Below are 72,089 nucleotides of genomic sequence, written 5' to 3'. Positions count from 1 at the left end.
TGTGCGACTTTCTCACCATGACGATATGCCTCAAAAGATAATTTTGCGATCTGTGTGTTTTGCTGCCAGGTTACCCCACCACCTCCACCATCTCCTCCCAACCCCTCCTCCTCCAGTTTCTTCATTGCCGTGGTAACTTATTAATTTCTGTCAGCTGGTTTTCCCTGCCATTTAGAGATACTACCAAATCACATTATGTCTGTCATGGATTATGTGTACAGGCAATGCATCTCCTTGAAGAAGAAAAGGAAAAAAAGATCAAAGATGTTCTCACAATCACCTCTAAGTGGATATGGGAGGTGGACGTGTTTGTGTGTGAATGTGTGAATGCTGGCATGTGTGTTTGTGTGTGTGTGTATTCATCCCACATATGTTTTATGGGGAATGCAGATAGCCAACAAAAATGCATTGGCATCTTTCTCACTTTCCTCCCTATATTATATAATTATAAGGACCATTAATCATCAATGAATACTTTTTTGGGATTCTGCTGAGTGCAGTTTGGAACATTGAAAGGTCACGTATGCTGCAGCATTAGCTGTTGATTGGATGAAACAAGAGATGGACGTCTCAGGTTTGACCTAACTGAGCACAGAATCTGGAGGCCAATGCCACAGACCCATTTTCCCATATTTTCCCATATTTGGCTGTGTGTGTGTGTGTGTGTGTGTGTGTGTGTGTGTGTGTGTGTGTGTGTGTGTGTGTGTGTGTGTGTGTGTGTGTGTGTGTGTGTGTGTGTGTGTGTGTGTGTGTGTGTGCGTGCGCGTGTGTGTGTATGTGTGAGTCAAAGGATTTGAAGCTGTCACTTTGTAATTACCTCAGCAAATACAGGCTTGGAGAGAGTTGACTGAAGTCTTCCAGTTGGACAGCCCTGGGAGAAAATGAGAAGTGACAGACCACATAACACAGCGTGGGACGTAAATAACTTTTACCCCCCCTCTTTCTCTCTTTTCTCGCTCTCTTCGTCATAGAAACATGGATGATACTTCAAGGATTTTGAGAGAGAGAGAGAGAGAGAGAGAGATGAGCTGAAATGAGAGAATATCCCTCGCTTTCATCTTTAGAAAAAATCTCTGACATCCTCTCTCACTTGCTTTGATGAAAGTCTTTGGTTTTTTGGTGTTTTATCCTCTTACACGAGGTGTATTTATTATAGTCTGCGCGCTCCTATGTGTGTGTGTGTATGTGTGTCTCGCACGCGCACGCGCACGTGTTGTGATGAACACTGGCACGCGGTGATATCATTTTCTCACCAGAATGTGTGTAGGTGGCATGAGGAATCTTGCTTTGTGTGTATGAGGGACTTTTCTCGGTGCCAGTTGGCGTTGGAGGGCCTGAATTTTTCATTCTGCGTCCTCGTCAAATGCAAAAAAAAGTCCAGGGATTTGTGTTCTACCCACCGGCCACTCGGCTTCATTTTGTTGCCCAGGACTTACTTCGCCATCCTGTGTTCTTTGAGCTTCAGGCAGGTTGTTACTGAGACAACAACACTGTTGTTACAGCAGCAGCATATATATGTGTGTGTGTGTGTGTGTGTGTGTGTGTGTGTGTGTGTGTGTGTGTGTGTGTGTGTGTGTGTGTGTGTGTGTGTGTGTGTGTGTGTGTGTGTGTGTGTGTGTGTGTCAGTGTGAGTCCAACATTGATCACTGAAAGAAGACTTCCACATTGGTAGGGACTGATGGTATGTCTTCAAGCTACTTCAACCCCCATATATGTACGTATATACACACACACACACACACACACACACACACACACACACACACACACACACACACACACACACATACACACACATACACACACACATATACAATACAGATAGTACATCCTTTCAAGCTTTACCTTCCCGCCTCTGGCTCTACACCACCAATGTCTTTCTGTCTTTCTCCTTTTTCTCTCTCTTTCTGTCTTTTCCTCTGCCCTCTTCGCACCTCCACCACTCTTCCTGGCTCGAGTCCAGCTATAGATTGTTAATTACGGTTTGTACGTGATGCGCGGTCTCGCCTCCAAATACTACAGCAGTGTTCTTTGGCAGACATCAAAGTGTCGGTGTTTCATTCCATGGGGGATTAGTGATGGTAGTGTGTGATAATGCCCCCTGCCTGCTCGCTGAATTAAACGCCCATGGCTGGGCGCAGGTACTGGGTATCTAATGAACACACACACTCAAACACAGGCATTGATACACAGTACACACTTGCAGACATACACTCCCAACAATGAAAAAAAAAAAAAAAGGATTGTGAACATATGACACAGGAAAAACAACAACATGTAACAAACACCGAGCGAGAACATACGCACGGTCTAATTACAGAAAAGTCATATTCATCTGCCATGATTAAACTGTGGACTACACATCCAAGCAAACTCTCATCCCTTTCATCTGCCTTCTCTCAGAAAAGAAAAAGCTTTATGATGGTCAATATGTCCACAGAGATCTGCAGTACATTGACTGTCCTTCACTCATCTCTCATCTTACACCCCCGTGGCAAATTGGATTTTTAAACGGCTCGTTTTTGATCATTCCCCCCATACTCATAATTGACTGTGGTGTTCTCTCTCGCTGTCTGTTTTCCTTTTTCTCTCTCTGCCTCTTTTTCTTCTCTGTCTCACCAACAAACTTAATGAAAAAAGAATTGGCACAAAAAAAAGAAAAGAAAAAAGAGCAGTCTCTATAGCAACTCTCGCCCATGATTTGTACAAAGGACAAATGACAAGTGTTTAAAGGGCTGCGGGGCGTTTTTAATGTTCGGTTTGTGTTTTCTCTTGTTGACTGAGAAGTTCTCGGGAGACGGCGGAAAAACAGCCATGAAAGGAAAAATGACAGACAGACAGAGGGCGAGGGAGAGGCTGAAGGAGAGAGAGAGAGCGATACAAACTCGTCCTTGGTGATCAATGCATCTGCTATTGTCTGTTCTGCTTCTTTGTCCACAAGGACGAAGGAAGAGGAAGAGGAGGCAAGTGATGCATATGAAAAAGTGTTTAGGTCCCCTTTCGTCAACACCTGACCAAAAGCTAGACAGAAAAATAACTGCACTGCTGCTGCTGCTAGCATACAGGTGTGTCTGTGAATCATTTATATTCAAGATTATATGTATAAAAATGTTGGCTGCGTTCAAGATCATTCGTCTCATGACTCCAAGTCGACTGATAAGATCTGGGAACAAGGTGAAAAACAAGTCGAATGATAAAGAAATACAAGATAATAAGACAGGTTGTAAAGACTGGTGTATGTGGGCAATGAGTAACAAGAGACTGCAGTACATAAATGTCAGGAAACTTCCAACTTTATATTTGAAGCTATAAAAAGATCCACTCAGATAATATTTGGGTCAAAATTCTTCAACAACAACATTTAAGGATCAAAAATATCTCTTTATCTTATATATTTTAGCTTGAAGATAAATATCGATCCATATATGGTTGTCAGATTGCTTAACTCTCTATCTGCTAGATACTAAAACACTCCATAAAGCAGGAACAAATTATTCATTAGTACAGCTTTAAGCTTGTTCTTCATTCATAACGTGGAGTCGAGGTGATGACAGCCTAATAAGGTTAAAAGGCTGTGACCCCAGTAACACACTCCAGTCTGCTTAACAACAACTACGAACTGAACAAGTCATTTAACCCTGCTATTTGATCCCATATAGCCAGTGGTAAAACAGTATAGTTATATTGAGTGACTGCACTCTGACTACTGATGTGAAGCTTTTTTTTTTTTATTCTGCAAAAGAACATCTACATAGAGCCAAACACTTTCCTGAATAAGAAAAGAAGCTGAAAAAAAGACTTAGCCTTGAGCCTGTTAGGCCAAGTTAAGAGTTACAGTGGAAGTGTAACCTGCATCATTTACGTGATTATTTCTGCTCTTCACGGGCTTTGAAATGTGTCTTGCTTACTGACAACACTGTAATCCTCTGCTCTGTTTGCTGTCATGACATCCTAATCATTTGTCTGACATGCTTCTTCAGTATACAGGCTGTCATTCACAGTGACTCAGTATATGTATATTTACACATACATATATACAGTATATATATCTATGTATCTACGTGTCTGTGTATCTGTATATCTATGTATGTTTCAATGTATGCATGTATGTATGTATGTATGTATGTATCTATCTATCTATCTATCTATCTATCTATCTATCTATCTATCTATCTATCTATCTATCTATCTATCTATCTATCTATCTATCTATCTATCTATCTACCTATCTACCTACCTATCTATGCTAATATGTTAGCAGTATACTGTATGTGTGTGTACTGGGGTTCAAGACTAGAGAGAAAAAAAGCAGACATGCAGACAGAAACCACCTAAACAGAAAAAAAAAATTGACCTTTATTTGTCCTTGTGAACTGGTTTAACAGCATACAGTGGTAACGGAAAGAAAGGCACAGATAAGGAATGCAACAACAAGAGGAAGAGAGGGAGTCTGAGAGAGATAGTGAAACGAGGCAAAGATTAAAAAAAGGGCATGGGGGGGGGGGGAAGAAAAAGAAAACACACCAAAAAACGAAAGAGAGTCTTAGCAGCCAGACAAATAGCTCTCTCCACCTGTAATCACCTCCTGCAGGTCAGCTTCTACCTCGCCTCGCCTCGCCACAATCCTCCAACTAACACCGAGCCAAGCCATCAAACGGTTATCTCTTCTTCTACCACCCCTTCCCTCTCTTCTCTTCTTTCTCTTTACACAGACAGAAAAAGACCTTGATGTTTTTCCAATAATTGGCAGCAGAGGTTGACTTTTTTTCTCTCTCCCCCCCCCCCCCCCCCCCCCCCTCTTTTTTCTGTTTATCTTTTTCTCTTTTTTTTTTTTTGCTCTTCCTCTTCCTTTAGAGATGAATAGTTGGCCCGCGATCAAAGCCAGACCCCAACCGGCCACTCTGGCCACCACAAAGGGGCGTTGGACGCTGGTGTGTAGCCAGGTGGTGCACATGGCCACATAGCCTGGGACAAGCCATGCAGATGGGGCCTGCGGAGCCCCTTGTCGCCTCCACCCCCCACTCCTGTGTACAAGAGGTCAGTGGCTAAAGTATCAGTGCGTGTGCTTCCTGTAAGATGATCTAGTCTTGTGCGACTGAGTCCCTTTTGTTCCCATCTGTCCTTCGCCTTTGCTTGTGTTTCTCCCAGTCAGTTTGTTTACTTCCTCAAACTGCCCTGTCTTTGTTTCTTTCTACATTTATCACACACTTTTCTTCTCTGCCTGTGCTCTTTTTTTTTTTCTTTGCTGTTTCAGAGCGCACATCCGAGACAGATTAGCAGCCTGTGCAGCGGGAACAGAACCAGCTGAGGTAAACATCTCGCCCCCACGGACAGAACTATGTTTAAAAGTTTGAGAAGATCCGACTAGAAGTTTAGTCGAACACTTCCCTCAACCCTCAACAGGCCTTGTTTAAATATATACAGTAAGTGCTACGGCCAAGTCCGATGTGGCTGAGGCCAGTACAAATAAATTGAGGTGGTGGACATAAAAAAAAAGTGGGATAGATAAAACAAATGAACAAGCCCTCGTAGTCCAAATATATATGCAACACCCAGCTTGCTTTTCAACTCCTTCGACTGACACGTTTGCAGAATCAGCCAAAAAGATTGTTACAGAGTCAGAACAAGACTGTCGGACTCCTGAATTACAGACCGACTGTGATTCACTTCACTAAAATTTGAACATGTGATGTGAAAAGACCATAGTGAGATCCTTTATGACTCACGGCGCATGTCAAAAAACATCCTCTCTCTCTCTCTGGCAGAACCTTGGTCATAAATGTCTAATAGTTTTCGTCTGTATTACAGTTTGGGCCATTGCAACACTGGCGTAAGAACACACAGTATACACCCATACACCCTTGTGAATCCCTGGATCCATATTCCTTGATCATACCAGTCGTTCCCTTTAACATACCTTGCGAGGTCTTCTAGGGGAACAAACAAGTAGCCTGCATTTTGCTGCTTTCTGTAACAAATTCCTGTGTTTTTCCTACACAAAGTTTTACAGTTTATGTATTTAGCAAATGTTGTTACTATTCTAAACAACTTACAGGAAAGTGCAACAGTCATAAAGTGACTGAAAGCTGAAATGTTTAGGTAGGAAAAAAAAAAACAAGAGTCTGAAAGCAACAAAAACATCCAGGACTTAAAGGAGTAGACCTACATTTTTGGGAGAGAGAAAAAAAAAGACAACAGCAGTATTTTTCCACACTCTGCACGCTGTCATGCATGAATCTCCGGCTACAGCCATATGTTTAAGATTAGATGTACTCTTTTGTTAGACGAGAACACAGTCAACAAAGTTCTGCTGCTTCCCTGCTGCTCATGAATCAACCAGACTCTCGTCCGCACCCTCTCCTTGTTGTCTTAATTCCATTAAATACTATGATAACAGCCATCACGTGTGTGAAGAATAACACGGCGTTTACAATAGAAATGATACGATGAATCATATGCTTCATAATGTTAACTGACGTGTCTGTACATGTATTTCATCGATAGATAAACACCCTAAAAAGAAAAGGATATCATAATTTAACAGTAATACTTCTTATGTGAATATGCAACTCTTTTTTTTTTTAAACCTTATGCTCTGTGCAAACTCAGCACTAAAGCTAGCTGCAGTAAGATGTGTGTTTGGTATGAAAACCCAGTCATTAAATTTGCATTGATAGATGTTTTTGGCCACTTGGAGGGAGCAGATCAAGGTAAAAACCTCACATCATCATATAAAGCAAACAATTAGCCTACCTATTGTACATTCACCAGACACAGAGCAGTGTAAGCAATCGTTTCAAGCAAGTGTTTCTGGCCCCCCTGATGAATGCAAATCCAGTACTGAGTCTCCTTTAAGCTCTTTTGGGGGTCTCCAATTCTTCATTATGCTCATTGTTGCAGCAGGTAGCATACATGAGAACACAGTCCATTGGGGCTGGATACAGGTCAGAAAAAACAAAACAATGAACTAAAAGAACAGTCAGTACAGCTGAGAGGAACTGCTGAGTCAGGTTTGTAACCAGCAGTGACCCCTTTCAAAGTATACTCTCCGCCACTTGATCCATTGTTTATATAAAAGTATGGATTAGTGCAGCTTTAAAGTCATACTATGTCTCACATATGTGTCTTATATCAAACACACATGCAAAGTTCACATGTGGCTGTAAAAGGTTTGTATTTGCTTCCATCATGGATGCACAATGTTTTGCTAAGATTCATGCTGGTTAATATGGATTCCGATAGTGATTTGTTTTAGCAGCAGAAAAGGTATCAAAACATCCAAAGAAACTTTCAAACTGCCCTTGCAGCATAATTCACTTTTCCGCTTTCCATCAGACATTTTTTTTTACTAAACACACAGCGTCCGCCTCAATCCTCAGGCACGATCCTGTCAAGCTAGTCTGTCATTGCCATTGGTCAAAAGCTTTCTGTTCGAGTGACCCAGCCTGTTTCTTACTAATTTAATTGTCTCTTGTTATATTTTAAGAATTCACAGAGCCTCTAGCGTGGCTGTATACTTTCAGCGAGGAGTCAAACCAAAAACAGCCCCGCACTAAAACAATGCAAGGGGCTGTTTTGGTGTGGGAGTGTTGCTTCAGGTACCAGTGAGAAATGAAATATGATCCAAGAAGTTCAGTTTCAGAAACAGGTATGTGAATTTGAAGGCTTGTCAGATGCCAAAAAACTGCATTTTAATATATAATACTCAGAGATTCATGTAGATAGAAACAGACAACAAGGCCAACAGGAACCACTTGTGCCTCCTGCACTCAGGCGGCAGTGGTCAGATCGACCAAGCTGTTGACCCAAATGCACTTAACTGTACACTGTTGTTGCTATTATGCTACAATGATACAGATCAGTGCATCTGATTGATTGTTACAAAATACAAAGGCCCAAATCAAATTTATTGATAATAAGTGTAATAATGTACCCTTAGTCTAGTAATGTGGGTAGAAGAAGAAGAAGAAGAAAAATATAGATATACATAGATAGATAGATAGATAGATAGATAGATAGATAGATAGATAGATAGATAGATAGATAGATAGATAGATAGATAGATAGATAGATAGATAGATAGATAGATAGATAGATAGATAGATAGATAGATAGATAGATAGATAGATAGATGGATGGATGGATGGATACATACATACAAACATACATACATGCATGCATACATTGAAACATACATAGATATACAGATACATAGATACGTAGATACATAGATATATATATATATATACTGTATATATGTATGTGTAAATATACATAAACTGAGTCACTAAAGTAAGAAGCAGCTGTGAATGACAGCCTGTATACTGATGTTTTTTTGATAGGGTAAGATACCAGGGTACCAGGGTGAAACCAGGATGGGTCAGGACAGCTGGATAGAATTGTGTTTGTTTATTTATTTGTATAATGTTTTCATTCAATAGATGTGGGTTTGTTTAATTGTGCATTTGTTGGTTTGCTTTATTCATTAGTGAAAACCTGTTACTGTTGGATTACATTTTAGCCTTTGTGCTCCATAAAGTAGCAAACTACAATTTTAACTACACTGTTCTTAAACCTGCAGAGGGTGATTTATATTGAATGGAGATTAACCGTAACCACCTGTGTAGCTACAGACAAATGAAAAAAAAATGTTGAGTTACATAAATGCAACAAATCCACCGAATGTCAAATTAAGTACATGTGACAGACCAATAAACAATCATTTAACATTATTAGGGGATGGCAAAGATTTTGAAAGATGTAATAAATGTCCTGTATACACTCACCAAGCACTTTATTAGGAACACCTGTGCAATCAAATGCAATCCAATACAACAGCTCTGCCATCAATTCTTTTACAAAGCTTATACATTGTCAGTTTTGTTGACATTGTCAGAAAGGAGATAATTCTACTGTATGTTTATATTATTGAGGTTGCTCCTAATATTTTGTCTACCCGTTTAACATACATGAGGGGGAATTTATTAGAATTTATGGTAGAGCTTTTGTGTCGGATTGCATTAAAGTGCAAATTGAGCTCAGGAAGAGTGCACTATGTTATAATATAGTGTTCTATATATATATGTGTATATATATATATATACATACATATATATTCTGATCCTTTATCTGGTTAAAACTGAATATACATTTGAAACTCACTTAATTTCTGGTAGCTTCGAAACATTTAATTAAAATATAACATAAAAGGTTCACTGTATAGCTCAATTAATGCTAAACCTTGCAGAGAAGAGGTAAATAAAGCCCACTACATAAAACGACATGACAGACTTAATGTGACCACTATGGAAAAAGCAGTTAGTTCCAACTCAGATAATGGAGCACTTAACACAGAAAGCCGACTAATTAGAGCTGCAGAAGAAAATTATAATGCAGTTACCTAAATAGGGTCAACTGGTTGGTTATTTAGCTGCAGCGGTAACTTCTTGGCTGTTAGAAAATTATGAGCAAAGAAGTCTGATGTTGTTTTTCTGTAATAATGGGCATTATTTTCACTTTTATGTGTTCCTCCTACAGAGAAAATAGGCCTGATCTCTCCCTTTGTGGTTGCTCCAACTGCTCACTTCCACCACCCACACAACACATTTTCCCAGGCAACAATGTTCCTCCAAAGTTTACACACAATAAATAACGATATGCCCAAAGCAGTTAGCAGTGGCCCCGCTCTCCGTTTCCTGGCTGGAGTTGAAATGAAATGGTAATTTTGACTTGAGGAGGATTTCAAAGGGATGGCCTCTACTTTTCATCTTGGTGCATACCACGAGCTCGCCGACACATTCACGCTGGGATTTGAGAAGAAAAAAAAAAAGGAGAAGAGAGAGAGAAAAAGCTGAATTTTAAGTTTTTCTATGAACTTCCTTCTTTCTTTTTTCTGCCATCTCCCCACAGAAAAAGAGATGTAACATTGCTGAGATCTCTCCCCCAGATGGACAGCATTTATATAAACAACCACCCCCGGTTCAGGGAACATTTGATTGATGTGTCATTGTCCAAAGATTGTTTCCAGGCATTTGAATAGATAATTCAGAGTATTTGATGTAGACATTTTTCTTCAAGGGGCCAAAGGTCAGTTGTGGGGGTAGAGTAAGGGTGTCCTCTATCTCCCATGCTATTTTTGCACTGAAAGCTCCAAACCAGCCTGTCTGCTTCTCACAGGGGAGATTGACTGACACTTGAATCGCACCTTCTGCTCAAGATTACAAGGTGGTTTCCAAAACTCCATCTGAGATCTGCTCGCTTGCCCTGTTATGCAAAATACTTTTGTCTCAAACAAAAGACAATAACGCTGTGTGGATGTGTCCTGTGCCTATTTGTTTTCTAGGTTGGCCCACTGTGTCGCAGTGAGACTGGAGCAAGACCAAAGATGCAGTGGAAGGATTGGCCGGGGAACTTAATTATCTCAGCAACAAGGAATAAGGAATGACATTAAAACTCCCAAAACAAGGTCTGTCACACATCAGCAGCACTGGCTCCTATCTTCCTATGTAGAAGACATCTAAAATCCACTCTGAAAATGTAAACAGCTACCTACTTTGTTCCAGTATCTTATTTCCTACATCACAGCCTTACTTATTCTGACCCAGCAGCCACACAGCAATATCAAGGGTACACTTTCCCTGAGTCAGCCGATCACATTCCATTGTCAGTCAGCCATGAGGGAAGTGTCCGGGTGACAAAAGCTGGGTGTGAAAAAAAAACAAAAAAAAAACACACACACACAGTGGTGTCTTCATTATCTCCTAGCTCCCCGGCCCGTGAACGAGGCCAGGGTTAATTGCTGTTGATTAGACGTCAGTACGCATGGCTGAGTGAGCATACAGATCTCACTGAGGGGGCCACAGAGGGAGAAGAGGAAAGGATGAGGTCGCTCACAGACAATGATGTGAAATCAGTGTCAAGTGTTCTTCCTCAGTGGGTTTAGCTGGTTGGGAAGCAGATAAGGAATGCAGATGAAGCAACTTGTGAATGTATGTTATCTGCTGCTGCTGTGTGTGTGTGAATGTAGCCTTGTTTATATGCTGCGTTGAGGAGTTGTGGTCAAAATTGAGATTGAAAATGTATTGTGTCATGAAGATAAGAAGGTATCTTTAGGGATAAAAAGTCTTGAACATATATTATTATATATTCATATAGAACTTTTAATCAATTATTTATTTATTCTGTCGCTTTTTAGGAATGGCACTGGTGGTCTGTCAGTCAGTCCACCACTTTGGTCCAGGACTAGTATTAAACTGTGTACATCCGTGGTCCAAGAAGGATGAGTTGCACTAACATTGATGTTCCCATGACTTTTTATTTAGTGCTATTATCAGGTCGAAATGTTGTATTTTTGACCAAATACCTACACAACTAATGGCATTCCTATCAGTTTCAGCTGAACTTGTTTACTGTGTTTAATGCTAATTAGCAGTTGGCATCCTAACATGCTAAATTTAGACGGTGAACATTGAGAAGGTGTTAACATTATACTTGCTTAACATTTACATTTTCTCGTTGTTATCGTGAGCATGTTTGCATACTGTAATTAGCATTTAGCTCAAAGCACCACTGTGCCACATACAGTCTCACAGAGTTACTAGCATGACTATTTTTAGCTTGATGGTCAGAAATGCACACTGACTTACCATCCAAGAGTTCCTACTCCTGTGAAATGTAAACCACCTTTGACTGTGTTTAATGCTAATTAGCATTTCTTAGCATTCTTAACATGCTAAATTAAGATGGTGAACTTTGAAAGGTGTTAACATTATACCTGCTTAACATTATTTTTATCATTGTTATCACGAGTGTGTTTGCATACTGTGGTTAGCATTTAGCTCAAAGCACCACAGTGCCACCAACAAACCTAATGATATTCCCATTAGCCTCAGCTGTACTTGTTTACTGTGTTTAATGCTAATTAGCAGTTGTTAACATCCTAGCATGCTAAATTAAGATGGTGAACATTGAGAAGGTGTTGTTATCATGAGCATGTTCGCTTACTGTCATTTGCATTTAGCTCAAAGCACTACTATGCCAAGTACATCTCATAGAGATGCTAGCATGCCTATCTTTAGCTTGGTGAATAGCTGTATGTTAGCTTGATGTTCAGAAATGTACACTGATTTACTATCTTAGCGTTCTTACCCGTATTAAATGTAAACCACCATCTATTAAAGACTTTTAGACTTTTGTTGATATGTCACCAAACTGATGTCTGTCTCCATTTGTGTTTAATAGACAAACAAGCCTGTTAGGTCAGTCTGGGGTTATATTTGTCTTTAATGTGTGATTTTTATCGCTCTGTTGCTTTTTGTAGCCAAAATAATTACTACAATAGAGGCGTTTTAGACAGTAGCAGGAATGACAGGCAGACAAGAGGAGGGCAGGACGTTGTAACCTTCACGCTGTTCATAGAGCTCGCTTTGTTTAAATTTCCCAGATCAAAGGGTGCAATGCAAATTCCTGCAGCTTCCACACCGCCATTTGATGTTTTGGGGAGCCAAATTATTGTGGTGATTACAGAAGCTGTACACAACCGGTGGAGCAGGCCAAACAAGGGTCCTTGTTGTGACTCTCAATTAGCGGTGTGACATCTCAGCAACCAACGTCTGAGAAGCATCCCACAATAAGAGAGGCTGTTTGGGCTGATAAAGTGATTTGGCTTGGTGGGGCCCTTTCATCTGCACCAACAGTGGGGTATTTGAGGCTTCTGGGTATTCTCTCTGTACATCCTCACACCTCCCCTTTATTGTGACAATAGCGCCACTGTGTTCAGCGTTTCAAAGACGCTATAGGCCTACTGTGCTGTGAACTACTTCAGCTGATTTTCATATAGACTCGGATGCTCCTATCACTTGAAAGTCATGTACATTACTTTTTTTTATCATCTTTTGCTTTTGTTTTTATTCAGTATTAGCAGCTTTACACAGAACTGAAATTAAATACCACACCATTAGCAGTATTCTCATGTCGTCTGAATATTCGAACGCCTAAGCCATCTCCGAAGTTGACGATGCCAGCATTACTTTTTGTTTGTGTGTTATTGGAAGCCACAGTGAGTTGAAAGGATAACTTTGCCTGTGGGAAGGACAGAGCACCAGAGGATCAGGTTCAGCTGTATTTCTGATAACACTTTGCATTCTGCAGGCACCAGTGACAGCTCTGATGCCTCGTGTTTGATTGTCTCTTTCATCCTCCCGCCTTCGCTATAAGCAGCGACGCCGGGGTGGAGGTGAACCAACGGCAAGCGGGGCTACCGCTGCGGAGAGAGGTTGAGGTGAGATGCTGATGGACAGAAGCAGTGGAAGGATGTCAGGTTTTCAGACGCTCCAGGCTTTCTCTCATATGTAACAGTGCGTTGTAAAAGGCCCTGGTGGTAAAACTATGTCAAGTACAATTAGCGTCATGACAGGAATCCTTCAGTATATGGACAGCAGGGTGGTACTAAGTGCTAGAAAAGAGTACGCTCATTGTGTGTCTGATTTCAAACCATTAACCTGTGAGATGAAGCCAGTTTGCATAATGATTCCGAAACCTTGGAATATTCAGATGCCTTAAATGTGTTTAAATGCAGTGTTTATGAGATGGTTAAAGAGAGTTGAAGCTCAAAGCCAGTATAAAGTTCACCATCGTGATTTTGTGAGCTCTTTGCACATCTCACTCACTCTCTGTGAGGCCTGCGAAAGCAAGTTTCAAAACCTTTGCAATGTCCTATAGCTTTATTCCAGTCTGTGCAGGGCATTGTGTTGACCTGGAAACAGCTATTCACTGCTGTGAGAAAGAGGCCCCTGAAACGCTCCTCCTCACTAAGAGAAACATATAACAGTATTAGATCTAGTTTAATTACACAGGGGCTTGCGGATGGGCCCCTCTTTTCTCTCGGCGGTGAAAATGCTTAGCGTTTGTTGTCGGTTCAAGGCTCTCTAAAGGATGTGCTGGCATGTGTAGGGTTCTGGCAGAGAGGAAACTTGCGGTGGGGGGGATGAACTGTTATTGTTTGAAAAGCGTGTAAGCGGCCTTCACAACACCGCATCCACGGAAATGAAGCAAAGACAGAGCGAGAGAGGAAGAGAAAAGGAGGCAGAGAGAGAGAGAGAGAGCAAGAAAGAAAGAAAAAAAAAACTCTTGCGCAGCTTTGACTGACGACTTAACAGGCGAAACCGAATTTGTCTTTTGCCGGGAGATGTCAGATGCCTTGCCAGTGAGAGAGAGAGATGGAAAGAGGGAGAGAGCGAGAGAGAGAGAGAGAGAGAGCAAAAGCACACCACAGAATCTCCTGCGTCTTTTTCGCCCTCTCTTTTCTCCTCCGGTTTAAGACGGCTCGGTGAATGCAACAACATCAAAGGCCTAGCACTCAGAATGTACATTGTTGTTCCAGTAACCACATGAAACAGAAAAAGGGAGAGATGGAGAAAGGCTGGGAGAGATGGAGCAAGTTTTTTTTCATTCTTTTCCTTGTACATAAATAGGGAGCTATGGAGGGAATCGGTTTAGAAACGGTAGAAGATTAACTCTTTTATCTCTTCATTTCAAACGTCCTCCATACTCACATCCTCCACATCCTAACCACTGTCAGGATCTGCATGCCTGACCAACACCACTACAAAGAAGAGGTGTCTCTCGTATTAGGACGCAGAACTCCTCCACAAACAGAGCTGATGAGAGTAGAAATAGAGCCGAGGGGGAGGTTTATACAGCTTCGGCCCTGACTCATTGTCATTAAGAGAGCCCTCTGTAATCGGAGCTAAACTTAGAAAGGAACAAGTTCTTGTTCTGAGCAGACATTCCACATGTGTATAAAAGAGGAACATAACGAAACAGTCACAAAGTTGTGTTTCGACCTAACCAACCGGCTTTATTCTTGCCTGCCCTTATCTTTACACAGGGACCACCCAGGAGCAACAAGTCAGTTCTCACCTTTAGTCTAGAGTGTGTGTGTGCAAGCTTTGTACTTTATAAGCACAAGTGTACGCCTGAGTCTGTATACAGTCATGTGTGTGCATGTGTGCGTGTGTGTGTGTGTGTGTGTGCGCGCAAGTGAATGAATGTGTTTTGTGTGTATGTGTGTGCTTCTACCTCCCACCATCTGGGCCCTGTTTGGAGAGATTTTCTGTAAAAATCACAGTCACGCCGTGGCAGGATTACCACTGTGAAAAGCAGCACCTGGAAGAAACTCGGTGCTCCTGCTCCTTTTCCCTCAGATGCTCAAAGAAGTTTCTGGCTTCCCAGCTTGAGGCGCAGGATTTGTTTTTGACCTACATGGGCGTCCTAGGCCTCATGTTCCCTTCCAAAAAGCAAAAAAGCAAAGAACACATCTCAAATTCACACTAGTCTACATCCAGCTAGGTTACAGTATCACCACATTACAGTAATGCGTGTGTGTGTGTGTGTGTGTGTGTGTGTGTGTGTGTGTGTGTGTGTGTGTGTGTGTGTGTGTGTGTGTGCGTGTGTACGTGTGTGTGTGTGTGTTGGTGTGCACATCAGCGTGTGTGTTTACAACATATATATCATATTTCTGTTTTTTATTTTTAATGGCAAGCCAAGACTGATTATCCACACTGAGATATAAGCCTGTGAATGAAAGAGTTCAATAATCCAAGATGGAAATTGAGTCGGAGCATCTCCACTGAAGATTTCCCATTAGAAATAATCTTAGTCCAGGATTAGCCACAATTAAAACTGTTTTGATGTTCCCACACATACACACGAGCAGTGTTTCCATCGTTGAGGCACCTTATGGAACTGGATCGAATGCAGTAAAATAAGATGAAAGATTTTACGCATCACTTACACCTCTGTGGTATCTTCTGTTGTGTTTGTATGCAGCTTCTTCAACAGTAAAATGCAGCTAAACTATGAGAACTGTCATAATTGCCCATGCAACTTGAAAGGAGTGAAAGTGTTTAATGGTTTCAGGTCAGTAGAATTCACACCCTTTTTATACATTGAATGTATCTATATTTTATGCCCATTTTTGATTTGAGAATAAAAAAACTAAAACTAAATATTATAAAAAAGTTTTTTTCACTTTTTACACTATGCAATGGAAACAGACTTCCCAAATAAATGATGACACACATGAAGCATGTGACTTAAACATCACTCAAGCTTCTACTACTCCACTGAGAAAAATTTCCATCACATCCACTACATGGCCTGCATTATTCCAATAACATTATCTTCAATTCAATGCAGAATTCAATCCAGAATAACACATTTAATATAATCAAAATTATTATTATTAATGAGATCAATATATGTAAATACATATTATATAGTAAGGTGCATAAGTGCATTCCAGTTCATTCTATTATGGTAAAGTGACAGTGCATGTTGTTCCCTCTTCCTTTGTAATGTTTTATTGGAGAATTTGTGGGACCAACTGTTTGTCTTGATGCACCCAACTCCTAATATTTGCATAACAGTCGTGAATGGAAACAAGCAGTAATATATGCATTTTATTTTACCAGTTTTCTTAAAACATTTGGTGGAACCTTTGCTGTAGTCAGTCTTTATCTCCTTGCCTTTGCTCCTTTGCCGTAATGTATAGAAAGAACCGTCAAACCATCTGTGAAAACTCACAGATTACACACTGCAGATGATGCTGTTGTAGCTTTACTGCTGAGGGGAACAGGATCATGGGTCTGTGTCAGAGGACTTTCTGTCATGGTGTTAAATCATAAAAGGACAATAGAAGCAGTGTTGAAAAGTCATTACTCAACACTAACAGTGTAATACTGAGCTGGTGAACAAATACAAAGAAGAGTAGGAAGGTGTTAAATTGTGCTTTCAACCACATGCAGATGCACTATAAAAGAGCAGCAACATCTTCTATTGAGGAAAATTAATTATTGTTAACATTTTCATGCTAATAATTACTCAGTTTATGCCATTTTTATCCTTTTGTGTTGTTGACTTGCATGTTTGACAGTCTTATTGAAGTTACAAGGAAGATAGTTGGGCTGAGGCAGGTTCAGCTCATGGATATTTATGTCAATATGATTCTAAGGGCGGTCTACAATATTGGCTGTCCTGATGATGACTGGTCCTGCATGTAAGGAGTCTAGACTGTTACCAACACAATGCTGTTTTAAGGTCACAATGAAGGAGTTCCCTGATCTACTTTGGCTTTTGTTCAGCTTATGTGATGAACAATGTGAATCTATACTCTGTAATCATTCCCATAGTTGTATTGTGATTCAGTGACATTTTAATATCTGTTGTTTGTTGCTGGCTGATTAATTGTAACAGTTACCATTTTGAATACTGGCTGCAAACCAAGATTTAACCCTGGTTCGTCAACAATGATTGACTAGATTTGAATAAAATAAACCAGTCCACCTGGTATCACAATACCCCTCCTATTTCTACAGAATTGGTACTGTAAAACAAAGACAGCTGTGTCTCTAATTACTAAGACAGTAATGCCGGAGAAAGTGGGCATGGAGCGGGATGAAGGAATTGTGGGTCAGGGTGAGTGGGTGGTTGGATGTGTTTTAACTTGTTTATTCCAGACAGGTAGCCTGCAGAAACAATGTTAATGCACTGTGTAGCTTGTTGCTGATGCTTCTTCCAATTTATAAATCAGATGTTGCAGAGCGAAAAGAATATTTCAGATTGTACTGACTGAGGGCGTCTACAGCAGAACCTTGTCAACCATATGTTGCTAATGAATACCAGTGGAAACAGAACTCAAGTAGAAATATTGTTACTTAACTGAGTTTTTATAAAAGTAGAAGCACTGGTGTAAAAATATACCAAGTCCAACAGATTTTGGGAGTCAGAAATGAAAACAAGCTCCTCAAATGATAGTCATAGTTGTACATTTTCTAAAAAATCAACATGACTTGTCTTCTAAGGTGTGTTGATTTTAAATGTACCATGCAAAAAAGCCATACTGCCTCGGTTAAATCTAAATTAATGTCTTTCAAAGTCACTCAAAAATGTGCAATTGCAGTAAAATACCACTAGGGGGCCAAATCTGAGTTAAGGCCCCTGATAAGGACTGATTATAAATTCCTTTTGTAATCCTCAAGAATATCTAATTTGACACTGCTTTGCTCTCAGTTGAAATGTTCAAAACTGTTAAATAAAACTTTCCAAATCCTCATGTGCTTGTGTTATCTGAGACAAAATAGGAAAGGCAGGAAGATATTTAGAACTGCCTCCTAATAAACCTACATTATGGATGATATTTTATAGTTTATTAGATAACGAGAGAGCCAGAAAACAGAAATAGAAGTTGTGTCTCATAATTGAATAATGAATGAATGTGTGTGAGTGTTTGAGTTGTGGATTGGTAGTCTTAAATGGTAATAAATGGTGTGGGTCTTAGGGGAAAGTAGTCGTGAATGCTCAGAATTTGTAGCCATGGACTTTCTCTGTGTAAAGTTGAATGGGAGGACACAAATGTGTTGCCTTATATGCAGGGCTGTGCTTGTAGATAAAGTGTAGATTATGCACAGTTCAAAAGCCACATGATGGTTTTATCAGATGGCATCACTGTGCTGCAGTAGTTCAAAAGCCTGTCTTTTGTCTCTCTGTTCTGGATCTCCTTTATTCTTTCTGTTTCTATGCATGACTGTATATATTTTGCTTATCTAGAGTATGTCTTTCTTTCACCAGCACCATGAACACACACACGTTCATAAAAACACACACCCTCCATTCATGAACCCCCCCTCCTCCCCCAACCCCACAGCCCCGTGTCACTGTTACCACTTCGCCATCCGCCCTCGCTCTTGACCCGCTGACCCTCCGCTTGGTGTCTGGCAGCGTCAGGGTCTGATGTCGGTGACATCACCCGTCACAATGAGTCCACTGCCACCTCCGGCTCTGCTGTCCATTGTCCGCCTGACAGTGAGCGGCCTTGTTTTTCGACGGAGGACGGCGCTGGCGTGGCACGCTCCCTCTGTAAATGATGAAAGAGAGCGAGAGAGTTCTGCTGAAAGCACGGGCCTTGTTTGGCTGACCGCGCTGGACGCTGAGCTGATCGGAAGGCGCCTTTCTCCCCTGACAGTAACTTCTGTGATCTGTGGAGATAAAAAAGAAGAAAGAATGTGTTTGATGTCTAGATTTGAATAAATACCCTGATGTTAATCGTTTTACAGCGTTAATCACATTTGGTGATAACACAGCTCCTTGTGTGTGTGTCTGCATGTGTGTGTGTGTGTGCCAACATGAGAGCATTTATTCTGTATGCGTAAATATGAGTCAGACATTGTGTACATGAGCTCGATTGTTAGTATGTGAGGATTTATTGTTCTAACATTGAGTTTGGGGGAGTGTTCGTGGCTCTGAAGTCCAACAAAAAAGGCAACTGTGCCTCTTGAGTCTTCTCTGCAGGCCTTAAATTTTTATGACACTCCCATGTTTGTTTTGTCTTAATTATGTGGGTCTCTTTTGGTTAACAGAGAGGCACATGATTAAATCTTCACATGTAGCGGCTTAACAACATGCAGTTAAGACCCTCCATACAGAGTAGAGCCCAGAAACACTTTGATAATTCCACATTCAAGAGATGAAACGAGAGAAGTCGAGAATGGCGTGTCTCAGACATTATTAGGTGGTGATTGAATTTGCTGTCTCAGTCATCTTAACCTGTTGTTTTTGACACATGTGAGACGTACATGTGGATGAACAGATCAGTGGAGATAGCGAGTGTTTCCTGGAATTCCACAGGGATCCACATCTGGAATGGATTTTTTACTGCGTTATGAAAGCTCCGGCTGCTGAGCTGAAAGCCGAAATGAACAGCAGCAGCTCAGATGTTGTGGTTTTTACCCTAAAGTCTCCGAGCCAGGTAGCCTGGGGATCGGCTTCAAGGTGGTAAACTTGTAAGCATCTGGCTACGATATTACTGAGCCTCTAAACAGCTCTGATAAACTGTAGTGAAAGTACATTTTTAGCCTCTACTGAGTGTTTTTAAAGCAGATGTCTTGTCCATCTTCCACAATCTGTTCTATTAGATATTGATGTTTGATATATCTGATCTGACATACCTGTTTGATCATCTGTTATACCGTTACTTGGTAAGACAGTTCAGGGTCTTTTGTGATGGAAATTCAACATCCTATGGATTGTGTCCTTTGAAGGATGGAAGACGCTTAGACAGACCTAGACAGAACATTTTCTCAGGAATTCACCATAGGTGTCACAGAGACAAAGCTTGCCCCCCTTCCTTGTCAAAAAAAAAAGAAGAATTTTGCTTGCTGCCACACCATATGGAGAATTGTCCCAATTTCTTTTTCCTTTATATCAAATGCGAGGCTTTTCAACTCAAACCTTTTGTAGCATATACCACATGCGATTTGGGTTCTTGTGTGGCGACGCAAACTTTGTGACTTTTTGATATCTCGGTGAGTGCTGTCTGACAAGTTTCTGTCACTCACTTTTTTCCCCCCCTTTTTCTCTCTCCACCAGCAAGCATATTTTCTACCCCATCGATTGATTAGCATACATCAAGCCCCTGTCGTCATGGCAAAACTTCATTTGAATCTTCAGTACTTTCCCCGTGTCTTTCAACCAGCAGCTGTCAGCCACATCAACACTAGACGCGCTCTGCGCCAGACAAAGTTAAATTGAAGCACACTCTAAGACTATATATAGATAAAATGTCACTTCTTTCAAGAGACAAGGCACCTTCGAAGTCGTCAATACTGAGCGCTTTATCACGGGCAAAATAACTTTGAAACTGGAGAAGAGAGTAAAGATGAAACAATTATTCTCTCTTCCCACTTTGTGCTTGAAAGAGGGAAAAAGCGAGATTATTCTAAAGTGGGTAGAAGCGTTTAAGGGGCTTGCTTTTTGATCTGCCTGTCCGTCAACGAAAACGATGAGCACCTCCTGATGCTTCTGATCGTTAGGTGTCCTCAAAGTGTCTCGAAGTCTCTTTGTTATCGCTGAGTGCGTCGATTAAAGGGAGGCATATCATTTATTCATTTTGCCATTGAGCGAAAGAAAGAAAGGATTCAAGAGCTTAGCGTTCATTTTCGTCAAACTCTCGAGGTGCGGTGATGAAGTCAGCTTTCTTTTGAGAGACGAGTAGAGTTGAGGTAAAAAGATGTGGAGTGAAAGTTTTTGCTCGGCAAATTTTGAAAGGCCCCACTGATCTTTGAGATAAAATAAATGGTGTTCAAACTTTATTAAACTTTTCTTTTAACAGCTTGCTGCAGGACGACAGTTCTGAAAAGAATTCTGTCTAACAAGGTGTTACTGTTGATTGTAGCTAATACATAAACATATGCACACCACCACACACACATACACACAATCGCTGTCTTTCTATTTTAACTATCTAGATCTGTCTTGCCTGTGCACACACACACACACACTGATCATATATAGAAAGCTTAGGTTTATTGGGATATGTCAAACTGATTTTAAGGATGTGGGGACACAAAGCATGCCAGAGTCAACACGCTCTGTATGTGTCTGGTTCCTCTTTTCAACAAAGGACAATGCCATATTCATCTTCGCTCCATTTTCCAAATGTGGTATCTGATTCTTTAACATGCCTCTCAGTCTGGAAGTCCCTCCATTCCTACTGTTTCAGGTTTTTTTTGTCTTTTTTCTTTTTTCAAATACTCAATCCTGTTGCGAGGTGTCTCTTAGAAGTTGAAAAGTTCTTTTCAAGCCCGAAGTTTTTGCCGTCTTCACTTTTCAACTGGCAAGATGAATATTGGTGGGACAAAGCATAGAAAGGAAAGGCTTTTGACAAGACTTCTGAAGGCCCAGGAGCTCGTCCTGTCTCTCCCTTTTGCAGTTTTCCCATAACTGGCTTTCTCGCGTGGCTGCTAAAAAGACACCGTATCAAATGCAAACTGAGAAGTCACAGTCTTTCATGATACATCAGTGGGGCCCTTGTGGAGATGCTGCTCTGCTTAGGTTTTTCACAACTTTGGAAAAATGAGAAATTGGTGCATTCTCTCTTGTGTTATCAGAGCTGCTGACAGTAAGTTCATGTTCTGTACGTGCAGAAAGGCGATGCCATGAGTACATGACCTGGAGCAAAATGGAGTTTTAAGGTGAAACTTGTCAGACTTTATCTTTAATAGAATTTATATGTCATGTATTTTATGAGTAGCAATATGTTGCTGTCTGTTTATGTTTCAAGCAGACCCTTCTCATTCATAAAAATCTGAAATGTGTGAAATGAGAGTAACGCTCAAAGGCAGTTATGGCATAAAACAACATAAATGCCCAAAAAAGTTTATTTTTGTGATACATAGGCGTGATTTGCTCTTTGTAGCTAGCGCTGTCTGGATAATCTTTGTTGGATATTTCAGTCTAAACACTCAGTGTTTTATGTTCACCAAGGCTGGGGGGCCCGTGGTTTAACACTTTCAAGAATCACTTTGTGAGGCAGCATCGTGGGGCAGCCTCAAGAAAACCTGAAATAGCTGAAACTAGACCTCTGTGCAAATAATCACCCTGGGCCTCTGTAAACCATCATGTTTATGCATTGTAAATTGTGTAAAGGAATGCTTTAACATTGTGTGGCATATGTATTTCAAGGCTTTGAACATTGGATGGTATCCGAATTTCACCCACACAACCGCAGGATTTTGCTCTTGCCTTTTGACTGAAATATCATTCAGATTCCAAAGGGACTAAAAAAAAAGCAACCTTTTTTGAGGCTTCCTAAAGAATGTCTCTGAAACCATTCCCAAGCTCCTTCCATGCATTTAGCTATCACTGCTGCAGGGTCAAAAGCCTTTCACCAGCTTTTTCAGTATATTCTAAGTTTTACTATGGTGACCATGCATTTTTGGAATTACACAACAGGCTTTGAAAGGTTTGTCTGAGTCTAAAATGTTCTAAATCCATAGAAGACATATTATAATCCCTCAATCCCCCACTAAAACTGGACATACAAGGTAACAACAGAGCTGCTTATATAAACACACAGTAGAGCATATTTAGATGTTGCGTCAACCTCTTTTCCACCTTTGAAGGAGTTTATAAGAAAGGTTTTTGGCAGGAGTGCAGTCACCACACCGGTTATCTCTTTCCTACGCTGTAATTCACCTCATTTGTAACACACCTCCTTCTTTGATCTGCGGTTTCGAAACCTTGTCTCTCAACCTGTTTACCCACTGAGCCCTTGAAAAGACTGGGAATAGACTCGGTGATGTCATGACACACATACAAAAAGTTGCGCCCACTCCTTGCATCCTCAACAGGTAGTGTTACCCGCAGTATGTCACAGGCTCAAAGAATTAGTCGCAGGCGGCTCCTAAGCCATGACTGAAAGATTTGTTGGTTTTACCTTTGACACATCAAATCTGAAGTATGTGCAACCAGTTGAAGTTCATCCTAGAAATGAACTACTGTTGAAATAGACATTAAAGGATGAGCTCAAAAATGTTTAAGTCTGTCTTAAAACAATACTATGGTTCCCATACGGACATTGAAACAGGCAGTCCTGGTTTGAGTATTTAAAAGTTTATCTGATGATAATATGAAGTTGAGTTTTTGTCAAAAATTCGCTCTTTGTTTCAACAGAGAGTATCTTCCTGTTCAGCAACTGAAGGGATCGTAATAAAAAGAGGGGACTTGGCAGTAAAACTGCTTTTAAAGATATTGACTTGATTTGACTAATTTAAACAGCTGAAGCCTCAGGTTAGCTAGGCCTGCATGAACAGGATGAATGATTACAGCAAGAAAAATATGTCAATATTCATATGGGCACCTGACTATTGTTTTGGACAGACTTGAAAAAATGTTAACCTATACTTTAAGTTTTAGGATTTTCTAGCATACTCCTAATAGACCTGTTTCTTAGAATCAAGAATCAAAAAGTCTAAATGGACATTTAATCTGATTTTAGGGTGATATTTGCCACAGTATGTTACTGTCGTTCTGCAGTTGTTCTTCCTCAAAATACTTTTATATAGTTTTTTAAAATACTATTTTTTACATCCACTATTTTTTTAATTATTTATTTTTTACACTATCTATGGTTAAGGTTAGGCAACCAAAACACTTTATTATTCACTGTTATAGTTGGTAAAAAGGCAAATGTTAATTGCAGGTCTGTGGCAGATACAAACATGCTAATATTCCCATCCACCATCCTGACCTCCACTTCCTGGATTGGCTACAACAGAATACATCTGTCTACACCTAGGATATTGGGTTGACTTTTCCAAACTCGAGTAAGTCATAAATCAAACATTGGCGCTCTAGAAACATGATCAACATAACTCAAGTGATGAGGGTAGTCACTTGACTCCATTCCTCCTTCCTCATTATACCTTTTCTTTTGCTGTGACTAAAAAAGTATGAGGAACCATCAAAATGTGTGAAACCAGCATATGTGCTGTTAGTGCTATCTCATCGTTCTAGCCGAGCCAGACATTTTAATTTATGTTTGCTTGTACTTGACAAGAAAATCCTTTACTAACCATATAATAAGCCTAAATTGACCTTCATAGAACAATGGACAATCTGGATGAGGTTCCCAGACACAAACTGTCAACATGGCAGTTACAACGCCTGTGTTAAGATCTTAAAACTCTACAGTCATGCTTCTCCGGCAGCCTTGATCTTGCCGCCTCGACATATGAACACATTCAAGGACTCTCACATATGCACACGTTTGCACTTACACACATACCCAGGTAAAAAAAAATTCCCTCCTTTGTGAAGCAGGGAGATGATTTATATCGGGCACAAAAGAAAGTAGGGTGACATTTTGGAACTTTGGAGCTCGGAGGGGGCTTTGAAAGGAAATATGATAAGTTATGTCTGTGGAATGTCTTAGCAAGAATGTGCAAGGATTTTGAACTCTCACCTCATCTGTGTAGCTGCTGAACTCTGGTTGCAATAGCTTCTGCATTCCTGTTCATTTGACAACATGCAGATAGTATTTTTTTTTTTAAACACTGTAGCCTGTGCCATATCACAGATTATCCCACAGCCCACTGGGTTACAGAACTAGTTGCAAATGAGCTTCAGTGTGGGAACAACTTGCCAAAAGTTATAAAACGTGAGATGATTTGTAATTTGCTGTTTGTTTATGTGGGAATTATTTATTTATTTTTTGCTCTTTTGACAGGTGTCGGCTAAGATTGTGGTGGAAACATCATATGGATGGAGCCTATACATGCAGCGGTGGGTGAGTCATTGCTTAAGACTTTGCTGAGGAAATTGAAATGAAACATTGGATGTTTTGGAGTCTTTTTACGTCATTGCCTGTAATGCTGGGCTGCCACAATCCTGCTTTACAATAATTCATCTGCATCATGACACCCCCTTTGCCTGTTTATGGTCTGGCCTACGTGAATGGTCATGCGCGTTCAATTTGTACATGTTGTCACACTGACAAAAGAACTGTCCCCCCCCCCCCCCTTATTTTTCTCTAAATGCACAAAATTATTGAGCTTCCTGATTTCAGCTGGAATGTCTGAGAAAGTTGAAACTCCTCCATTTAGTATTTTTTGGAGAATGTTTGCATTTGCTAGATAGTTTACAGTAGATGTTACAGGAAATGAGAAGAGGCGAAGATGGGGGACAACAAGCAGCAAAGGTCCGAAGCCAATCTGGAACACTGGAACTGAACTTGAACACATGAACATTGCTATTACATAGTCTGCATTACCAGACTGCAGTACAGTAGAGATGTGCATTTCTATAACTGAGGACCCATTACATTAATACCCAATACATTAAACACATGCGAAGCAACTGTGATACGATACAACATGATATGATACAATACGATTCATCCCTGTTGCAACGCAGTTTCGATTCGACACAGTTTAGTTGAAGACAATGAGATTCAATGCAATATGATGAGATTCAATGAATAATGCGGTGCAATTCAGTATGATACAGAGAGTGCGATTTTATTTCTTAAGCATACAGCAAATCATAAATTAACTAAAAAAGTGCTGTTTTTTTTCTTAACACATTTATTTCGCTTGTACTGCAACTCAGTAAGCATCTCATTTATTCTACTTCTTTTTGACCTCTAAAAAAACAATGGACTTTCACAAAGAGGCCTTTTCATAAGTTGTGGTCAGGGTTAGGGTCAGGGTTAGGGTCAGGGTTAGGGTTAGGGTTAGGGTTAGGGTTAGGGTTAGGGTTAGGGTCCTCTGTGTCCAGTTTACATGCACATACTCCATAACCAAACCAATTACCGTCAAAATAGTTTCATAATCCACTTACTCTGACATGCAGAACAATAATAATTACGTACGAATAAATTGGATTTTGCAGATTAAAAGATGTTAGAAACAATGCATCACAAATTCCTATCCAATTACTATCCGGTGCAACTTTTTTAATTGGGGCAGTTGCATTGTGAATGTTCCCATCCCTACTGTATTTAGTTGCAATACACATCACATCAAAAATAATCAATGTACTTTCACAAACTCTCAGACAAATATTCCTGTGTTAATGCCATAGATCTACTGTCAAACCACTATTAGCAGCTTCAAACAGAATAATGAACAAAACCTTCAGAGAAGTTGCAGGTTGGTGTATTACAACCACTCATGTATCTTATCATTGTAGTGTTGGTTGTCATTAGTTCATTCATTACTATTATAACATTGCATGCACCAAATTAATTGCTAAAATCTGGAAAAGTTGTTGGCATGTTGCTACAAAGAATTCAGACAGGAATACAGGTTTTAAACCATTTCTAAGATTAGCCAAACTTCCTGGTTCATCTTTCAGCTGTTGTCCACCTTAGAGTAGTTTTTTTGTACAGTGAGGGATTTTACATAGATTTAGGATAAACTCAAAACTAGTGTAGATCATCTGGCTAAACTATTGGCTTGTTTACAACTTTTTCCAATTTTGATATTGGTATGTACCCAGATCTCAGCAATAAGCCTTCTTCATAGCAGACATTTTGACTTTTCATAGTAGGAAAAGCACAGGTGTTACTGATAACATTAACAATGACGCCTCTACCAGGAACTGCTGAAACTGAAGCAGCTACAGTAAATGGAATTCAGCATTCATCAATCATTTTATTTTTTAACACCTGCTAGCATGTGCTTTTCCTACGATGACATAAAAAATGTCTTCGGTGAAAAAGATCCATTACATCGGGGAGTACAATGTGGTCATAACTAAAGCAGAATTACAAAAAGAAGAGCCTAGTTGTAATAAAACTGAATTATCCTTTAAAGTATAGGATACGCATGTAATTTTGAGATGGAAAATGTGCATGGACCCTGATTAAAAGGGTTCAACACACACACACACACACACACACACACACACACACACACACACACACACACACACACACACACACACACACACACACACACACATACACCATTAGTCCCCAGAGCTCCAGCTGCCCAGGGCTCTAAAGTCACGTTGTCCCAGTGTGATTGAAGGTCCAGCTGGTAGACCAGCCCTTTTGATCCCTTTCCCTTTTATGAGAAAGACAAACAGCTCCTCGTCGTCACCCACACTGGAGTGATTGATACACACACACACACACACATTGTGATCACAGTGAGGCACACACACGCATGCACGCATTCACACGTTGATCACAGAGAGGCACATGCGCACACACGCGCACGCAAACGCTCGCATTTTCTTAATGGATGCCCTCTCTCTCACTGTAATCACTCTGCTAATGACCTGCTTGAACTCTGAATGAAACCCAGAGGGTGAGAACAAAAGGTGGAGAGAGAGAGAGAGAGAGAGATACAGTTGAAGCCATGCAGAGTGTGAACATGAAAGATTTATTCTGGCCTATTGTTATATAGACTATAAAGTTTTGAGGTTTTAGTAATAGTAAGAATAGTCACTAAATTCTCTTACAGTCATATCAGGATCTTTGACAGCGTAGTTCTTTCCCAAAAAGGATCTGTAATAAAATCAAGAAACAAATGATAAACTGACCTGAAACATATCAATGAGTGTCACTTCCTTGCATTGCACCATGCAACACTATCAATGCAGAATTTGGCCGCTCTGGGTCTTCTATTCAGTGAACATGAAGAAGCTTCAGTGCATCACAGAAACAGTCTTGCTAGTTTTTCTAATGCAACCAAAATGCTAAATAATCTGGTAAAGGATCCGCTATGATTTTTTTTGAAATCCTAAAAAAAGTTACTTACATTCAACTATGCAGCGCATCTGCCTCCGAGCTCGGCCATGGTTGTTGTGTCTGGCTGGTGACAGGCTGCTCTTGTTGTGACTCCTTCACTTCCCAGTATTATTTATTTGGTACTTCTTTTGGATTTTAATGTTCGAGGAATTTCTCTGTAAAAAAAACATTGATACAACAAGCACAACTCCTTTCTAACAAGACATTTTCTCTACTGCTCTCATATATTTCTACTCGTATTTTGACCATTACTGAGTTTTAAAAGTCTTATTCGCTGCAAGCAAGTGCATAACTGCGAGAAAGGTTTGAGATTAAACCTGTTTGATTGTGATCTTCTTTAAACTTGTGTGATGTTTATCTGATATCTCTTCAAAATATGGACACACATTTATTTAACTTTTCTACAACAAGCCCAATTGTGCAGAGATCCAGGGAAGTACATACACTTTTGAGGGGCAGAGCCTCAGTTAAACAAAGGGCACCCAACATTTATTAACTGTATATAATAAGTATATCATATAAAAAGTTAATATAAGATGTAAGATATGAGACAAACCGGTCACCGTACACATTGAAGCTTCATTAATAAGGTCACCTGAGCCTTACACTCACAGGTGTTTTGACAGCCCAAGACAATACAAAATGTTTTGCACATGGTAAAAAAATATTATACATATCACACCTAAAAAGGAGCCTCAGGTTGCAGTTGCATGTGTGATGCATGAGCTGTTACTTGGATGTTACTTATTTTTTGGTCCAAAAGGGTAGTGGAGCCATACACTGCATAAGGCACTATGAGCACATCATTTAGTTTAGGATATTCAGCGTATTGCTACAAATTAAACATATAGATCATATAATATAACATATATGGATCTTTAGTTGGTCCGTACATAAACACAGTTTAATGAAGCTGTTTATCATATACAGTTATTTGCAAGCTAATATCCATCCTGAATGTTTGAAGTGGGCTTTTCTAGTGATTGGCTTGTTAAAGCTGTTCTCTGCAGCCCCCCCCCCCCCCCCCCCCCCCCCCCCCCCCCCTTTGACAAACTCTGGGAACAATAAAGGGACAACAGAAGGGCAATAATAAAGAGAAGGAGGGGAGGAAGGGAATGTGCAGCCGGATATACACTTCCTGGGTCTCCGATGCCCCAGAGGCCTTTTAAGGACCTCCTTACATGGGGGCCATCCATACATGGCACCTGCTTGAAACTATCTTTGATGTGTTCTCCCTGCAGCAAAAGTGCTGGGACATAACATGTATTCATATTGACAACTGGACACTGCACAGAAACTGGTGTCGTCTTTCTCATTTTTGCACCACAGGGCATCAGGATGTCAGGGTTTGTTTTCAGTTTGTAATGATAATCTAAAAAGAGCGTGATATAAAGAACAGACTCATACACTAAATGTACCTAATGTGCTGTAAATGGTTATTTCACAGTGAATGTAGAGAGAGAGAGAGTGAGAGCACAAGAGGGAGCGGGTAAAAGGATGGACACGATGAAGGACAAATGCAGACAGAAACAGACTACAAATAAAGATGGAAAAAGATAAAGAGTTGGAAATGCACCAAGGCAGACAGAGTGAGAAACAAAGGGAAATCGACAAAGAGATATGGGGGAGAGAGAGAGAGAGAGAGAGAGAGAGAGGGGAGGACATATGAAGTAAAAAAGGGCAGAGATAGAAACAAAAAGATGAAATGAATGAGTGGAGATACTGTGAGTCCTAGAGGTCAGCTTCTTGTTTTTTTTTCTTCCCTCCCACCCTTTCTCTTACGGTAATCCCTCCAGTAGCAGTGAGCTGTTAGGCTCCTCCATAAATCAGCGTTTGTATGAAATACCAGCGGGAGCCAAAGGTCAAAGGAGAAAATTAGCAGCTGTCTTTTCCTCTCCTTTCATGTTAGCCGCGGGGCTAATCGCCAAGTGCGCCATCAGCCTCATTTCCACTTTAAAACAAACTCCCCGACAAGCTGGGGAGGAGCTGTTTGCCCGCTCTTACATTTTATGGCACCGGATTTTATTCTGAGAGAGAGGAGGAGGATTGGTGGGCGGGTGGATGGTTGAGAGGGGTGGGGGTGGGGGGGTCTTACCCTTGCTTTCTCTCACCCTCTCTCTCTTTATGCACTTTTTTTTCATATCATCATCTTCAGGTGTGGGAGGGCAAACAGTGGAGCATGCTCTTTTCACACTGCTTTGTTGACACATTTCAGCTACGCCGTAGGAGCAGCGATGATTGGCGGCCTTTCCCTTTGCTCCACTCCGAGGTGGTGCTACTTGTTAATATGAGGCCCGGTGAACTCTGTTGACCTTTTCAGTCACACAGACTCTGTTTTTTTCCTCCCTACTGTTTGGACTTCATAGTAGTTGAAATACTCACATTTTTGAACTATACAAAGCATTATTGACTCAGTAATATTGCAGAAAGGTCTCCAATTGTGCTGAATAATGAAGGCAATGAAAGTTTATGCTTTGCTCTTCATCTGTCCTTCTTATATTCTGTCTTTCATTTTTATACTCAAATTCAGATACAATTAGCTTGAAGCGTGTTTGCATTGAACATGTAATTTACATACTCAGCTCTGATTGGGAAGATTTTCTCACACTGCCATTATATACACATAACAAAGTAGTTTATTTCAAGCATCCCTTTAGCTCATTAAAGTTAGACTTAGAAAATTGGGGAATCATAATCATTGACCATCGGGTACTTATCCAGCCTTGGTGATTGGTTGTCTTCAGGTTGTAGCTCCTGCATGTCGGCGGACTTTTACAAAAAGTTGAACCTTTCTCAGCATCTTCACATTGCTGGGCTGCTTTGATTCATTGAGCAATGGGCAACACCAGCATGTTTTTTAAAGGTTTGTCCAGTGTTTGAATGCCTATGTATGAATGGGGCCCAACAATCTTACAACAAATATCACTTTTACAGATCCAGAAATGATCAAATTCATATTTTCGGGCAGTGAGTCAGACATGTTGATTCAGTTTTTGAGGTAATAAATTGTTGCATTTTTGTATTTAAATTGTGTTACTATATCAACGTCTATAATTTACAACAGAATGCAATCCAAATTAAAATTACGACGTAAAAATTTGAACACCTCCTGCACAGTCTTACCAAAAGCTGAGCGTTATCTGCTTCACAAATGTACTATTTTTTTTGTGCAGCTGCTGTACTTGATAACAAAAGATGGTACAGGTGCTTCCATTATTGTTGCAGCCCCTGTATCTTTGTGTCTATGCCTGCATTTCTCCTCCATGTCTCTGTTGTTCTCTTCCTCTCTTCAAAACCTCAAATTTCACCAGTCTTGTTTTCTGGTTGTAAATTCTGATCCTAAATTCACAAGCAAGATATATTTCTTTCCTCATTCATTTTTCTTTGTCTTCCTCGCTCCTCTTTTGTCCCTCTTTGCCTCTCTTATCTCTTTCCATCTTACGCTATACATCTCTCGTCCCTCTATCTTTCACCTCCCTCCATCTTTTTTTTCTCTTCTCGCTGTGGGAATGTTTTCCCTATCGGTTGTCAGTGCAGTCAGTGAGGTGCAAAGCAGCAGTGCTTTGTTGATGTTCCTCTTTGCCTATCTGCTGCGCTGTGTGTTTTTGAAACTCACCCTCCCTCTGCACACCTGCTGAGTAGCTGCATGACACTGGGAAACATCCCACAATAGGGTCAAAACACTTTTATCTTAGTTTTAGTTATGGATTTAGAAAACTCTCTCGGGAATTAACGAACAATATGCAGCTGGCCAGAGCTGAGGTCCTGGATGATTGCTCTCATTTACTGTATCCGGGACTTCCTTTATTCACAGTAGGTGGGTTTAACTCATCTAGTAAACATATCTTAAACTTAGAGAATAAAGCCAAGAACCTGACTTGTACAAAACACATATATAAGTTCATAAAAGCAGACATAATTAGGCTATAGACATGCATGTAAAGAGGCAAAAATAAGTAGGTTTTATGCATGAGTGAACCTACATCTCAACATACTGTAATGGTTTGTACCCTTTCCTGTACTTAAACTGCTGCTTATAGTTGCACTGTCCGACTCTACCTGACCTCTTAGCCTTCTGCTATGAACTTCACAGTATTTAGTGTTTAATTCCCACTGTCATATTTGCACAAAATCCAAATCACTATTTCATTTTCAAACCTAAAATTAAGATTTTCTCATAAAAGACAAGTTTGTACACACATGAGTCATCGTGGCTTCCGACCTAACGTGATGGAATGCTATAAATTAGGTTTCAGACTGCTTCGCTTTGTAATTGTGGTTTCCGATTTAGCATGAGATATTTCTTCGGGAGTATGAGGCCTTGAAGTGTATGACGTACATTAATACCATGGAAATCTGTGGAAGTACTAGTTAACTCCCCTGCAAATTTAAAGCATCCCTTGAGTTGTTGTTGTTAGGTCTGTTGAGGTAATGTTAGATTTCTTGTATAGAGGCATTCATCTTCTGGGTTACTTAAGGTAAGGCAGTGTAAATTCCAAATGGCTGCTGTGGGAATAATGTTAGTGAACACTACTGTCTGGCATGAAAGTGAGATGAGGACATTACTTTTTCCTTTTCATATTATGACATCTTTAAAATAAATAAGTAAAACCCTGCAAAACTCACCATCCTTTAAACATGCACGTGCTATTTCATGCATATTAGCGTACACACATACCCTCAGCAACAGCAAGGAAAAACGTGTAAATATTTCTGGAAATGAACCATATTTTAAACAATCAATAGGACAGCTGTTCTCAAATCGAATCAATTAAGGAGCTGGCGGAACAGAATAGGCTGTACACACCACATTTAGGGTAAATGAACGCAACCCACCATCAGCAAACATGATTGGCAGTTCATCTCATATTTCAAAATATCCAGTTGACAGCTACAATAATTATGGATTTTTATGACAAGCATATTTGCTCCCTCTTGTTTCATTAAGATAATTAGCATCTGTACGTTTGATAATCCGACCCGTGTTTCTACATTTCTCAGCTTTGACATGTCAAATTTGTTTCAGGCTCTTTTATCTAGCCCATTATGACTACTGCTGTACAACTACAGCCACTGTGCACATTTATTGGAGAAGTTGGGGAATTAATTTAGTATTAGGAAGTAGTATGGTTGTAATGTAGTGTGTAGACTTACCAGGAAAAAAGATCAGTTTTTAGGTGAGAAAAACATGAAAGTGACTGAGTGATAAAGTTGTTTTTCAAATTGAAACGTTTTTTTAACTTTTTAGTTGCGTTACCTTAATCATGATTGTTGTAATGACCAAAATCTTTGCCTGAATTTAACCACTGGCTACCACTGTTGCTAAATGCGGAATAATTACTAAAAAAAAAATCAACATTGGATGCTGAAAAAAGCTGCAATTGAACATAATCAGTGGTTTTACTGAATCAATTATCAACATTCTTGTCTAGCGATAGTGTTGGGTGTTTGGTACCAGCTCCGTCAGATTTCTGTCACAGCAAATTCTGACCACTATCCCTCATTACAGAAGCAATTTGTTTAATTTGGGCTTATTTTGGCAAAATAGTAGAGCCTTTTCCAGCCTCGCTGTTTCAACAGTTGCATTTATAATCCAGGGACCAACTATTTACCTCTTTGGAAGTCTGATAGTTGCTTTTAAAATTCACATAGGAAAATGTTTCGTCAGTCTCTTTAAAGCTCACACATACTGCTAATTGGCATTGAGCTTAATTTGCCTGTGTAGCTGCCTTTGTAATCATGGTCCAGTCACTTCAGAGTTTAGGACCCTTTTCATGTAGTGTTTGTATTATTTTGTCCACCCTTTGGTATTTATGCTCGTGTCGACCTCAATCTGTATGATTGTGATTTTTGTGATGCCCTGTGAAAAACCGTGTGCCAAACAGTATAGGACGCAAAACAGGTTTTAAAGGCGACAACGAATCAAAACCTGTGTATCAAATCACACTGATGATGACATGCTTGACAGGTTAATGCTAACCCTTCTCACAATTGTTTATTTTGTTTGGTTTTTTGGCATCAAATATGATACTATGTGGCCACGCTTTTCTTGTGAAGGTTGTCTGAAGTGGCAGGATGTTGATATATTGATATCACAGCGGCTGGCTGTAAAGAAAGATTGTATTTTAAACAATGAACAATTGTCACATTGTTCTGTTGGTTTTTATGGTGTCTGTTGCTGCTTCTGTCTTATCCAAGAGTCAACAGCTAGGGGACAATTCATTTTGCCTTATCAGTGCATGGATTTGCTGTCAGGTCGAGCTTGAACCGATGTCAGCGTAGGTCTCTAACGAGTAATGTTCGGCTTCTAATAAGCCCGACTGCCGCTTTATATCAAGCATTTTTCTACATCATTTGTCTGATGCCCATTAAGGAAGTCTAACTGAGCTCAAAGTGAACACACACGCGTTTTTCTGGCTTTCACAATCAGAATGAGAATGATTTATTGAGCGTGACAAATTGACAAACTAATTATTACACATTAAATTGTTCTGGTGACATCACTGCAAGAATAATGAACAGTTATATAGAAGAGTCAGTGCAAGAGGACAGAGTGTGTGAAATATTGTGATAAAATGAATTGTGTTAACAGTTTCCTTTCATTAAATGATGCAACAAGGCCGGCAGAAGGTTGTTTTTTAAATATAATATTTCAGTTGTATATAATCTTTAAACTGAGAAAGACAGACTCACAGACTGACTGTCTGTACAGGCCTGTTTGGCAAACATTTGTTCACATCAGATAGGAGGGTTTTCGGTTACCACAAAGGTTTGCCAAGCCAAAACGGATTAGGCCAAGCATCACAGGCATTGTTTCTATACATTATTAAACTTTTAAGCCACCGAAAAACAGGATTGTAAAGAAAAAAGAGAGAGAGAGTGAGAGAGAGAGAGAGAGTGGGAAGAGAAAGTAATTATTCATCCTTAGTGCTCACACACCCCCACATCTTCTTTAGCAAATCCCTCACTCAAGTTTCAAAAGATGACCATTCTGGGTTTTTTTTAAAACCTTATTATTATTATTATTTTTAAAAACCTCACCTGATTGTTCCCGCTCTCCATTTTATTTAGACGTTTTCCCCAAAGTTGAAATTAAAGTTTATTTTCTCAAATTGGGCCTTTTAAAAGGAATTGTCTTAACAAGCCATAACAAGCGGATGAATGGCTGGCTTCTCAAACTTTAAGGGTGTTATGCACCATGTCCGACTTCAAAGCCCGTCTTAACTCCACACTTTAATTGTATCTTCTTCAAGCCTGTCTGCCTGACCGCCATCTGATTCTGCTGACAACTGCACTCCTCTCTCTCTCTTCTTCATGCTCATCCTTCTATCTCTCCATTCCTCCCTCTCCGTCTTTCTCCATCTGTCATGACAGATACACCCACCCCCCCCTCCCCCCTCCTTCTTTCCTTTAGCTCTTCTAAAGTCACTCCGCTACAAGTGTCAACTCAGGCACGAGCCCTAAATTACTTTTTTTTGGGGATGAGTGTTGACATCTACCACTCACCCTTCAGCTCATGCAAACAGAATGATGCTATTTGCCCCTCTTTTCCTCTCTCTCTCCCTCTCTCTGTCTTCTCTATTTATTTCTCTATCGCTCCCTTTTTTTTTCTATTTCTCTCTGAGCCTACAAACAGACATTCACGCTTCTCTCCATATGGGCTTTAATTTGCCATTGTCCCCCAAGATATTCCTCGCTCAGGCTTGAGATAAAGGGATAATCACTTCAAAGGGAAGCTAGGGGGGAGACTGCCCCCTCCCTCCTAGCTGAAAGGAGAAGTGGACAATACGCTAATTGAGAGGGAGAACTGATCACAGGGTCTGTTCAAAGGGACGCCTGGCCACGCCCCCTCCTCCCTCCGACGCACTTAATTTTATTAGTGTTTATGGTGATGCTTCAGCCAAAATTATCACTCAAACCCACCACAGCCTTTGAACTCCCAAATATTGGGTTATTTGTAATTATCCACCCTATCCACTTTTTTTTTTGGTGCTATTTTAGCACAAGTGTAGGATTTGAGCAGAGGAAAAGGCGATAAATCAGGCTCTGTACAGAATTTATTGTTGGCATTGTGGGGACATATACTGTGGGCTGTGTGATATGATGCAAATCCAAAAGTTCTTATGAAAAAGCGACAAAAAAAAAAGAACACAGGCCTACTGTTTGACTGATGCAACTAATGATACACCATCAAAGACTTTTGCAGTATACTAAGAAAGAAAGAAAGCAAGAGAAAGAAACAAAAGAAGGAAGTTTATTTTAACAATCCGTCCACTACACATTGAATTAAAAGTCCACTGTCTTCTTTGTGTTCTGATGTGTCACCTGCACTGAAAGCGGTGAAATGCTTGTCTTAAATACAGCCTCTAATTAAAGAGGAGCTTTATTTCCAATCTGTGGTGATACACCAGATGCCTTTAATTTCTTCTCAACCACGAGCTCTCAATTAGCCTCCAGGTCACCCCATTTTATTGGGGCTTCATAGCAAGTCAGTGGAGGCACTCTTGTCCTGTATTGTGCTTTTAAAGCGTTTGGATCTTCCTGTGAAATGGTTAGGGCCCCCAACAAAAGGGTCAGGGCAGGGTCAACATCAAAAAGGGGGCTTCTTGTGCCTACTTTACAGCAGCCCTCTCTCTTTTGTCACTGCTAAACACAAGAGTGGGCATTCAAGGGTCAACAGGTGTGGTCTCGTGGGTTGAGCGTCTCATGACACCCAAATGAATTTAAATATAGGCCTACAGCAACGTAGCATTATCTATCGTGGTCATACGTGTGTTAGTTGTAGCAATGGATTCCAAACAAACACTTCCTGAATTGTTGAAAAGTTTGAACTTTGCATTTCATTCAAAGCAGACTGAGCAAAGCATGAGCCAACCTTCTTGCCTGTCAGCAAAAATTAGTCTGTGGACTCTTTTTTTCTTCTTTTTTTTTTTGCAGTGATATGTGCGGCCTAATTTAATTTGAGCAAAGATACCATCTTATCCTGAATGTGAAATATCCCACTTTTAAGATTGTCCTGCACATTTTATAACCCCTCTATATCTCAATTCTCCTTTCAAAGCAGACTTTAAAGAAGTTAGCGTGCAGATAACAGTACGGCGACATATTTCATGGCTTTAATTTGGGCCCCATCAGCCGCGTGGCCCTTGAACGTCACAGCGCTAATGCTGCTGACCCATTTTGTGATTTCGTGATCCATCTCCGCAGACAGTAGGCACTTCCCCATCGCAAAGTGTTGGAAGCTTTTGTGCATTTCGGGTGCTGGATTGTTGGATTGGTGGCAGCAAGGTTTGTTTTACAGAGCCCTCCAGTATCAACAGTGGCAATGAATGATCTCTTCATATTCATACTGTCACACACACCTAAACTGAGACAAATAGACAAATACAGAAAGAGACTGTAGCGTCTGATATCGTGTAGCTTTGAGATAACACCTTATAGTGAACTATTCTTAAAAGATTACTCTTTTTATCTTATTTTTTTTGCCTTTATCGGACAGTTAGTGGCAGAGAGGCTGACAGGAAACAAGGGGAGAGAGAGAAATGGGTATGACATGCAACAAAGGTCCCTTGCCGGACACGAACCGGGGACCTTGCCGGTATATGGCTTGTGCTGTAACCACTCGGCTACAAGGTCGCTCCCATAGACTGTATATAAAATGGACGTAACATCCGTGACGTCACCCATTGGTTTGTAGACTGCTGCTTGGAAGCGAATAGTTTCGGATCTGGGCAGCGCCATCTTGAGAATTTCCGGTGCATACCAGGTAAAAAAAAAACACGGATTCTACTTCTATGGGCATCAGGAGGAGCAAGAGGCGCCCTCCTGAACCTGTGAACCAATCAACCTGTCAATCATGACGTAGCCACGCCCTAATGCATACCCTGCTTTATCGTCAATTATAAAATCAGGGAGGCCAAAATTTCACAAATGAACATCATACTGCATTGAAGAAGGCTTTAAACTAGCGATTGAGACCATAAACACATTTTGAAAATGTTTACTGAGGTTAGAAATCAAGTGAGAAGTTGGTGAATTCTCCATTGACTTTTATAGAGAAGGAAGTCCTTTTGACACCAAAACGGTCGCCCCCTGCTGGCCTTTTTATATAATGCAGTTTTAAGTTACTTCCGCGTTGGCCTCATTTCAGAGTACCAGAACTCCCCGCCTGGTCGCTCCATAAGTTTACATTTGAAGTAAGCTGGACTCAATCGCCAGACTAGCTCACAGCATGCAGAAAGCGGTTGGCAGGATGTCAGTGTGATCATCTGGACTCATATTTGGCTCATATTTTTGTGCAGAATCTGGAATATATTAAAATTACTCAACAAAGTATGTCACAAGTAAATCCACAAGTTGGAAACGTATGTAAATGTTATTACTGTGGTTGGGGATGCAGTGAGAAACTGAACATTGAATCTACTTTGAAAATGATATAGGTTTAAAGTCACCGAATAATCACTTTCAGCACTCAATAGTGTCAATCCATTAGATCACATGTCACCCAAACCACCATTTATAGTGCTTTGTGCAAATGCATTTGGACAAACGGACAAAGAAACTGACACATCTAGAAATCCACATGGGAACTGCTACACAGCATGCTTGTTTCTGTATGTATAGCTCAACATGAAATAATCACTACTTGGGGACCTCAGAGAAGTTGGATTTCATTAGCTCTCTTGTCCTGTACCATCATGAGAGTTTTGTGAATTTGAATCCTCTGACTTATATAATTATATTCTCCTTTAAAGTTGATTTTCAACATCAAAGGGACAATATAGCCTTTGAAGTACCATGGGATTGGATCACTGTCTAACCCACTCTTTAAGATTCTGTCACAATGACATTAGGGAAGTCATGTGAATTAAAAGACTAGAGAACCGCTCTTGCCTTTGCTCTCTGTCCAATTTCAATCAAAATGTCATGCTGTGCCATTTTCCCTGAATGTGGAACTGGCAAGTGTGTTAGCTTGACATCTTTGCGGTTAAAAGCCTGTGACTAATATGTAAATTATTTGACAGTTACACTCTATAGGATTATCCAATCTGGCTATAACTTAAAGAATAAGTTTTAAATCATTGAGGACATTATTTAAAATTATAGTCAACCAAAAATGCTTTACTGTCACTCCCCTGGCCCTGGTAAGCATGTAATTAAGTAGCAATATTGCTGTAATGACGTAAGGATAAAGCACTTAAATTCCCTTTACGTTGTGAAACAATATAGGGGTAATAAAGAAAGATTTGGTTTAGGAGATAAATGTGTAGAACTGTAAAGTATTGTAGCCCAATCCATATCACAAGGGCTTCCGTCAGCTATATGAGAACGTACCAGACTCACTCCTGTCATCTGTAGAGGCCACAGGCAACTAAAGTCTCGCTTTTGTTTGCTTTGTGTTTCTGTTGAAACTTTGTGTAGTAACAGACGAACTGTAAGAATAATGCTATTGGCGCGGTAGATCACTTACTTCTGACGCTCCAAAGCCTCGGGGAGTTGGCTCTAGATTGCCTGTCTTTGATAAGGTCCTGGCACACGTGTAAATTATTTCCCAGTCTAGAAAAGTTCATTAAAACGTAAGTTAACTTAAATCGCACGGTTTCGCTAAGGAAGAAGCGATCAAGGAGATATATGATGTCATTTGTGGCCGTTTCCATTCCTTTGTCTCCATTTTAGTTCATTTTCTTTTCTTTTATTTCATTTTGTATTGCGAAGATGAGACGTTGTGTTTTTATGTATCTTCCGGGACCAGGCCAGCGGTTTTTTACTTTGAAGTCCACAGTTAAACCTTCAGCCCAGTTGGTTTAGAAACAGCCCGGAGGATTTCTACCGCCTGCCATGACTTCTTGAAACACTACCTGGGGAGAAAAGTCGAGGGGAAAACGCGTCTCTCTTTTATTCGCGGTTGCACTAATGTTGCCCAATGTGAGAGACATTACAGGACGGAGAAGAGCGCCGGGGCGGTTGTAGGCACAGCCTGTTGTTGGACTACTTAACTTTAACGTTTTCTAATCAGGGAGGCTGTTCGGGTACATGGATGGTAAGTTGTAGGAAAGCTGTTCCACAGGCCCCCTCTCTTGGCCGCTTTGATGTGCTGCTGCTGAGCTTTGAAGTTGAGAAATGCGGGCTATGTTTCTTGTTTGTGGGCGAGAAATACGGTGAGATAGATAAGAAGCTTATGTGTGTGTGTGCGTGTGTGTTTGTGTGTGTGTGTGTGTGTGAATGTTTGAATGTGTAGCTCAGATAAAAAAACGAATATTTGTCGGGTGGTGCGTCTCCAAGCTGGGAAAAAAGTGGGATGTATTCTTCAGTCAGAGCCCCCCCTTCCACCTCTTCTTTTACCTCCTCCAGATTTTGACACCCCCAGTGATCTACATAGGGACTGAGCCTGCCTACTCTGAGGTCAGTTGTTGAATGGGACAGGGTACATTAAACTACAGCAGTTGTTTTGCAGCGAGACACAACACATGTGGCACGGTACAGGCTTTAAATAGTCCGACGTCGCTTTTTTTGTGCTGGATTAATGTTTGGAGAGTTTTGGATCGTACTCAGCTCTACTGAAAATGGAGTAATAATTCAACTTTTTAACGGGTTTTACTCTGATTGGATCTGCTCTGCCATGGTATGTTTTACGCACGTTTATTTCGCCTTCATCCATTGGATTTTTTAGCATCGCTTTCGCCAATCTGTACACTTACACTGCCTGCTGAGAGTGTGGAAGTCGTTATGTAGCATTTGCAACAGCAGAGCAGACACTTTATGTTGTTTTATGTTGCAGTCTCCTTCGATCAGGCACCGAGGCTCCGATTAAAATCGCTCAGCTATTGGATAAGGTTTACGGTTTTAAGGTTTTAAATATAACACGTCTTTCTGTCGTGTTGATAGTTCAGACACGTTACCGGGACTGTGGCTTTAATAATGTGCTGTAATAGCCTTCTTGGGCAGTTATTAAGGCGATTGATCGCTTACATTTACGCACGAGCGACTGGCTTTTCCCGCGGGGCTTTTTACCCCCGTACATTACAACGTTTAAGGTCATTATGGTGCAGATCAGACGCATTTCCACTCGTCTGTACATTTCTGGGATGGTGAGGATGAGTGTGGGCTCCGAGTGAAACCGAGTCTGTGTGTGTATGTGTGTGATGCAGACCGGGGTAGGGTACGGTCGTCCGAAACAGATTGGGAATTAATTGGAGTTGAAGCCTGTGACATGGACTCGTTAGGAAAACACGTGTAAGCTACAGTTGTGAGAATATGGTTTTGGTAAAGAATGAGGCTCTGTGATATGATTGTAAAATGTTTTTGATGTGACAAATGAATGCACGTTGAGAATGTAGGCTGCAGTTGATCTCTGATTTAGATTATAAATAGATAAATGAAACGAAAAAAAGCCTTTCATATTTCCTTTCTCTGTGAACCCGGCGAGGGTTTTTGAAAGGGACTGTTTACTTGATGTCTTTCTTTGAAGTTCAGCAGGATATGGCTTTGATTAGATCAATACTTTGTGTTTCAGAGTGAAGAGGAGCTGAGAAGCTCCCCCGCTGCTTTTAGAGAGTGAGGAGGATTAGGCTGGAGCTCAGTGGAGGCACGACGGCACTCTCACACGGCAACCGGAGCTGGAGCCATGAGCAGGGCGCTTACGGAGCACATCAGCAGTAGCTTCCGAGAAGATGCTCCTCGTCCTCCGGTACCGGGGGAGGAGGGAGAGGCGTCATGCTACAACCCCAGCAGATCTGCCAAAATGAGAGCCCAAAGCAAGGTTAAAGATAGCGCCGTCTCCGCCGCGCCTCCCGGTTCCACACCGCGGAGGAACGAGGATGGACTCGGGGAGCCAGAGGGCAGCGCGTCCCCGGACTCGCCCCTAGTCCGGTGGACAAAGTCTCTGCATTTTCTTCTGGGCGACCGGGACGGCGCTCACCTCTTCAGGACCTTTTTGGAGCGGGAGAATTGCGTGGACACTTTGGACTTTTGGTTCGCCTGCAACGGCTTCAGGCAAATGGACTTAAAGGATACCAAAACGTTGCGAGTTGCCAAAGTTATTTTCAAGCGGTACATCGAGAACAACAGCATTGTCGCCAAGCAGCTGAAACCCGCCACCAAGACCTTCATAAGGGATAGTATTAAGAAACAACAAATAGACTCTGCCATGTTTGACCAGGCACAGACGGAAATTCAGTCGAACATGGAAGAGAATGCATACCAGATGTTTTTGACCTCTGACATATACCTCGAATACGTGCGCACCGGCTGCGAGAACGCTGCGTACGTGAACCACGGCGGTCTCGGCAGCCTCAAGCTGATGTGCGGATACCTTCCTCCTCTCATGGAGGAAGAGGAGTGGAGTTGTAATGACCTAAAGGCAAAAGCGTTAGGGTCTGTGGTTGGACTGTCTGCGAAAACCCTGAGGGCTACTGCTACCATCCGGACAGCAGCTGAAGTGCTGGAGAATAGTTGCAGGTAAGGGCAGCGCTCACCTTATTACATCTTACTGCATGAGAACTTTTTTATGACTATTTACTTTCCTTGTGTTAATTTTTCCTTCATTAGTTAAACTGCAGTGAATATGTGGCAGTTGGTAGTTATTTAACAAATGCCTTAGAGAGAGATAAAGGCGCTTGATCAAAGGGTCTCAGAGGAACATGCCTGTATATTTGTGCCCTCCTGCCTTGCAGTTAGTCAAGGGGTTGGAGGGGTGGAGGGGCGGGGTGAGTACAAAACATCAATGGATCTGAGCCTTCCTTTTAAGTAAATGGTGTCTTGCAGGCAGCCCTCTGCTGGCTTGCTCAAGTTTCCTGTGCTTTGAAACCCTTCCTCCGGTTGAGGCACAAATTCAGACACCAAGACACAGACTGTTACAACTACATGAAACAGTATGATGCTATTGTAAAGTTATGCAGTATCTCGCTCTTGATTCTACTAACTTAGCCCTATTGTTATTGTACACCATCATACAATCTCCCTAACCCAAATAAATGCTAGTACAGAGTTAAGAGAACTTGTGCAGTCAGACTTGTGCCAAGCGGAGATATTGTTCTCTTGGTCAGAGATGAAAGCAGAAATGTTTGTAGAAAGCATTTAGTCTTTTATCTCCAGAGCCCTTCCCACACATTGTCCAACAGCTGAAATCTTTTTAAGCCAGGAACATTTTCAAAAACTGGATTTTATGCATGAGCCTCCATCAAAGGGTACTTTAAAAGTGTTTTGCTCAACTACTTTGTCCTCACATCTGGACACAATTATTACTGAGAGGTTTGACAATGTCTTGATGCTTTGGTATTTGTAGGAAAAGTGCAATTTAAAGATAATCCATACTTTCCTCGTCAAGTTAACCAAACATTTTGTGAGACTGAGGATTGAGCATTGCCTTATGTATGACTTTTTAATAACAGTGTGAAAACTAATTGATTAAGTTTAATAACTCAACTTAAACAGTCCCTTTAGAATGTTATCTTTCATGTGAGCAGATGTCAGATAACATCATAGCACAATTACTCATTTGCCTGAAAGTGGCCATGTTTAGTTAGGAACCAATAAGCACAGGGTTTGTTGACATGTGAGCATCTCCTGGTTTCCTGGTGTGATCCCCTGCATTCTTGGTTTTCACTAAAAGAAAAGCAGGAGGGAGAGAGCCCCTTTTTCTCCCCTCCGTCACCCGTTCTCTCCCCCTTTCCCTCTGCCCCTCACCATCTCTTTAGGTCAACCAATTTCCATCTCAAACATGTGGAACTAATTTTGCCACTGCACAGATTCCTTTTTTCTCCTCTTTTTGAGAAACCTCCAACACTCAACTCCAAAGTGATAGAAGAACAAAACAAAAAACAAAACATCCTCAGCTCGGTTCCGCAGCTTCAATCACAGATCCTACTTTGCAATAGATAGTGTGTGCATCTCAGTGTTTTCCTTTCTCTTTCTTTTCTATCCAACACTTATCTCTCCTTTTTGAAAAAAATCTGTCTGACAGAGACTAAGCATGCTTTGGAGGGAGACAGGGAGAGACAAGAGGAGGGGAAGGGGGAAGACAGGAAGGGGGGGATCATGAAAGAAAGAAAAGAGATGGAGAAAGAGAGTGGGGGGTGCAGAGAGCCCAGCTGTGCTAAATACCTGACTCTTTGCGCGGACCTTCCAAAGGTCAGGTTTGTGCTTGGGGCCTACGGCTTTAGTCATGCTGGGGTTCTCCTCTCAGCACTCCCGGCAGAAGGCATTCTCATAAAGAAAGGGGCCCTCCTTCCCCCTTTCCCTCTCTCCCTCTCCCTCCCTCCCTCCCTCCCTCTCTAAAGCTCAAGTTCCCCCTTCCTCTTCTTCCCTCTCTCTTCCTTGTCCACCCCCTTCACTACTGGAACAGGAATGCAACACAGCAGGAGAGTAGAAAGACAGGGAGAGAGACTTTAGAAAGGAAAGCAGGGGAAAGTGGGTAAAGGAGGGGCCCCAGACTGAATGATGGAGAGAGGGAAAGATAGAAGTGGGAAAGTGTAGAAGAGAAAACACTCCAAGGAAAGAGAGAGTGGAGTTTCAGAGTGGAAAAGTGGAGGAATATGGGTTGGCCCAAACAAAAGGGTGGGGAGATAACAGAAGAGAGGGAAAGAAGGGAAATACTGTTGTTCATTCACACACAGAAAGGCTGCTCACTTCACTCACTCCAACCCTCACCCTTCAACCCCGCCAAACACACACACACACACACACACACACACACACACACACACACACACACACACACACACACACACACACACAACCCCTGTATGTTAAGGGGAGGGGGGCATGAAAGAGAGAAGGAAAGAAAGACTAGAAAAAGAGAACCCATAGCTCAGTCTCTAATATGGTTGTCACATTCCTCCAAGCTCCAAAGTCTCATGAAAGTGACTCTAATTACAGAAATCTGCACATAACATCAACAAAACAAAGTCCAAGCTGCCACATTTCCTTTTAAATTTGTATAAAATGAAAACAGAAGCAGGGGGTAAAGTAACTTCACCCGACTCTGTCACAACTCTTCAGTGTTCTTGCTTCACACCACAATCCTGAAAGACATCACATAAAAATGTGGAAACTCTCTTCCTGGGTCCACAGGTCCCATCGTCGAGGAGATCCTGCCAGCCCATACTTTGTCAACTCCGGCTACATCTTTGCCCCTGCCACCAGTGCCAATGACAGCGAGATCTCCAGCGATGCCACGACGGACGATTCCATGTCCATGACGGACAGTAGTGTGTAAGTGTTTATAGATTTTATCGAAAACCAAAAAAGTAGGTGGGTCAGTTTCATTTCAACTCGGGCTGCTCCGGAGATAATGTAGCAACTTCAAAAGGCTCATTTCCATTCAGCTGACCCCGGCCAAAGCTCTGTGAATTTTATTATTTCCATACTACCTTAATGTCCCTGGAACAGAGTTCAGTCAACACCTTTCCAGGAAAATGTTGAAAGATGTGAAGAAAAATATTTGGCCTTGTAGTTCAACAGACTCAGCTTTTCTTGGGGCCAGGGGATGGCACTGTTGCGAAATAATGGTCTGTAATGTATTTTAATTATACAGGTAATTCTATTAATGTGTAGTTGTTGCTGTGGCCTCTAGGGAGATAACTCTGGGAAAGTCATTATGTCTGAAGACCTTTTGAAGTTTATTCTGATGCGTTGCAGGCTGGAGAGAAGGGAGAAAAAAAAATGAGATCGTCTTGATGTGGGTGGGGGCGTTGCCTCATTTTCCTCAAAGTTGAAATGTATCCATCCCACCCACCCTTCTGCCACAACAGACTTGTTTTTTTCATATTATCTAATCGCTTTTTCCCTTTGAAGAGCTAGAGGAGAGGGGGAGGGAAATGGCCATTCGGGCCTCAAGACAAACTCATTGAAAAATGTTGGCACCAAATGAAAGGAGGCTTACTCACATGGTGGGTCGGTTTCCTGCCACTGGCCTCTGCGGCGTGCTGAGATCATGTGTCTGCAAGACTTTCACAGGGGTTACTCATTGCTAGACCTTGGGACAAGGCATGAGGAACTCCCCCTGGCCAGACTAGGGCACCCCCAGAAAATCACCTCCACCCACCCAACCCTCCGTAGCTTCTCTCCTCCACCCTCCAGAGCCAATAGCAGGAGTGCTGAGGCTCGAAGTGCAAGGGAGTGAGAAAATAAAGTGCATGGAGTATAAAGGGCTTAACTGAATCGCTTTCAGCCTATTGTTAGGTGAGGGGAGCTTAGGGGGATAAGAGGGTGGCTGGCTGCTTTGAAAATGACTTGCACAACTGAATAGGAGATCCCCATAAAGTAAGGGCCCATGAAACCATGAAAGAGTCCACGGCTGTTTTCTCTTCCCCAACCTGCACAAAGCGCCCAGTTGTCAAATGGTTCACCAGGGTGGGGACAGTTTGGGTTGATAAAAACATAGTTAGTGAGAGGGAAGTTGACGAGCTTTGTTTGGGCATGATGTTTTGCCACTAAGTTTGGGGTTCCTCTCAGCGCACAAATTCCTCTGGGCTGTTGAGTTTTACTTTTGAAGAGTTTCCTGTGTTTCTTCCTGCGCCTTGAGGGATGATGGCTTGTAGTCTCAAGGGGAGAGTTTGTGAAGCATTGATTTTTCTGGTAGGCCCAACTTACAAGAAGCTTGCTGCAACACGGGTGATGTGATGTCTGTATCTTGGCTTCATGGTCTGATTCTTCCTGACAGTGTCACTCTGAAATGTGACTTGCAGAAACTTGGTCAAGAGGAATAAAGAAGAAAAAAATAGATTCAGTGTTGAACAGCATCGTCTGTGAAAGTCATATTCTTTTAATAGTTCTCGCCAAGGTCTCTGACACAGAGATCTCTCCTGTCCTTGTCCCCAGCTCTCTCTCTCTCCACCCCTAACTGATTTTAATAAAAAACGCAGCTTCTTCCTCTCTCATTCGAGGGAACAATTTGATTAGTGCGTCCTTTTATAGTGGTTAAAAGGCACACTGCAAATTTGAATCTCATTTCCCAGATAAAGAACAAGAAGAAGAGGATTTGGGAAGGGGGGGATAGAAGAAGGGGTGGGGGGATTTTTTTTTTCTCTTTTTGCTTATATCTTATTTATGGATTTACTTGGACGCTGGGGAATGCTGCTGCACCAACTTCAAACATTACCTTATCTTACAAACCAGCCTTTTGATGTTGCTGAGATCAGAGGCTCACAGCAGAGCGCTTGCCAAACGAAGATGGCAGCGGGTGCATATGTGCATGAGTGTGAGATTTCAAAGAGGCAGCAGAAAAAGTAGCGTTTGGGCTAGGTCAGACACTTCTGAGCAGCCAAAATGGCCAAGATAATTGGCCCAGCTTAAGTGGCAGCTGACTGGAAAAGCTAGCAGACACAGAATGAAAAACTGAGAATACGATTCCCAGAATAAATGCTTTAATTGTCCGGAGACTACCAGTCTTCTTAGCTACATCTCTATTTTCATATTAATATATCAGTGCTACAAAACCAGCAGCATTTGCTAGCCTCCTTTAGCCTTTAGCTACTGAGGTAACTGAAAATTCTCCTGCCTTTTAAACAACTGCTGTCAGTTGACAAGGACTAATCTTCAAGGACTAATCAGTGGAATTCTTCTTTTGAAGCCCCCAGTAGGATGTTTAGCATATCTCGCCCATTGTCCTGTTGTGTTTTGTTATGTGTGTTTTTGTTGCCTTGGCTTCAAGGGTTCTTAGGTCTTTTGATTTAGCTTAGTGTGCCTAGTGGGTGGTTACTGGGTGGTGTTGTGTCAGTCACTTCAATGATGAACTGCCTCCTAAGGGTTTTTTTTTCTCACCACAAAGATTGGCTAATGGTGCTAATACACCAAGAGTCGGTGTGGAAGTATTTAGTAGAGTAACAGTATATGAGCAAAAAATAACCACGGGATAATTGGTGTCTGAGTGGTTTGTGATGTACTGTATTTAAAACAAATGTTAATGTATATATCTTGATTTATGTTTACAGAGATGGAATCCCTCCATATAAGCTGGGCACCAAGAAGCAACTCCAGCGAGAGATGCATCGCAGTGTCAAGATCAATGGCCAGATTCCACTACCCCACTTTCCTGTAAGTCCTACTTCTTTAAGTTCTACTTCCTGTCACAGTGTTTCCTTTTTTTGTAATCCGCCAAACTTTTACACGCTGACAGACAACTGGGTCCTGATTCCCTCGAGGAGCTCTCCTTTATTTTCTTTTATTTTTATTTATTTATTTTCAGAGAGCGTGTTGTGACAGAATACTATATTTCATTGCCCCGTTCGTTTTCATATAAAAGTCGGGGTAAATGAAAGGCAGGATTTGCATACCACTTCACTTCCTCTTCTGCCGTTTCAAGCACCCACCCCTCCCCTCCACCCTTCCCCCATTCAACTAGCTTCTGTAGGGCTGTAAATATAAACTTGTCGTTGTATTCCTTCTCTGGAACTGTAGCGTGTCACGCAGCGTCAGTGTGTTTTGCGGGTCGATCATAAAAGCTGTGGTTATATAGCGCAGGTAGTAGACATCATGGCAGTTTTGAAGGTGATGATAAATTCATCATGAAAATGAGCATGTGAGCGACATAAATGACTGCCAGATGAATAGGAGTCACAGCATTACTCAATTACCCTTTCCTCCACTCTCACCCTGGTCCCATTACTATTTGGGTCATACTGTGTGTGTGTGTGTGTGTGCTTTGAACACACACTGTTGAATATTTTGTTGACCTGCTGAAGTTGTTGTGGGAAGGTTTAAGGAACTAGGTTAGAACAGATTGACACGGGTTAGGAGGCGGGACTGTTTGAGTCAAGAAAAGAAATATGAAATTCTTTTGTCTTCATTTCCTAACACAGGTGTGTGTGTGTGTGTGCATGAGTTATGTGTGTGTTTCTGCATGCATTTGACAGTGTTGTCTGTTCCCCCTTTTTTCTCTCTTCCTCTCTGTCTTTTCTCATTCTCAATCTCTCTCTCTCTCTCTTTTCCTTTCCCACTTGCACTCCTTTAATGTCTCCCTCCTGATTTGGAGATGGCTCTGTCTCCCATGATGCACCAGCCCCAGGCAGCAGGGGCCCCGTGCAGGGCTGGCGCTCCTTTGCCAGCAGCTCCGCTTGCCTTTCTTCTCCTTCCCTTCATCGTGTCTACAAAGAGATGAGAGGAACAACAAAAAAAGAGTCAAAATCAAGAAAGCCAGTGTGCCAAATAACAAAAAAAGTAAGAAAGGGAGAGAGAGGAGCCGGCGCATAAAGTTAAAGAAAAAGGAGGATAATGTGACTAGAGTACCTCTGAGCTGCCCTGCATGCAGCCGAGAAATAAATTACTACTTCCCCTCAGATCTTCCCAGTATTTGACTCCTCTATCCTCTCCCTCCCTCTTTTCCCTCCTCCCTGTCTAGCTCTCTCTCTGCCACCATTGCCACTTCACAAACGCACATCTCAATCCTCTTCCTCTTTTTTCATGCTGTTAATTTTGTCCCCCTCTCCCTTTTTTTCCCCCTTCTCCTCTCCTCACTCTCTCTTCTCTGTCGATATCTGGCTTTTATTCGGAGATTTAAAGCTGCGTGTCCCTCCCACCCCTAGTGTGCGTTTGATGTTTGACAAGGGCCCTTTGAAGTGTGCTGACTTCAGAGGCTGCCTAGCTGATGGCTTGGTCGGGCTACAGAGGGTGCAGGCAGGGGGCCTCCCCTCCGAGCGAGACCAACTGCTACCCCGCCATTGCTACCCCCTTCTCTCCCCCTCGCCCAGTAGCCTGGCACTGCCAAGGGCACTGGGCATGAGAAGATCTGGGGAGGGACGGGTGGCGGAGAAGGTTCAGGTTAGCTTGAGGGCAAGGGCATCTGGATTAGGCCTTTTGGAATAGTAGTAGGCTTTTTGGAACAAGATGGGATTAGGGCAAGGGCAGTGGATTAATGCACCATATTGCATCCGTCAGAAACACTAAGCACTTACACTCACACACGCACTAAAGTGTCCTTCCTCCTGCATTGTTTCCCCTGCAGAGGACACATCGGCTGCCTAAGGAGATGACCCCCGTTGAGCCCTCGGCCTTTGCTGCTCAGCTCATAGCCAAGCTGGAGAAGCTGAAGCGAGAGCAGGACACCATGAGCTCATTGGAGGAGAGGCTGCAGCAGATCCAGGAGGTACAGATGCACACAAACCTGTTAAAACACTTTCACCAACATTCCGCATGACAGCCACATGAGAATTCTAACTCGTATCCAAGTTAGGTCCGATCAATGATTCCTTATTACACTAGAAAAGCCTTTATGCTAGGTTTTGGAATGTCGAAGAACAGGAACAAGACCAAGGGATTTGAAAAGTCTGTCTTGGTTTAGCTACGACTTCCTTTTTCCTCTCTGTCCTCCACTATTTCACCAGGAGGAACTTTCAAACTTATGTTTCTAGACACACTCGTAAGTTCCTTCAAATAGTTAGCACTTAGCTTCTCTCCAGTGGCACGTTTGCTGAGTATGTGTAGTGCCAGTCTCTTTGTGAAGCACAGGCACACTCTGCATTATAGATGAAGCGCACCCAAAGCCTGTTATCGAAGATAACAGCGCGGCAAAAAGGAAACTCAAATCAAGTTATCCAAGCGTTTGCTCTCTCTGACTTCAGACGATGATAGATATAAGTTGGTGTAAGTTGATATATAAATTCCTGTGACTGTGTAGGAAGATTTTTTTGTCAATTGCCTGAACTTTATTTTTCTTTCTTTGCTTGTCCAGGAGGAGGAAAGGGAGGAAAGCGGCGACCTCACCAGCAACACCTCCCTCCATCATCCCCTGCTCCCATCCGGCAGCCAATGTGAGGAAGACCCCCAGGCAATCCTAGACGAGCACCTATCCCGCGTCCTGAAAACACCTGGCTGCCAGTCACCAGGTGTGGTTCGGCATTCACCGCGCTCAGGCTCCCCAGAGCGGACGGGCGCTTTGGTGTCCTCTGGCCATGGGCCCTTCTTTGGTGCTTATCCTGGGGCCGCCAAAGTTCTAATGACAGGCAGGCAGTCCACAAAGCACATCCACCACCACTACATCCACCATCATCACGCTGGGCCCAAGACCAAGGAGCAGATCGAGGCCGAGGCGGCTCAGCGTGTGCAGTGCCTCTGCCCTCCAGGGGGCGCCAATTATTCCGACTTCACCCCTCCGTGAGTGTGACTTCTTAGCTATGCTGAAACCAGTCAGCACTGTACATTAGGTCTTAATACCTGATTTCTGTCACTTTCTCTGGTCCTAACTTGCCGCTCTCTTCCTCCAGTCGCTGCAGCACTTTGTCCAGACGGCCAATCAAGGCCACAGATGAGGTTGTGTCTCCTCCGCACCTTCCCCTAGATGCCACCGACCGCTCTCAGAATGTTTGGCAGTGGATCCTGGAGAGTGAGAGGCAGGGCAAGCACAAGCCACACAGGTGAGTGTCTTGTGAGGAATCACCTCAACATCATTCGTACCACAGAATGACCAACAGAGAGCAGTACAGTCTTGAGTTCACTACTCATGTAACATTTTGACCCTTTTTAATTGAACAGCACTCAAGGTCTAAAGAAGTCCAACCCCCTTGACTCCAAAACCCCGCCCAGTCGGACTCACTCCTCCTGGGGTGGAGGCGGTATCGGCAGTGGGGCTCACCTCCGTGGTCACCACCCAGGCCATCCGTTCATTCAGGACCCAGCCATGCCACCCTTGCCCCCACCCAACACCCTGGCGCAGCTGGAGGAGGCCTGCCGCAGACTAGAGGAGGTTTCCAAGCCACCAAAACAGAGGTAGGCGAACTTGGACACACTTAGAACACACATTCAGCCGTGCACATAAATCATATCCAATCATATGCCCCACCTTCCACATCTGATTGACCACATCAGCGCGTACTGTAAATGGTGTCCAGTGGTTTCTCCTCATATTGATGCGAGTACTGATTAGCATTGATGTCTCTGTGATTCTGACAGGCATTCAGCAGCAGCCAGCAGCCTTCAGAGAGACAGGAGCCATCCAGCAGCTGCCTTCCCCACTGGAGGAAGCCCTCTCGCCAGCCCTGGACTCCAAACAGACGAGTACGTATTTCTTTTCTTTTTTTTATCTGAAACACATTTCTGTCTTTGTTTCAACAACTCTATTTTTCTTAATTTATTTTTCGTACTTGCTTTCTAGCCTTCTAATAGATTTCATTCCTGTTACACTCAGACACTCTTTTTTTTTGATCACTCCCTCTATCCAAGCTTGTGTTTTTCGCTCTCTTCCTCCCAGATTTTCTTGCTCTTCCCTTCAAAGAGAGATGTTGTGAGTCAGCATAGCTATGTCTTTGAACTCCTCTTCTCTCGCTTTTTAATCATTTAAGATTAAACATGCTTTAATACGAAATCCTAACTACCCACCCGTCTCCCAACACACACACACACACACACACTCACCAGTAAAAACCTAACAAAGATGTGTTGAGTAGCCCCTGGTAACTCAAGTTTATCGGCCCTTTCGCACATTTGTTGTCGAACAGGGTGGGTGTTTGATGTTAAGCCGCAGACAACCTGACTGTGAGGCCTCTTTTAGGTTTAATTGGTTGACCGTCAGTGATCAAGCTGTCTTTTGGCATCCTTTAATTAATATTAGTAAAGAATAGTTGTCCGCATTCAACAGTCTTACCCTTTCTCCTACAAATCCAGATGTTTAACCCCATCTTTTCATCTTGCATTCTCAGGTCTAAGGAACTAGTGGTCACCTACTTCTTCTGTGGTGAGGAGATTCCTTATCGCAGCATGATGAAGACCCACTGCCTCACCCTGGGACACTTCAAGGAACAACTTAGCAAGAAAGGCAACTACCGGTAAATACAGCACCCACAACACCGCAGAGATCACAATACACCAGCACATAATTCGATGGTTCTGCACACCTGTTTGGTCGGTGGGTTGAAGCCGTTGCTGGGGTTAGTCAGCTGTTTATGTATGTGCATTTGTTACTGGTCGTGCAGTGTGTATGCTCATCTGCTGAGTGCTAGTGTGAAATACTGGAGCCCCATAGTTGAAAAGAAACTGGGCTGATCCACTGTATTCAGAGCTTACACACAGAGAAAGAAGAGAGGGGGGGCGGAGGGGGGGGTGTTCTGGAGCAAATTTTTTCTCACATCTGGTACTGATTTCCATGGTAAGGCAGCCTTAATAAATATGGCTTTGAAGCCTAGGCCATTTTATTTTGTGCACAAAGACCATTGCAAGGCCTTCAAATTCCTCCTCCACATTATTGCATCAGGCATTAAAATCAAATGCCGCAAGCACTTTCTTCTGTTAATGACTGATAGCAGTTAACACAGCAAACATACCTCCTGTTTGTATCAGACATTCAGGGGGAAATTCTCAAACAATGTAAGGACTTGTTTGTTAATTTAAAATACTGACAGTTGAAAGAAATATTTAAAAAAAAAAAGAAGCCCTCAGTTAAGTCCAAGCCTGCTTTATGAAGTAACTATTCCAGCACTGCGTAGGTTGTTCGCCACTGAAAAAGACATGGAGCCTGCATGCCCATGACATCAACATTAGGTTACAGCCACATCTGCTTGTTAGGCAACAGAGAGAAGGCCTGCAAACAAGTCATTGCACCCCTGCTGTCACATAACTCTTCAGCGAGCGAGAGAAAAAGGGGTGGGGGGTGAGGAGGGGGGGATGAAGCGTCTGGCTTCAATGGCAGCAGAATGTGTGGAGTTGGTTAATTTGGACATGGCAGCAGTACAGCGGAGAACAGTACGCTGCGGCTCTGCCAGACGATATTGGTGCCAGATGTTGCGAAGAGAGAAAAATCCTGCCACATAAAACATGTTCCAATGGAAAGGCTCCTTCTGTCTCTCTCTGTCTCACTCTCTGAAACAAAGTGATGACTTTGAACTATTTGTGAGTGAGAATGTAGCTTTTTTTTCTTCTTCTTCTTCTTCTTCTTCTTCTTGAATTCTCCCGCCAATTACAATTGAGAAAGGGGTCACGCATTTATTCGGTTAATAATAATGAAGATGAGAAGGCCAAATCCGGGCCAGCAAAGCCTAGACAACAGAAGAAGAAGTTTGCTGAAATGCCATATCATTAAACAAAGCCATCATCCCTCTTGTCGCATAGCTGCACACTCAAATAGAAGCTCTTGCAGTTGTGGTAACACAGCCTCCTCCTCCTTTGTTTGTGTGTAATTACAATCAACATGGAAAACAAAACTGTATGTGTATGTTTTTGTACGCCTCTCCTTACATGTGATGTTTGAATGGCTCTAAGCTGAGCAATTGCTCATAAAACACAGAGCTTTTTTTTTTTCTTTCTTTTTTTCGTCTTTTTTTTTTGTATTCCAAACGCAGGCACACATGGGCAAAATGAGGCATTTTTCCATTACAAAGCTTATCATTAAATCCCCTCCCGCTGATCTTTTGCTGGGTTTAAAGTAGAGAGGAGAAATCATTAGGAGCTCCAGGAGACTTCACAGTCACTGGGACCAAGCTAACCCTGGGAGTTATCTCTGCTTGAGAGAAGAAGAAGAAGAGTGGGCTAGCTAGGTGACCCGTGACCTCCAGGAGACTGTCTGAGTGGTCGCCCTCCTCCCCTTTTCCCGGGGTAAAGCCCCTCAGGCTCGGCCCACGTCCAACCTATCACACCCACTCACTGGGCCGGCGAAGGCCTCCACTCTACTTCCCCCCTGCTTTCTTCCTTTTCTGCTCCCTCTTTTTTTTCTCTCTCTGTTCTCCGCTGGTGATCGGAAAGCTGCCCGAAGTGTGTGTGTGAGTGTGTGTGTGTGTGTGAGACGGCAAGTATGTGTTTATATGTGTAAGGGAGTAACATAGGGTGTGTGTGTGTGTGTGTATGTGTGTGCCTGTGTGTGTTTATGTGCAAGCAGCGGAGTGTGCTCTTGCATTCACAGGCAGACTCTCAGGCACCTGAAATGTCAACCTGTGTGACAGAAAGGCCCTTCATTTGACAGCCAGCCCAATTAGAAGCCATGGAGACACAGAAAGGGAGGGGGTCACTGCTGAAGAGAGAGAGGAGGAGGAGGAGGAGGAGGGGTGGGTGGGGGGGACGATTTAAGACAGCCTCTAATTAACCCTTCCACTTTAATAAGACCTTGCAGGACAGATAGGCATCTATTGAATGGCCGGCACTCACGATGAACAAGTGGATGAGGAGACAACCACACTCTGATGAACATACACACACACATATACACTGTTTCTAGCAGCTTGAATTATCACAGGGAGCGTTTAAACGGAGGGTTCAGCTCTGTTTGTGCAGCGGTGTGATGTGGAGTCAGGCTCTGCCTTTGAAGTGTGCAGGGATGGCATTGAAGGCTATGACTAAGTTGTTTTGAGCAGGATCCATTTCTGGCTCTAAGAGTGTGTGTGTTTGTGTTTGATTTGGACTAAAGGGAGTTGTGCGCGAGCGCGTATATGGAAGTAGTTGTGTAGGTGCCTCAAAGCGGTTTAAAACACGATGAAATGTATCAGATGCACTCCTGCTGCCATTCTGTCAGCTTTCATTTGAGTTCTTTTTTTTTTTTCCAAGTACACCTACGCTGAACATTTTCTAATCACAGACCTCTCTCTTTTGTTTCTCCTCAGGTACTACTTCAAGAAGGCCAGCGATGAGTTTGAGTGTGGTGCTGTGTTCGAGGAGGTGTGGGAAGATGCCAGCGTGTTGCCCATGTATGAAGGCAAGGTCCTGGGCAAGGTGGAGAGGATGGACTGAAAGCCACTTTGTTGCCAACCAACCAATGCCCTTCCCTGCCCAACCAAAAGCTAAACTGTCCCTAAAAGCTTGAGCAAGAGACTCTGTGTAATTAACAAAAAAAGAAAACACTCTGGACTTCTTTTTTTTTTTTTTTCTATTTCTTAATATTAAGCTAAACAGAGTTAATATATCCAGCACAAGAGGAGTGATTGAAGGAAGACGAGCCAATGAAGTATGCCGAATCCAGAGGAGGTACTGCCCCTCCCTGACTTTCTCAACCAATCAGCCTTAGAAACACAAGGGAATGACACGAGAGACTTTAAAAGACCAATACAAGGAGGAGGATGATGATGATGATGATTTGAGGCCAGTAGGGGTGAGACCCTGCCTCTTCTTGAATATAACCACTGAAGATGTAGATGACTGTTTCGTTGTCATGTGATAAGAGACCGACGGTGCGTTGTTATCGGCTTCCTGGCCGAGTGCATCGGACTAGCAGGCACTGAAGACGCAGTGCCACCAACCTGCTCTTAACGTTACACTCCAACAACGTTACAAAAACGTCTGTACGTGTGCATATACATACATGCATATATGTATATATACATGTATTATATATATATATAGATGCTTTTGTCATGAGTTGAAAGTTTTTATTAAGTATTTATTGAAAAAAACAACCCACTCCTTCCCCCTTCCCTACTTCCCAAGTCTCCTTAAACCTGTGTTCCCCCCCCCCCCCTCCCCCATTTCTAGCCAATGGGCAAGCTGCTTTGAATGTTGGGAGAATACTGTGGTGATATTGTTTAGTGTTTGTTTTTACTATACACAAAGGACGTGACACTAGCCTAGCACCTCCCATAGCCTTGTAGCCACGTCTGACCCAAACTAACAACCTTAGCAGGGGTCTTGTCCGAGGCGCACTCCCTCCACTATTCTAATGGTCAATCCCAGTCTTATATGCTGCTGATAGTTTGTAATGTTAAGTTTGTCACACTAGTGTATCCTCTCCCTCGTCCGTCCCCCCCACCCCTCCCACCCCATCCCGTCTTTTTTTGTCTTTCTCTCAGTCCGGCGACAGAGCTCAATCTTTTTTGTTGTGCCTTTGTTTGTAAACCAGGCATTGCACAGGGTGGGGGGGTGGGGGGGGGTGAAAACAGTTGCAGATACACACAGAAAGGAGACCTGGAGCACAAGTTGTACCATCTAATAATGGCAGTGTTTACAGCCCGCACACCAAAATAACTTGTGCTAACAAGAACCAGTTTGGGTCACAGAGAACGACTTCTTGAGGAAGTCGTCTAGCGTGTCAAAAAAAAAGAAAACGAAAAAAAAACACAGAACATTGAAGAATTATGGCTCCGATATCCTTTGAATGTTGTTACAGTAACATCGTATATAGCAGAGCTCCTGTATACATTGTAATTATGCATTCTGAAGTATGGATACTGACACATGTGATGCACACATAGAGTACGCACACACACATAAACAATACACACATATAAACACACTATCGCTGGTGTTTTATGAGTACAGCACCTGTGCCTACATGGATGCCATACCATGTGCTACCCTGTTTCAGGGTTTTAATATATATCCCTTGGTTTTCAGAAGGGTTTTATGTTGAAAAGATATTTTTATGCTTTTAATATCCTGTAATCATGTTTTTTTGTTTTTGTTTTTACACCACAGCCTTTTTTTTTGTTTTGTTTCATTCAATCTGTATCTGTAAATTATACATTATATAAAGAGTTTCATTTTAAGATTTACATGGACCTATAATTATTGTAATTATTGAGAGATGTAGCCTTTATTAAAGTTTTATATTTTTCAAATGAAATCTGTTGTGCCTGGAAATGATTCTTTCATGATTCTACAGGGGAAAAAAGATCACTGCATTCACTGCAACTCAAATGTCACATATGTGTTCATATTACAGCCAGTTCAGACTGCACCGGAATAGACTGAATATAAAATAATAGAGAGATTTTTTAGAGATAATAACAGTTGATTAGAACTTTGCTTGTCCACTTTGTTGAGTTTACAGAGCTGAAATCACTCTGTGACACCTGGTGAGGTAGAAACACATATACAGTGAGGTTCTTGCAGAAATCACAGATTTAGCATCTGGGATATTGTTCAATGCTAAGTGTTTAGTATCAAGCATATCAAGGGTGTCCTGGTGTAACATATAACCAAAAAGTCCCCAGTTGGATACTGTCTGGGGACCCTAATTTTTAAGCAAAAAAAGGAACATTTAAAAAAAAAAAAAGGCAATCTGTAGTCCTGATAAATTACTTTTTTAACCCTTACATGTTGTTCATATTCAAACCCTTCAGGGTATCCCCTCATAATTAGTCTCTATAACAAATATCTGCACAATAAATCATTCATGAATACCTCGTCAGTCACAGATAGATAGTGTGTGATTAATCCTTATTGTTCAGTTTTCATGTTGATGGAGAAAAATATTTACAATCATACTATATAATGGTCCAAAGTTAAATCAAATAGGAAAATAACAAGTTCAATGAATTGTATTAAATGTGAGGAATGCAACAGTTTTTAAAAAATTTTTTTGAATAAATATAGGTCAAAAAATATCAGCTGCACACAAATGACATTTTTTCCATTTTTGTATACACTGTCACGTTATGAGAAGTCATCACATTTTAGGATAAAAGGGAAAAAGTATTCAGGGTGCTTTTACTGCTCTTAAATGTAAAAAAAAAATTTTTTAAAAAAGGTCAAATTTGACCCTGCTGAGTATGTAAGGGTTAAGGAATAATGTAGAAAAATAATTAAATGTATTACTGGTGAAAACCCATCAAAATAAAATGTCAGTTTTAGCTTGTCAAACAGAAATGTAGCAATTTAACTGTTATAAATGATAAGTACTGGATACTGGATATTCACACTGTTTTATAAAAGACAAAGTAGGAAAAGTGAATGTAGCCTGTTGTGAAATATCACCATCTTTATAACCGCCATGTCTTTCTAAGTAATGAAGAAAGTAATATATTGTCATAGTTCCCTTAATTAAAGATATACAGTAGCGTAGTGTCATGAGCACATCAGACAGTGTGGATGGAAGGTGGGAAGGTGACTATGGTTGAACCAAATGAATGATTAAACACATTCTTGTCATTTCTTCAGTCATTATCGGAGTTCAAAACAAAGCTGGACTGAAAATCTGAAAGACATGACTCATTGCTGGAAAAAAAATGATTGAAGTTTAAATTCATGAATGCAAGCTGTTAATTCACAGCGTTAACAGAAACCACTAAAAGCCTGTAACCTTTTGATGCATTACGGTCCCTCAGTGGTTAAATGTGCGGGTTCTGTATTCAGCACTTAAATGGAAAACATTAAGCATGGAAATGGGGGCATGGGCTAATTGGTCCTATTAAAGAGCAATGAGGACCAGCGCTACTCTCTGACAGTCAACACAAACATTAATGAAGCACCCTGCATCCCCTATCAGAGGGCCCAGCCATGTTTGCCTCAATTATCTGGCTTTATTTCAGCAGTGGGGGGAAGAAAAAAAAATCGTTTAATACCAGGGAATAATTCAGTGGTGGGGAGCGCAATGTGCTCTGCTGCATGCAGACTCACTCACTTGTACAGCTCAATTCAAATTGTTGACATAAAAAGAGACTCGCAATTGGCAAAGAAGCAGAGGTAGCCACGTAACAAAGATAACAACAGTCATTACTGACAAGCTTTCACTTCCCACAAAATGATTTTCTCGTTTCTTTCTACCCTGGTAGCTGTTTCTGGCAATATGGCAAAAAAAAAAAAAAAGGAAGAAAAACAGACAAGCCGCCAATGCTTGTCACATCTATGAGACACTGTAGGTTTTTCTCTTTCTTAAAGCACTTCTTTTTGACTTTAAAATAAATCATTTTACTGCAGTTAACAGTTTGTCTCTTTTTAGCGCCACAAATAAGTAATGAAGAAAGTGGATTAATTTACAAGACTCTTTTCATCAAAGGCACACAGCAGTGAAACTTCAACATATAATCAATGCATTACATACTCCCAAAACCCTAAAATCAATTCCTCCATGGGTTTAACTTCACAATGAGAATGGTTTAATCAGGCTGAACCAGCTAGTTTCTGTTGAACTGTCTGGAACGGGGCAGGTGTAACCCTCCACCCTTCTACCCCCGCCTCTCCCCAACTCTATTTTTACAGCCTCTTGGGGCTCCGGCTTTGAAGGGAAACCTATCCAGGAAAATTGCTTGCATTTTTCCCCGCCGAAGCGTTGATAGATGGACATTGACTGTCGCATTCCCTCTCTCGCACATCAGGAGCTCTGGCTTCCCTACGCCCCCTCACCCCCTCGCCCCCTCACCCCCTCCACCCTACCAACCCCACTATCTTTCTCTCAGCCTTTCTGTGGCATTCCAGTCCCAAATAGGTGCTTTGTTGAAGTGCAACGCAGGTTACACGGAGTTTCTGAAGTTGGTGCTTTCACGGAAACTTGACTTCCACGGGACGCTTTTTTTGACTTCTTCAACTTCAATTTGAATTTGAAGCGCACAATTCGTTCACAGTGACTTTTCTTCAACATTGAACACTTCTGTGGTGGAAGTTTGATTTCATTGGCAGCATATGCTTTTCTTTCCCCCCTGCCCTGTATGCCCCATATGTCTCATACGCCGCTATCCCTGTCTTCTCTCCAAACAGTGGCATTCATTTCTCCTTGCATTGTGGTAATTGGCATAGCATGGTTGGGGCTATTGTAAACATGGCTGTGTGAGACTGGTATAAAGAGGCACCAGTCACTCCCCAGGCTAAGCTAGTGTGCGAGGCAGGCAGGGGCTGCTGCCTATTGTGCTGGTGAAGCCTTTGTAGATTTGCAGTGGGCCCCTTTTTAATCGCCTTCTCATACACCGCCTGCCGACTCGCTTTGCATATTTAATTGCCAGGTAAAATCATTTTGTCGACAATCCGTTTAATTATTTGATTGTACAGTAACCGTAAAGAGTGAGCGAAGGGAAGAGGAAGGGATAAAGGGGGGATAGAGAGAAGGAGAGAGACAGAGAGAGAGAGAGAGAGAGCAGCAGGCAGCGGAGAAAGAAAGAGGTCTGTTGCCAGAATAGACATCAAAGCTGTGCCTTGATGTTGATGTTGAATGGGCATTAATGGTTTCTGAAGGCAAGAGATTGCACAGGAAAAAAAAAAAGAAAGAGAGAAAAGAAAAAAAAAATAAACCCTCCTTTTTCTCTGACAATCCCGCCAGCAATCTCAGTAAATGCATAAACACTGGAACCCGGTGCCAGATAAAGGGGTTGAACAGAGAGAAAGAAAGTGAGCGAGAGAAGCTAGTTGGATTGTTCACTTTCATTTGCTGTAATGATCGAAGGGTGAGTAAGGGAGAGGAGATGGGTCAATTGGACTGATTGGAGACTGGCAGTGATTAGGATATCACCGTGTTAAACCTTTAGGGTTAAAAGAGCGGAAGATTGAAATCAATGTCTGTTCACTTATCTGAACTCACAGCGACCAATTTGTGTCTCATCTTCACACCTGCAACTGTTAGCTTATACTGATTTTGTAGCAAGGCACCATCTCAGGAAGTATTTAGCAGCATATTGACTCAAATAATGATTGGGAACCCAATGGGGATGCACTGTAAGTGTAATCAGTCATTTAAATTTCAGTTTTGCTCAATGCATCCCATAACAGGCCTACTAATTATATAAAATGATACAAAATGATTAGATGATGTAGAAATGACTTAAGCGATTCAACTCAGATGTTCTATAAGGAATGTTCGACAGGAAGAGTTAACTTAAACCTACGTTATTGATTAGTCAGACTTTTAAGATCATTATTTTTTAGTTTTTACAGCTTTTCACCAAAGAATATCCATGTTTTTAAAAGCAGCAGATCAACTTAAATGGATTTTCCCCTGAATTTTATATTATCTATAGATTCCAAAAGATTTATGCTTCCTGTTGAATGGCAACACTACTGAGAGAAAAATATGGAGAAAGTCCAAATAGGCTGCTCATTATTCACTAGCTAACAAGTGTTTGTACTCCAAATTGTGTTTTAAACTCTAAATTTCAAAAGGATTTTTTTATGCTTTAAAAAAAAATCTGATTTCACCCTTTTTTTATTCATCAAGTTAAACAAAGATACACTTCAGGACTTTTTCAATGACGATTATGAGTCTGAGCATACTGTAATCTACTGCAAACAGTGTTAACCATGTCTCTAGACATGTCTAACCATTATAGAAGATGGGAGTGTACTGTACCAGTATCAGTGCTCTAATCACATGCATATCAATAAGTCAATTTTAGTTAGTAATAGTACAATATGAGAATGTTTTCTCTATAAGATGGAAGGATATTGCATATAATACTGCATTTGCATTCTTGAACCGAACCCCAAAGAGTGGATGCTGTCCTCTCTCCTGTCACCATTCACCTGAGTGTTGTCTTGTGTTTCATGATGTGTGCGGTGGGGCTTGGCATTTGCGTGTGAACGGTCCAAGCTTGGGGCTTTAACTGCAGCTTACCTCTGAAACTCATCCAAAACCACCTTGATCCTCTTTTCGGCTGGCACTGCTGGAGATCTCTCTCTCTCTCTCTCTCTCTCTCTCTCTCTCTCTCTCTCTCTCTCTCTCTCTCTCTCTCTCTCTCTCATTCTCTCTCTCTCTCTCTCTCTCTCTCTCACCCACTCTCCCCCTCCTCTTGTGTTGTGAAGTTTACTTATCTTTCCACCTTTCCTGAACTATCTTGTTTCTCTGTCATTCTGTTGTGAGGGTGATGTGTATATGGGTGTGAGGGTGTTGAGGGGGGTATCTGCTATCTGGAGGGAATATCTAGATTCAGCATAACCTTGAAAATGCATGCCTGTTGAGCAAGTACATAACTCTAATTCTTTTACCGACTTCACCTGAAAACAAAAATCTGGCTTCCTGAGATGATGTCCATAAGAAGACAGAAGAACAGAGAACTTTGTCTTTACTGTTAATCGTTTTCTATCAACTTTGGCAATGTCAGTCTTCCAATCTGGTACAGTCTGTATTATATCAACAACTATTTGATGCATTACTATGACAATGATATTAATGGTCCACAGAGGATGAACTGTACTGACTTCAGTGAACCCCTCCAGCATTGCCAAGAGCTTGATATTTGTGGTTCAGTGTAAAATATCTCTGTGATTGTCAGATGGGTTGCCATGACTCATTCCAACGGCTTTGTTAATCAGCTTTTCCTCCAGGGCCACCATAAATTTAAACATTTTTTATTCTCTGCATCTATTGGATTGATTGCTGTGAAACTAGGTTCACACGTTCATTCATTCACTCCTCAGAATGAACTGTAATAAATTTGATCTCCTTACTTTTCATCAATCGTCATCATCTGGTAAAAACCTAATTTTGTCCAATTCTTTGTCAACACTTTAAAGATATACAGAGATACCTGTAAAACTAATGTGATGTCCATGTGTACAACTTGGTCTACACCATTTTTTAAAATATCTTTTTTATGCCAAACCACTATTTCCAGGGTCAAGAATGAAGTTTCACACTCAAATTGTGACCAGATTTCTTGAAATGTGTGGATATCAGTAATTATCTCATGGATAGTGGTTCTGTGCCTATAATAATCATAAACTATACGACTGCCCACAAGAATTCTAAGGAGAAAAAAAACATATAGCAGCTTTCTGGTCCTCTCTCCTCTGATTTAAGAGCATTCTTTTTGGACAACTTTTGTTCATTTATTTTGGGAGCATCCATTTGTCTCTTTCCCTTTTTTCTCTGACTCTGCCAACTCTTTGACAGCAGTGGATAGGCATTGTCTATTTTGTCTAACTACCCCCTGTCGGGTCTCAAACCACCCCCAAGGGAAGCCTGTGTTCTTTGGGCAAGATAGAGATTTGGGCCCAAACCACTGTCAACAAGGGGAACAATTTGGCTGGCAAGGGCCATATTTACAGATCGGTGAACCACAGCTCCATTTAGCAGTGTTCTTTCGTCAGTAAACACCGCAGGACGGTATCTTTCTCAGATCTCAAGAGGAGAAACAGAGATAGAATTATGCCATGTGGCCCAAAGTTGGTCTATGCCGACCACCATCCGGACCGCCATTGTTTAGAACTTCAGAACGGCCAAATGATCCGATAACACAAGTTTGTCATGGCACGCAACCTCGTCCACATTCCACAGTGACCCGACGGAATGCAGTCCCTCGAAAGGCTTCGCCTGTGGCCTCAGATGGAGGCAGTGTGGTGTATTTTGAATCCATCAGACTCTTGTCTTTTCTAGAACGGTCCTGAATATTGGGAGCGGCATTTCTAAAAATACAATGATTAAGGCGTTGTGGTTTTTCACATGAATGCTTGAACAAAACTCCCTTTGGGCCATTGTACACACACAAACTATGTTAATGTGTCAAGATATGGCAACCTTGAGTCTTGTTAACACGTTGGCCCACACTACATTGCGGGCAGCTCGGTATGCAAACAGAGAACTGGTTTGGACTTTGGTGTCAGAAAAGACTTTGAAGCTAAACATACATCCTGACAGATGAGATCGATTAACCAGCACCACATTGTAGCTCTGAAGGTCTGGTCATGAGGTGGTGGTATAAACAAATGGAGAAACTAAAAATCCAGTACAGATAAAGGCTGCTTCTGTGATCCTATTTTGGTTGCAAGTGGCCAAGTGATCCCTATTTACAATGTTACTTTGCTGCTAAAAGTACAAATGTCAAATTTAGAAGATTAGTGGGACAAAAGTAGAACACAAGTCCCATTAGGGTGTCAAGAAGAAGTCATTAAAATGAAGGAACACTCAGATTGTTGTTGCTCAGACAAGATTTTTTACATTTTGGCTGTTGTGGTTTTTTTCTCTTTTGTTGGATGTGGATGTAGCTTTCAATATGGGGCTGACTATCCAATCTATGATTTAGTTTTACTGTCATCTTACTTCACTTTAGCTCAGCTTAACCCAAATTGCAAAAGTGCACAATGAAATTGTTTCCATATTGCTGTTGCTGTGTACATGTACATCTAAATGTTCTGTGCTACAAATTCATCTATATTTGTTTTGCTTTTTTAATTGACCAGGACATATTTCAATAAGCAACACAGTGCAAATAAAGCATGAATAAAGTAACATTATCTCCCAGAATACGTGTCCAGCTGATTCAGAAAACAACTTATTTTCCAAAACCACAAAGAAAGAACAAGTGTAACATTCACTTCCATGACCTGCAGCAGCAACCAGACATTGTCATCTATACATGTTGTCGTGCTTGGGTGTGGCCCGCCATGGACAATATTGAACTGAGCTCTTTTTTAGAACTGGGGAATTTCTCTGCGCTTTTATCCTAAGACAGCCGTAGTGCTTCAGTGTTGTGCCTCACACATACCTTCAGGTCCGCAGTCCATTCCCCAGACGGCTGTGGGAAATGTGGTGAGGCCACTCTGGGTTTGGAGGCCTTCCAGGGACCACAGGGATAAAAACTAGCCTCCATCATGTGACACAGTCATGTGACTATCATGGAACTGGAGTCAAAGAGTAAGAAGCAAAAGGGGGAACAGAAGATATTCACCATTTGATCTGCATAATGATACATGAGATAATCCACAATGTACAAGTCATATATCTCATTCAATGATCCCATGACACTGTTGTCTAGGTGTTGTGTTTCGCCCCACAGTTAAGATTCAAACCAGATCATCATTTAGTGACTAAAACAATCTTAACATTTTTTACCATCCAAAACAAGTTAAACCACACCAAGAGTTTACATATGCCTGAATGAACCTTTGAAATCCACCTGGGTTGTGGGTGTGTGAGCCCTCAAGCCTCACTGGTTCCCATCGTAGACAATCTGCAAGGCAAAGCTCAGGGCTTAGCCACCATTGTTTACTCTTTACCCACAGAGCCCAGCACCTGTTAGAGATTGAGCTGTACACAACCCAGCTGCAAGCCATTTTCATCTAACACCCAAGAAGATAACTACCCCTGAAGCACAAACGATTAGGCTAATTGGCCTTGATGATGGGAAGGGACTAAGTTGGATGAGAAGGTAGAAAGTTGCAGGCGCAAAAACGGCTTCCTCCAAAGGGAAACTGTCCATCTCCGAACAAGCTAACAGACAGCCGCAAAATGCAGTCATTTCTTAATTAGGACTGTTGTGGCACTGTCTTTCCATGTTTGTGTTCCTCATCCCACATGCCACTTACCGACGGGCCAACATGCCCCCCCTGGCACGACAAGAGGCCACCATTGTGAGGAAATGGCTTTGCAGTCTGCAGGAGCCCACAGCAGCTCTGTCTGTTTTCTCTACTGCCTCCCTGTCGCCAGCTTGTCCCTCTTCTCCTTTGCTTTTCACACACAGGCAATTAAGTCAGTTTCCCAATGCTGTGATCCCCTCCAACATTCTTTGTTCTTGTTTTTTGTTGTTTTCCTGTAACTTAGGTTCTCTCCCTCTTTCTTGCGGGTTTGTTTCTCGGGTGAGGAGGTCGAGGCTGGGGGCGGAACAGAGAGAAGAAGAAAAATGAGGGAGGGGGGGGGGGTTACATTTGCAGCTTTATGACTAACCACATGTGTTTCTGGGTCTTTGTATTTACATGTTTCTCATGGAAAAGAGGGTGGTGGAAGGGGATGACGGGAGAAGAAAGACAGGCATATGGTTCTTGTTTGTTGAGTTAAATTCAGAGCCGGACTGTTTGTTTCCTGAGATGAGCATAGGGAAATATGTTCGCATAATCATCTTCAAATTTGACTCTTCTCTAGGCAGTGGTGAGACTTCCTAGAAATTAGATATTTACGTAAATACATAAAAACATCCTTCATTGTCATATACAGAAATACTGAAAATGTTCTCTCATTTCATGCAGGAAAGTTGTATTTTTGATGCTCTGAAGGATATTCACTTCATTTAAGTAAGGTTGATTGAAGGTTTTGTAAAGCGGAGATATTTGTTTATTAAAGGGGCCAGATTATACCCCTCTTCCACAAGTTAACACAGCTCCCTGGGGTCTTAATAAAATGTATCTGTAATGCTTTATTTAAAATACCACAAGGATCAAGCACCACAAGCAGTCTTCTCATCCTGTCTAAACAGCCCTGTTCACAACGGGCCGGTTTGAGAGCTCGTCCCACCCACTTCACCCCCTCTTCTGTGGGGGTGTGCTGGCTACCATGGCAACTGTTGAGCGTGAACCTCAGAGATATATGGCTGACGGAGAAAACAAAGCGGTGCGGCAGACACACCGAATGCCTCGCGTTACTCACACAAGTTTGACCACTGGATCATTTGTGTTTATTCGCGTTACTCACGCGACTTTGACCACGGCATCATTTGTGTTTATTCTCCTCAAACATCAAGCGAGTGACGTCAGGCACCGACTAGTCTATGTTACTGAAGCTCAGCCTGAATTAACCCAAAATAAACGTATATTTTGTTGTGATTTCATTGCAATAAATGGATCAAATGGATGCTGAAATAACTACATCATGATAATGACTTGTAAAAAGTGGTGTGTTACTCTGGTGTTAACTTAGCTCCAGCCAGGTGAGCAAGCAAGTTTGAAGATAAATCCATTAATTCACAAAAGCTTAAAAAATATTTTAAAATAAACATATACATAGGCTTGTGGAAACACAGTTTGTGTGTCAGTAAGAACATCAGAGACCCAAATATATCTGCACAAACACTGATAAAGTGAGTTTTTCATAATATGGCCCCTTTAAACAGTAATACAAACTCTCCTGATCTCACATTCCCTGTTTCTCTGGCTGAAGCTCAGTGGTGCACACTCCTCTGCTGTAACTCTTTCACTCTGTATGCCTTGGGCATCTCAACTGCTGGCACTGGGCTCATCATTATAAAGCCTTCACTAGAACTAGAACCAGAACCAGGTACTTTGCTCCCCCCCTTCTTCCTCTTCTGTCTCTGAGCTGTGCCAGCCCCTACCCACATAAGTCAGTGTTTGTCCAATTGCCTTGTAGGGGTGGGTGTGGAAGTGGGAGTGTGGGGGTTAGAGGGAGGGGAGGGATTGGTTGGGGGGGGGGGGGGGGGGGGCATTCCATTCTCCTTTGCACACCTTTGGCTTGTGATCCGCTCCAGACCAGAATACTGTGGGAAGTATCAGATCCTTGTAATTTGCACAGATTGCAGGACGTAACAGTTCTGTGTCAGTTTATTGGACCTGTTGGCCTGATTTTTTATTGAAAGAAAACTCCACCCTTAATTATTATTACACTATAAAATATCATCAATTTGTGAGTCTGGTGTTATTTTGTGTTGCAATAGCAGTTTGAAGTGGTGTGATTTCCTTTTTGTGGTGTAGCACTTTCTCTTCACCAGCAGTACTTTGGTTTTAACAGGAATGAACCAAACTTCTTATTCAAAATGTAACCTATTGTTAGTTGAAATCAATATTTCCCCTCTTCTTTTATGGATTTCCTTTCTCTGTGTTTGTTATAACATTCAAACACTAATGAAGCGCCCAAATGAAGCACTCACCCTTGATTCTTAGGGACTAACACTAAATCCTTTTAATGCAGATGGTTTAGATGACTTAGGTTTTGGTCTCTTGTAGATTAACTGCAAAAATCTCATTAGGATGTTGCGTCATTTATTTGGACTTTAGAAAATAATGAATGTATCCATCTGTGTGGTGAGGATACTCTCAGTCTTGCTCTTGAGGACTGTTGATTGGCTAATCCTGTCTTGTCAGATTGCACCTGTTATTGTTGACAGTGTTAGAAAAGAGAGTTCAAAAATCCTTTTCTGTTCTTTATTTCATACTATTTTTTTCATTGCAGTAATTACTTCCCCAAGGAATCAAAGAAAATGTCTCTTACCCTTAGAGCATGTGTGTATTTTAATGCAATGCAATCAAGCATAAATTCAGAGCTATACTATTAGATACATGGTTTAACATCGCACTTAATAAATGACTGCTTTGACAAAAGGGTGTGAATCATACAGCCCATTTATAATTTCTGCATTTGCATGTGGTGTAAAATTAGTCTTTTGGTATATTATGGCTTTCAGCCCAGTGCTTAAATTAAAATGTGTTTTTATTATGTCGTATGAATCTTTGGCTAACATTCTGGTTCGATGAAAACCAAAATATTGCAAGGATAATGAAATGTTTGTTTATTTTATTGCACAAAAAATGACAAGAAATGGCATATTGTTTTGTCATTAAGAAAAGAAAACAATAACTAACAAAGGAGAAATGTGCAGGAGGAGCCAGTAAAACCCATAAGGGCTTGTTGATTGGCTGTCCTATGATGAGACATACTACATAAAAACTTAAGAAATACAAATACATACAAAAGCTAAACAAAAACATAAAAAAACGGAGGTGTTGCAAGTGTGTCAGGAAAGGTGAAAAATTACTGATGCATAGAATATGATAACGAGAGCGGTTATGATGTTGATTTACTTAATTGATCCAGAAAGAAGAGTATGGTTAAGTTCTTGAATGATTTTAGACTGTTGGAATTTCTAATATGTACTGGTAAATGATGCTACTTGCTGAAAAATAAAGCAAGGAAGCAACCACTGCAACAAGTAAGAGAACAGTTTACTATGTAGTGAGTTATAGAGAATCTGTTGAGTCATATTTGGCACTTTATAGCTTCTAGAAAAGCTGTTCCAGCTCTCATGAACATGTAGCGGAGGCAAAAACTGTCATATGTTTTACTATTGTAGTCTTCGTTATTATTCCTTGATTATATGTTTGTTGTGTTTGCATATTTCAATACCTTTTTGGTAACTGTAGTAGCCCCAACAAACCTTATTTTCCCCTCAACTTTATAACCTTCTCTTGCAACTGCAATAAAAAAAGGCAACTTTGGTGCAAAAATAACAAACTTAGTCAGATTGGCCTCTGCACAGCCGTCTATTACAACTCTACCATCTTTACCGCAGACTTCTTGCCACTACGAAATGGCAATAATGTGTGGAAAGTTACAGATTTTTGGATTTAACACGCAAAGTAATTATTTCAATATGTAATATTCTAGAAGGTTGTTCAAGATGTTCGCTCGCATGATATTTGATTTTTATTGTTTAAGGGATTCCAATCAGTGGGAAATTAAAAAACAATAGAACTATAAAGACATGTCAAAACGGAGCCAAAACATCAAAGAGACGTGTTCATTCAAAACAGTTCACCACTAAATGAGTCACAGACATCTTTCAGGAAGGATGGCCTGTGGTTTTTGTCGAAATGGGACACTGAAAAAGGCAAACAGATTATTTATTCATGTGTTGATTTGGTGGTTGTTTTTGTCCCTTCTTGTCACACTTCCATTTCAAATGTCAAAGGACCTCATTTGGGCTGTGTCAAAAATGTACCACGTGGAGACAGAAAAAGAAGTTGTCACTCCTCTCGCAGATGGAGCCGGCGCTTTCAAGAACATCCGAGCGTGGCGTTAGCTTTTAGTTCGTAAACTCTTTGGAATCGCTTCATGAATATGGACCGAGTTAGAGAAAAAAGGATTCGGTTTCTTGATCCTGTCATCCACCTGGGAGTGTTTGGGGGAAGAAAAAAAAAAAAAAGCAGAGCATGTGCAGTGAGCGGAGGTGGGAAGTCATGTGTGATGGTGGACGGGTTCGAGCCAGGAAACAGAAAGATAGTCAACATCTCTTTTATTTGCCTGGGTGTTGGCTGATGTAAACAAACGCAGAGCTTATGAAAGCTTTTGATCTTGTGAACCGTGAAATTTTCTTGGTGAAAACAGGAAAATTAGGCCTCACTGCGGGGAGGGAGGAGGGGCACGGCAGGCAAAGGCTCATGGGAAAAGATATTTAGTCTGAGATCGGGACTTCCAAGCTATTAAATGAACTTCCCCCTTCTGACTTAATTTGATACAGCTTAACACTGTTTTTCTCCCCCAAATGTTTTAACCCCGAGGAACTCATAAGGCTTGGCATTGCTGGAATTATTGTTCCCTCATCAAAGTGGCAGAGTTGTAATCGAGCCCTTTGTAGTTTAATTGTCTTAATTCAATGGCAGGTCCTCGTGGCAAAAAGACCATTCATCTGGGGCATACTCTGGATAACAAGGCACCAATAACTAGACGATTAGTTCATTTTCACTATAGACAGGGCTCATAATGATAGATACGCAAATCTGCGCCGAGGCACTGTTCTTTTCATGTGAGGATCCCATTGAGCAAGCTGATTCTCATCAGATGGCCACATTCCCAGCCCCAATTTTGTTGACATTGCAATAGCAGCTCTAGGGGATGGGGGCAGTTGGGTGATAAAAGGAGATGAGGGGGGGCTACTTGAGAGACAGAAAAAAGAAGAAATCAGTTGCTTTGCCCATGAGCTGCACTTTTAATTTTTTTCCCCCTCACGTAGCTCCCTGGTAGGATGTGTGAGTTTGGTACAGAGGTTAGCAAGCTGCCCCCTCCTACCACCACCACCACCACCACCACCATCACACACCCCCCCCCCCCCCCCCCGCCCCCCCCCCCCCCCCCCCATGGAAAGCTTGTGCCCAAGAGCTATCCATTTGAACTTCAATGAGAGGCAGCCTTCTTGTGAGGACTTGAAACAGGCATCTTTGGGAGGCTGTTAGAAGTGCCCGGGCATGCCTTCTTTACCTGATGTGATGTGAAGCTCACTTTTGTTTGATGATTCCATACATAGATACAAACTGGTATCCTTGGCTGGGAAAGAGCGAGAGAAAAAAGGAGCAGAGGGAGGAAGAGAAGATGGAAAAGGGACAAGATTGACATTATAGCTACACCACACCTGTTACAGTTGGTTGTTGAGATTAAGCCGACAAACGAGATTTAAAGGATACGTTTAGATTCTGTCAAAGTCTTAATACAACATTCACCAGGACATGTAAAATGTACATATATGTTTAAAAAAGTTATTGGTTGCCGTGATCATTCCTCCTCTTCATATTGGCCTTCAAGCAATCCTTCCTAATGCAGATAAACTTAAAAGACATAGAGGATAAAATATGAATTCTTTCCTCTTTTCTTAAGTTCAGCTCAAGCAAAAAAGAGGACATCAGCTGTCATTTTTGTACAATCATACTGCCATGTATTATACCTATCTGGTGTTGTATCCCGCAGGGGCGGAGCTAGGGTGTGGCTGTTGGGCCTACATCCCCGAATATTTTGTCAAAAACCCCAAATCTATTTTAAACACTGTGACTGAACAGTGACTTTTACCCACTGCTGACTGAATCTGAATGAGTTTATAACAATTGTGATTAAGAGTGAAACTTCTGCAGACGCGTCTGTTGAGGCAATGCTACAGAGTGAAATGCTTTTTTTAAATGAATATAATATTTTCCAGTAGTTTCCATTTTGATCTAATTCCTTATTGTTATTTATGTATTT

At 41.6% G+C, this 72,089-nt stretch overlaps 1 protein-coding gene across 3 annotated transcripts; it reads left to right on the top strand.

Moving 5' to 3' along the window:
• The first annotated feature begins 39,929 nt into the window (after positions 1–39,929).
• LOC133998954 (axin-2-like) lies at positions 39,930–56,446 on the top strand. Of its 3 annotated transcripts, none has more exons than XM_062438030.1 (11): positions 39,930–40,133; positions 41,607–42,550; positions 45,164–45,304; positions 48,025–48,127; positions 50,034–50,174; positions 50,760–51,181; positions 51,292–51,441; positions 51,560–51,793; positions 51,977–52,081; positions 52,723–52,848; positions 55,609–56,446. In XM_062438030.1, the coding sequence occupies exons 2-11, from the start codon at positions 41,718–41,720 to the stop codon at positions 55,733–55,735; spliced, it is 2,382 nt and encodes a 793-aa protein (XP_062294014.1). In that variant the 5' UTR covers positions 39,930–40,133; positions 41,607–41,717; the 3' UTR covers positions 55,736–56,446. The 3 variants fall into 3 exon arrangements, with proteins under 3 accessions (XP_062294014.1, XP_062294022.1, XP_062294005.1); XM_062438038.1 differs by lacking the exon at positions 39,930–40,133 and adding an exon at positions 40,381–40,495; XM_062438021.1 differs by lacking the exon at positions 39,930–40,133 and adding an exon at positions 40,643–40,715.
• Positions 56,447–72,089: the final 15,643 nt, after the last annotated feature.

Source organism: Scomber scombrus, chromosome 2 (assembly GCF_963691925.1).
Source record: "Scomber scombrus chromosome 2, fScoSco1.1, whole genome shotgun sequence".
Classification (NCBI taxonomy): Eukaryota; Metazoa; Chordata; class Actinopteri; order Scombriformes; family Scombridae; genus Scomber; species Scomber scombrus.
The sequence above is the reverse complement of the archived record's forward strand: the minus strand, read 5'-3'. Positions and strand labels throughout refer to the sequence as shown.

What these genes read in the sequence shown, in the direction of transcription:
- LOC133998954 (XM_062438030.1), top strand. Translation starts at nt 41,718, where the DNA reads ATGAGCAGGGCGCTTACGGAGCACATCAGCAGTAGCTTCCGAGAAGAT. An exon ending in GGCAAGCACAAGCCACACAG is followed by an intron (nt 51,442 to 51,559) that starts GTGAGTGTCTTG and finishes TTAATTGAACAG; the next exon opens with CACTCAAGGTCTAAAGAAGT. An exon ending in TCCAAGCCACCAAAACAGAG is followed by an intron (nt 51,794 to 51,976) that starts GTAGGCGAACTT and finishes TGATTCTGACAG; the next exon opens with GCATTCAGCAGCAGCCAGCA.